This window comes from Eriocheir sinensis, chromosome 39 (assembly GCF_024679095.1).
Source record: "Eriocheir sinensis breed Jianghai 21 chromosome 39, ASM2467909v1, whole genome shotgun sequence".
NCBI classification, from domain to species: Eukaryota; Metazoa; Arthropoda; class Malacostraca; order Decapoda; family Varunidae; genus Eriocheir; species Eriocheir sinensis.
Window position 1 is genome coordinate 4,655,154 of NC_066547.1, and position 72,089 is coordinate 4,727,242.

General features: G+C 44.3%; 1 protein-coding gene and 2 long non-coding RNA genes across 4 annotated transcripts in view; 2 read left to right on the forward strand and 1 right to left on the reverse strand.

Annotated features, from left to right (window-relative positions):
* The first annotated feature begins 506 nt into the window (after positions 1-506).
* On the forward strand, positions 507-1,499 carry LOC127009133 (uncharacterized). Its single transcript, XR_007761664.1, has 3 exons — positions 507-921; positions 1,039-1,246; positions 1,344-1,499. It is a non-coding gene; the product is annotated as an uncharacterized LOC127009133 (long non-coding RNA).
* A 5,482-nt stretch (positions 1,500-6,981) lies between these two features.
* LOC127008907 (uncharacterized) lies at positions 6,982-39,014 on the reverse strand. The gene is made up of 2 exons (XR_007761450.1): positions 38,892-39,014; positions 6,982-7,243 (listed from the first exon to the last, which is right to left on the reverse strand). It is a non-coding gene; the product is annotated as an uncharacterized LOC127008907 (long non-coding RNA).
* Positions 39,015-59,878: 20,864 nt separating this feature from the next.
* The window catches only part of LOC127008908 (syntaxin-18-like), a 17,319-nt gene continuing 5,108 nt past the window's right edge, over positions 59,879-72,089 (forward strand). The window contains exons 1-6 of one of the 2 annotated variants that reach the window (XM_050881387.1): positions 59,879-60,181; positions 62,402-62,677; positions 63,120-63,317; positions 64,718-64,859; positions 66,291-66,562; positions 67,934-68,968. In XM_050881387.1, coding sequence (XP_050737344.1) covers positions 62,402-62,677; positions 63,120-63,317; positions 64,718-64,859; positions 66,291-66,562; positions 67,934-68,953 — 1,908 coding nt within the window. In that variant the 5' untranslated portion in view covers positions 59,879-60,181 and the 3' untranslated portion in view covers positions 68,954-68,968. Of the gene's footprint in view, positions 60,182-62,401; positions 62,678-63,119; positions 63,318-64,717; positions 64,860-66,290; positions 66,563-67,933; positions 68,969-72,089 lie in introns of those variants that run through there. The other variant, XM_050881388.1, reaches the window with a different exon arrangement.

Genomic DNA, 72,089 nt, shown 5'->3' on the forward strand with positions numbered 1-72,089 from the left:
TTCGACACATACGCCCTGACCCGGCGTGTATTGCATTCAATTCGTATACTTATGTAATAAAATAGGCTTAGAGAGGACTAGTCAGTTTCTGAAAGATAATTATGATTTAGGAAATTTTTTGAAGAATGACAGAAAGGTGTTAACATATGCTTATAGAATGTTTAAAATGCTCCCCATGTATAAAAACATTTTGTCAATCTAGTCAAGGACTGACTTACAAGCATTGTATTTCTAAGATATGTGGCTAACTTATTAAATGCTACAATGTGTGTGTGTGTGTAAAAAATGTAGAGCAGTAGCATGTAGCTTATTCATTTATGGCGTGTGTGTGCAATTATATGTAGTTATTAAGAACAGGATTTTTTTTTTTCGTGCGATGTGACCGGGTGGGTGGGAGTTTGTTAACGCTTTCCGATGTGTAAAAAATGTAAGTAGTATATAGCTTATTCATTTATGGCGTGTGTGTGTAGTTATATGTAGTTATTAAGAACAGGATTCTGTTTTTTTTTTTCGTGCGACGTGACCGGGTGGGTGTGAGTTTGTTCACGCTTTCCTATTGTTCGGATGAAGAATGGCTTGTGGTTTTGGGCATGTGCGCGCGTGTTTGCATACATGTGTGGGCGTGTCCCCTATAACCTGGGGTAGCCTCGGAAGAAGAAAAGGCTTGTGGTAGTGTGCGCATATGCCCCAAATAACCCCGGGTAGCTTAGTCAGTCCCCTAACGTTGCGAGAGGAGCGTCATGGAGGAAGTCTTCGCCGTCATGAACTTACAACAACAACAGCCCCACGCTGCCGCTGCAACTCTTCATGCTGACGATGTTGACGATCAGATAATGGGTCAAGCCGCATTAGAAGTTGAAGCCATGGATAACACATCCCAAGCTGAAGCCGTGGATAACACATCACATCCCAGAAACGGAGGTGAGATATCCGCCTCTTGTATTTTTTTTTTCTGCGCGCACAAGCGCTGGTGTGTGTGTATTTCTTATTCATTGTGTTTAAAAAAAATATATATATATATATTTCTTGTCATTTCAGCGGATGTTGGTGGTGGTGAGGTGGGGGATGTTCCAGAAACTCCCAAGTCTACCGGTGAACATATCACGGGCGAGTCATTGGGCAACAACAACCGCGGCGCGTTGGGAGGTGTCGGTAAAATGGGGCGGCGTGTGCTGAGGGAAGGATGTGATACCTCCATTACCAGTGTCTCATCTGAAGAACGACCCACCGGACAGCGTAACGCATAGTAAGTATTTTTATTCTTACAAAAGAGAGAGAGCGAGACAGAGAGAGAGAGAGGGATTTTTTTTTTGTCTAATAATGTTTCTCTATCTTTTCATAAGTCCACGGCAACAACAACAGACACGCTTCGGTGATGGTGTGTCTTGACTCTCCGTCGGGCGCTGAATCGCGAGAGCGGCGGCGAAGTCGTCTGCAGCAAAAAGATCATGAAATGCGTCAATCACGACTGGAAAAAAAAATGCAGCATATGGCGGAAGTGTTGCAGCCGCCCACTTCTGACTTGACATACCCCTTGACCTTTCTTGGAAGTGTCATAGGCGGGGTGGGTGGTGGAAGTTACTAAAATCCATTATGGATTTTATGAGTGAAGCGAATAAAATTCACTAATGTCTTGGAAGTTAGAGATGCATATGGTGGCCGAATCTGAGAGTCCTATATTTAGTGATTAACAATCTTTTTTTTATATATGTACTCGCTCTGTGTGTATTATTTTTTATATATATATGTGCTTGTGTTGTGTATTTTTTTTCTTCATTTGAATATGTACTCGTGTTGTCATCCTTTTATGGGCTGTCTTTGGGCATGTACGACATAAGTTTGTAATATGTCTCTTTCAATTAGGATTTATTTTGGGGGAGGGAAAAAAAAAGGGTAGGATGGGTGGGTTTCCATTGTATTTCTTTGAGTCTGTACGGTGTGAGTTTGTAATATGTCTTTTTTTTATGGCGATTGTGTGTTTTTTTGTTTTAGGCATAGCATGTATTTAGTCTGGATTAAGAAAGAACAAATTAGCCTGGATTAAGAAAGAACAAATAAAATAGACTAGATTAAGGTAATATAATAACTTGTCATACCATTTTTTTCCACTATATTTCAATAAAATGTATAAAATCTACTTTTCCGTTCCTACCCTCACTGAAAAGACAATCGATATAACTCCAGTCAATATGAAAATCAACAGTAACACACACACACACACACATATGCTGGCAAACTGAAAATCAATAGCGGGTAGAGGAGAGGTAGTGGTACCCTCAGACTGACCATCAAGTCACCGCTCGCGAGGGTAGGGCATAGAGGGGACACGCACACACATGCTGGCAAACTGGAAAAAATCAATAGCGGGAGAGGAGAGGGAGGGGAAAGGTAGCCACAGGCCTCCGCCCAACAAGGCACCGCTCGCGCTAACCGATCCCCGGCAGGAGGTGACGCCCCGGCACGGTGCAGGACCGATCCCCGGCAGGAGGGTGACGCCCGGCACGGTGCGAAAGGACGCCCTAGCCGATCCCCGGCACTGGGGCGAAAGGACGCCCGGCACGGCGCGAAAGGACCGATCCCCGGCACGGTGCGAAAGGACCGATCCCCGGCAGGAGGTGACGCCCCGGCACGGCGCGAAAGGACGCCCTAACCGATCCCTGAACAAGGCACCGCTCGCGCTAACCGATCCCCGGCAGGAGGGCGCGAAAGGACGCCTAACCGATCCCCGAACACGTCACCGCTCGCGCTAACCGATCCCCGGCAGGAGGGCGACGCCCGGCACGGCGCGAAAGGACCAATCCCGGCAGGAGGGTGACGCTCAGGCCTCGGAGACACGATGGCGTGGAAGGTGGTGGGTGTTTGGGGTGGGGTGGGTGGGTGGGTGGGGGAATGGTCACTTTGGGTAGGTTGTGACCACTCCCCGGTTGGGTAGTGGGAGGTCCCCTCGGCGGCTGGCTGCCCGCGCGGCTGGCTGGCCGTCCGGCTGACTGGCCGCACGGCCAGGAAAGTCGACGTACAACTTTTTGCGACGTCATTTTTTTTTGGCTGCAAATTCTTGATCATGCTTGCGAATTATTTTGGTCCCGTCACTGTCACCATTACCTACTACTGGACGGGAGGAAAGAGAAATGAGGATAAAATGGAGTTTGGAAGAATGGAACAGGATTAGTGAGGAAAAAATGAGAGAGAGAGAGAGAGAGAGAGAGAATAAAAAGAAACAAGCACAAACAGAGAGGGAGGGAGACAGAGACATGACGTTTCTGAAAGGGGAAAAGAAAGAAAGAAAGAAAGGAAGAAAGAAGAAGAAGAAAAAGAAGAAGAAGAAAAAGAAGAAGAAGAAGAAGAACATGAACAAGAACACGAAAAAGAGCAAGCATAGGAACAAGAGCAAGAAGAAGAAGAAGAAGAAGAAGAAGAAGAGGGGCGAGGAGAACAATGCAATGATGAGTTCGTGTGGCTTTTTATGAGGGAGATGATGGGGTGGAAGAAGGGTCGCGGGCCGCCTGGATTTACGTGATGGAAGGCCGCTGGGAGGAGGAGGAGGAGGAGGAGATGGAGGAGGAGAAACGGAAGAATAGGAAAAAGGAGAAGACGAAAGAGAAATAAGAAGAAGGAGGGGGCTTCGGGGCGTGAGGGAGGGAGTAGCCAGGACGGTTGAGGTCCGGCGAGGATTCATCAAGGAAGCTTAGCGTTGGGCGACTGTGACGGTGCAGTTAATACAGAGGAACGGATGGAGGAGGAAGAGGAGGAGGAGGAGGAGGAGGAGGAGGAGAACGAGGAGGAGGAATAGGACGAGGGGGAGGAGAAGAAGGAGAAGGAAGATGACGAGGAGAAGGAGGAGAGAGATGATGAGAAGGAGAAGGAGGAGGAAGAAGACGAGGAGGAGGAGGAGGAAGTGGAAGATGACGAGGAGGAGGAGGAAGATGAGAAGGAGGAGGAGGAAGAAGACGAGGAGGAGGAGGAGGAAGTGGAAGATGACGAAATGAAGGAGGAGGAGGACCAAGACGAAGAGAAGAAAGAGGAGGAAGGAGACGGAGGAGAAGAAGATTACAAGGAATGAAAGGGTTATAATTAAGGAAGAAGAGGAGAATGAAAATGAGGGAGAGGATCAAGATGATAACTAAGGAAGAAGAGGAAAGGGAGGAGGAGGACGAAAAGAAAGAAGGGGAAGAGGAGGAAGTAAGAATATAACCTGAAAGAGAAAGAAAAACAGGAACCAAGAACAGGAAAAGGAGGAAGACGAGAAATAAGACCAAGAGGAGGGAGAGAGGAGGAGAAAGAGGATAAAGAAGACAAAAAAAGACAAAAAAAAAACACGAATGAAAGACCAGCAGCAGCACCAAGGCGTAGGAGGAAGAGGACAAAGAGGAAAAAAAAACACGAATAAACAAAGAAACGAAAAAACAAGGAAGACACAAGAAAGGAAATACAAAAAAACAACAAAAAAAATAAAAGCATATAAAAAGTTCACTAAATCGCCTCCGCATCAAAGACAGGTCACGGTGATGGCCTAAAAAAAATAAACATAAATAAATAAAAAAAAAAGGAAAATCATGACATTGACAGATCGTGATGCAAGGAAAGGAGGAGCCTGAATCAGAGGAGGAGGAGGAGGAGGAGGAGGAGGAGGAGGAGGAGGAGGCTGGCTAACTAATCTGCCCTCGTCATGGTGGGTCTATTCACGCCACTAAATAGAAAACTCGGACAAAAAAAAAAAATCGTTTCCTGCCTTAGCCGCGACCAGACGGATAACCAACGCCCCTCCCTTTCCCTCCCTCTCCCCCTCCCTCTCCTCGCCCTTTTAGGAGGAGGAGGAAGGGAGAGGAGGGGAGAGGGGGGAAGGGCAGAGACAGCTTCTTCTCTTTTGAGGGATAGGCAGGCCATTCACTCATGATCTTAACTCGTTATAAATATTGACGGATTAGTTTCAGTGTGTGTGTGAGTGAGTGAACACGTGTGTGTGTGGGTGGGGAGAAAGGGTGTGGGTGTGGGTGGGGTGGGAGTGTTCGTGGGTGGGTGTAGTGGGGTGAGTGTGGGTGAGTGGAAGTGTAGGGGGAGAGGGTGTGCGTGGGTGTGGGAGGGTGTGTGGATGTAGATGGGGTGCGTAATAGGGTGTAGATGTAGATGGGGTGTGTAATAGGGTGAGAGACTAAGGGTGTAGATGTATATGGGGGTGTAATAGGGTGAGAGACTGAGGGTGTAGATGTAGATAGGGGTGCAATAGGGTGAGAGACTAAGGGTGTGGATGTAGATGGAGGGGTGTAATAGGGTGTAGATGTAGATGGGGGGGTGAAATAGGGTGAGAGACAAGGGTGTGGATGTAGATGGGGAGTGTAATAGAGTGTAGATATAGACGGGGGTGTAATAGGGTGAGACTGAGGGTGCATGTGGATGTAGATGGGTGTAAACGGGTGAAGGGTGTTGGGGGTGAAGATGGAGTGAGCGTGGATGTTGCGTGGGTGTTGGTGGGTGGGTGTGGGGGTGTATTCAATGACTGTCTGGAAACGCAAACATGACCGAATTATATATATATTTCTATGTGTGTGTGTGTGTGTGTGTGTGTGTGTGTGTGTGTGTGTGTGTGTGTGTGTGTTGAAGTAAATGTTAAGAGAGAAGAAAATATCCAGTAAAACCGAATCCTAACTGCGCACTGCCGTCAAAAGGAGAGAGAACGTGACGCTGTTAAGGGAAGTGTCGAATTGAAATGATGAGGAAAATAAAATAAAATAAAAAATGACCCTGGGAAAGATTATACATATGCTAATGCTATTGATGATGATGATAATGATGATGATGATGATGGAGGCGTGTCAAACATCAAAACCCAAATACCGACAAATTACATATTCCACGTATTGATTTCCTTCCAACTTGCATAAAACATTAAACCATAAAAAGCATCATAAAACACGAAAGCCTTAAAATTGCGCATTAATGAAGATAAATGAAATGACTCACTAAGCAACATTAAATTCATGAGGAAACAAGAAGAAGAAGAGGAGCCATAGGAGAACGAGAAGACAGGGAGGGAAAGCATGGGAGATGAAAACAGAGGCAACAGATGAAAAGAACGAAGACAGATAAAGACAAAGACGAATGAAGACTGACGTAAGAGATGAAGACAAGGAGATCCGTTAAAATAGAGCCATAGACAACAGATAAAGAGGGTAAAGACAAAGATGAAGACAGAGATGGCTATAGACTGTGACATCCGAGAACCGTAGAATAACCAGAGAAAGAGGATGAAGACAAACGAAGACAAAGAGGCATACGAGTTGAGGACATGAATTTCCGATAAAAGAGAGCACAGAAAAAAACAAATAAAGACGTTAAAGACAGAGATGAAGACAAAGAGGCATATATAGGAGATGAAAAATAAATAACATCCGAAAAAATATATATTACCATAGATAAACCACAGACACAGACAGAGAGAGAGGAATACAGGGATACATACATATACAGAGAGGTCACTAGCAAGCAATACAGGGATACAGGAGAGGAATACAGGGCCATAGAACATACCTTGGTGGTCCTCGTGCATCATGGGCATTGGCAGGGACATGGCGGCGCTGTGGATGCTGACGAAGGGAGTCCAAAAGTTAGCGAGCGGGGGATGAGAGGAAAGGGGATGCTGGGACTGTCCTTTTCGCTCTCTCTCTTTTCTTCTCCGCCTTCTGCTCCTCCTCCTCCTCCTCCTCCTTCACCTACACTACACTACTACACGACACTCCCCCTCTCCTCCTCCTCCTCCTCCTCCTCCTGTCTCACGCAATATAACACAGGCGTTTCTCTCTCTCACTGTCTCTCCGTCACATAGTTGTCAGACGGAGCGGGTCACTGATGTACCGTTTTGTGAGAGATGTGTAGTTCGTCCGGTTCACTGGTTCATGACGCTGCTTCGATCACTACTGGGACTGGTTCATGACGAGTCCGAGCACTGGTTCATGTCTCGGTCTCCGCTGCGCACCTGTTCTTCACTTGGTTCTCGCTCCACCGGTAACGTTCTAATCATTTTATTACGATCTGTATGTTTTTGATTTTCCTGCTTTTTGTCTTTTCATAGTTTCACTTTTTTTTCTCTAGGGGTTGTTGTTTTTTTCTTTGTTTTGGTTTAGTGTGTATTTTCAGCAGTGTCCCGTGAGAGTTCCCGGCGCAGGTGAGTTGGGTTGGGATTGCTAATTAACGAGGTGCGAAGCTGCCTGCATAGAGAACACATTTTTCGCACACCTGGAAGCGGCCACTGAAAGGTGAATAATGATAAGTGTTGGTGAGGTTGGAGACGACCACCACCACCACCACAACCACCAACAAGAACGCAACCATCGCTACTACAACCCAAAATATTACTACCATTGTCATCACTATAAGCAACGTTACCATATTGACGTACTCAGAACATTGCATACATCATTTCCAGGCCCTAAAACTACCGGAGAAGCACCAATAACGATCTAAAATTAAAGTTAGGGTCATTAGCGTCAAGTATCGATGTTTTTGTGGCAATATGTATGCGTAAAAACCGGAAAATACGATATATGTCAAGTACGGTAAGGTGATATCTGGCAACGTTGACTATAAGCATCACTGTTACTACCCTCCCCTTCATCACTGTTACCCTCAATATCAGCAGCCCCATCATCACTATCACCACTACTATGTATCACTCACTATAAACATCACGTCCATCAGTATCGCTACCATCACCATAATCCCCACCATCACCATCACACTGACTTACCATTCTCACAACCACAACCACTACTGCCATGACCTCCACCACCACCACCACCACCACAATCATCCTTTCACAATCACCGCCCAAAGAGCATCACCATCCACCACCACCACCTCCACCATCACCATCATCATCAGTTTTCGCAAACACCACCACTACTGCCATGACCTCCACCACCATCACCACTACTATAAACAACCATCCTTTCACAATCACCGCCTCACCACCATCACCACCACCACCACCACAGCCTCCCGATCACCACGACTTTCATCCATTCTTTTTCTCCTCCTCCTCCTCTTCGTCTTCTTCTTCCTCCTCCTCCTCCTCTACTCATTTTCAAACGTAACCTTTCTCACTTTTCAAGCTTTCTACGTCCTTACCCAGCGCGGCGGAGAGAGAGAGAGAGAGAGAGAGAGAGAGAGAGGTGTTATCGACGAGACACCTCACTCACTCACACACGACGCGTCACTCCTCCTCCTCCTCCTCCTCCTCTTCTTCCTTCTCTTCCTCTTCCTCCTCCTCTTGTTGCCAACCCCGTCGAGAGTCCTTCAAAAAGATGCCTCGTCCATCAGATTTGTTTGTTTGTTCACTTCTCTTTTATTAATTGATGTTCCTGCCATTATTTTTCCCTAATTCACTTCCTTTTCTTTCCTTTTCTTTACTTTTATACCTGTCATTGGATGGATGTTTATTTTCCCTTATTTTTCGTTACTGTTACATGTTTTTTTTATTATTATCTTGCTGCGTGTGTGTGTGTGTGTGTGTGTGTGTGTGTGTGACCTTGGACAATTGGGAGCGGCTGATGTGTAAGGGGAAGGAGAACGAGGGCGAGGGGAGGTAAATGGGGTGGAGGTAGAGAGGGTGGGTGTAGAGGGGTATGGAAGAGGGATAGAGGGGGAGGAGTGTGGGGGGTAGGGGGGTTCATGACAGGCTGAGACAAGAGAAGGGAAGAGAGAACACGGAGTTAACGTCACTTCTGGAATTAGACTCTTCGATGACGTCAAGATAGGGAATAATCTGAGATATAATGGAGAGAGAGAGAGAGAGAGAGAGACTGCCATTCTAAAACTTGACATTCTCCTCCTCCTTAAAAGGCTCATTTCATTACCACGATACGGCAGATTTTTACGTAACAGTGCTATAAAGTTTCACACACACACACACACACACACACACACACATTTATATATCGCGAGTTACTGTACACAATTGATGAGGCTTGTTAATGGACCTGAAAATTTAGGCGTTAGTTGGGATGATTGTTTTTATATATATACTATTTTTTTTTATTATATTGATTTTTTTTTTTTTGGTGGAACGTTAATCACTTGTAAACACGCCCCTGTCTTCTTTCCTTTCTTCTCTCTCTCTCTCTCTCTCTCTCTCTCTCTCTCTCTCTCTCTCTCTCTCTCTCCTCTTCCTCCTTATCATTATCTTTATCATCTTCATCCTTCGTGTTTCTCCTATAGGCCTATTCTCTCCATTCTCTTATCTCCTCTTACGCCTCATTATCTACCTCTCCTTCCTACCTGTAATTGGGCTTCTTTCAGATCTTATACACTTTCACTTTCACGTCAATCCCCCACTTCACCTTTCTTTTATTTTGTTTTTCTCTCTATTCCTTTGTTTTTATGTGTGTGTATTTTTCGTTTACAGTAGAGAAAACAGTTCAAGGGCAAAAAAAAAAAAAGAAAAAAAAAACGCTACTCTCTGTATGTTCATTTTCTCTTCTCTTTTGTTTTGTTTTTGTTTTATGATCATCTTTTCCTCTCTTTTCCGGTTGTCTTTTGTTGTCGTGTTTTCATTTTTTCCGACATATGTTTTTTTTATTATTTCCTTTTTTTCAGCATAATTCTTCTTCCTGACATTCTCTCTTTCACCTCTCCTTTTCTTATCTTCTTTGCTTCCTTTACCCTGCTCTTCTCTCTCTCTCTCTCTCTCTCTCTCTCTCTCTCTCTCTCTCTCTCTCTCTCTCTCTCTCTCTCTCTCTCTCTCTCTCTCTCTCTTCCTTCTTTGTCTCTTTTTCCATTTCATTCCATTCACTTTCCTTCCTTTCGGTCTCCCCAGTGACTCTTCTGAACTCCTCTGCCTCATCTTTCTTCTCCTCCTCCTCTTCTTCCTCCTCCTCCATTAGTCTTCCCCTCCTTTCATCTTCTTCCTTTCCTCCTTAATGATATTAGTAATCTCGTTCTTCTCCTCCTCCTCCTCCTCCTTGATCGCTTCGTCGTCCCTTTTCCCTCCTCCTCCTCTTCTTGCTCCTCTTTATCTTCCCTTTCCTCTCTCCTGTCCTCTCGCCCTCCAGTGGCTCCATATAGATACGTCTCTCTCTCTCTCTCTCTCTCTCTCTCTCTCTCTCTCTCTCTCTCTCTCTCTCTCTCTCCTACCTATCTACCTAACTAACTAACTAAACTGTCACACTAAACCACTCTCACTCTCACTCTCTACCCCCCTTTCTCCCCTTTTTCCTCCCCTCCATCCCCTCCCCCTCCCCCTCCCCTCCCCTCCTGTGATGTGAAGGGGGAGGGTTATAAAGAAGACCTCGGACATCTGGGCCACAACGGGAGGCACAGTGACCTCGTCTGCATAGAAACAAACACACAAACTAGGCCAACGATGCGCACACACACACACACACACACACACACACACACACACACACACACACATAGAGGGGACAGTTTAAAGACTATGACCCTGATAAACCGAAATACAAACAAGCAAAAAAAAAAAACTCTCTCCCCCCCAAAAAATACGTACATACACACATACATTTGCAAAGCTCAGAAAAAAACATTCATTCAGATTACGTACATGTGTTTCTCTCTCTCTCTCTCTCTCTCTCTCTCTCTCTCTCTCTCTCTCTCTCTCTCTCTCTCTCTCTCTCTCTCTCTCTCTCCAATTTGCTTTAAAACACGATGACACACACACACACACACACACACACACACACACACACACACACACACACACACACTTAAACACACAAACAAACAGGAGACAAGAATTCAGGACAACCAGACCCCAAAGGAAAGGCGAAAAAAGAGAAAAAAAAAGAAAAAAAAAATCAATGAGCAAATAATTATGACAGGAACACAAAAACCCACTTATGTTCGACCCTCTTTGTCTTGTTAACATTTTTTTTTTTTTGGTCGAGGAGGAGAAAAACACGGCAATAAAAGAGAGGAACAAAAAAGAGGAGAGCGAGGAGGAGGAGGAGGAGGATGGAGAAGATAAGGTACAAGGAAGTGGGGGACGAGGAGGAGGAGGAGGAGGGGGAGGAGGAGGAGGGCATGAAAATGGAAGATAAGAGGAGATAAGAAGGAAAGGAGAGGTAAGGAGGAGGGTGAGGGAGAGTCCTATGAGGATCAATGAAGACTTCCTGCCTCTCCTCCTTGCCAAAGCCGCGAGGAGGAGGAGGAGAAGGAAGAAGAGGATGGAGGAGTTCAGTGAGGAGAGGGATGGAGAAGAAGCGATAGTAGAGGAAGAGAAGGACGAGGAGGAGAAAGAAGATGGAGGAGGAGGAGGAGAAGAAGTCAAGTGAGGAAGATTAAGAGAAAGAGGAAGAAGAAAAAAGGAGAAAAGAGAAAAAAAGAAAAGACGAAAGAAGAGAAGAAAAAAGAGGAAGAAAACAAGAGGAGAAAGAGCAAAAGAAGAAGCAAAGAGAGGAGTAGGGGAGGAGGGGGAACAGGAAGAGGAGGAGGAGGAGGAGGAGGATAAGCAATGAATGGGGCGGAGAAAAAGGTTTGCGAAAAGGAACTCGAGAAACAATTGGGCGGGAATAAAAAGAGACGGCAAAAGAAGAATGAAAAAAAATGAAAAAAAGTGAAAAAAAGTGAAAGAATATAAACACGAGGCGGAAAATTAATCTTGGAAAAACAAAAAGAAAAGGAAAATAAAGAAGATGGAGTAGCGAGTAGCGGGCTTTTTTTTATAATTGTTTTGTTTTTTGTGCCCTTGAGCTGTCTCCTTTGTTGTTAAAAAAAGACTACAGCACAAATTTTAACTGTAATAATTCTAAATGAGGATAATGATAATGAAAAAAGAGTGTTTAGATACTTACATTATCTAATCTTTTTCACCCCCCTCCCTTTCTTCATTTCCTCTTTCCTCCTCTTTCTCGCTCCTTCCTCTTCCTCATTCCCCTCTTCCTTTTTTTCCCGTTTCTCGCTTCCTTCCTATTCCTCATTTCCCCCTTCCTTTTTTTCCCGTTTCTCGCTTCCTTCCTCTTCCTCCTTCCCCCCTTCATTCCCTTCCGCGTCTTCCCCCTCCTTCCCCCCTTCCTTCCTTTCCCGTTTCTCCCTTCCTTCCTCTTCCTCCTTCCCCCTTCCTTCCTCTCCCGTTTCTCCCTTCCTCTTCCTCCCTCCTCCCTTCCTTCCTATCCCGTTTCTCTCTGCCTTCCTCTTCCTCCTTCCTCCCTTCCCTCCTTTCTCATTTCTCCCACCCCTTTCTTCCTCTACAATCTTCCTCCCTTACCCCTTTCCTTTCCGTAACTCCTCTTCCACCTTCCTTCCCTTCCTCTACCTCCCCCCTTCCTTCCCTCCCACCTCCCATTCCCCCTTCAAGTTCTTTCCTCCCCCTCCCCTCCCTCTCTTCTATCTCTCCCCTTACCTTTCATCCTCAACATTTTCCTCTCCCACCCTTTCCTTTTCCTCCTTTACCTTCTACATTTCTTCCCTTTCCTCCACCTCCCTCTTTCTTCCCTTCCTCTTCCCTCACGTTCTTCCACCCCCTCCCCCATACCCCCCCTTCCAGCTCATTGTGGGTGAACGGCTGAACGGCGGTAGAAGGTGACATAATTTTGCGTTCAGGTGCGAGGGAGGTAGGTGTGTGTGTGTGTGTGTGTGTGTGTGTGTGTGTGTGTGTGTGTGTGTGTGTGTGTGTGTGTGTGTGTGTGTGTGTGTGTGTGTGTGTGTGTGTGTGCTCTTCATTTGTTTTAATTGAGGCAACCTTTTTTTCCTTTTCTCGGTTATACGTTCCATTCTTTTTTCTTTTTTTTCTTTTTTTATATTTGAGTTCGTGTGTTTGTTTGTTCTTATTTAATTCAACTCTTTCTTTTTTATATACGCAAAATTTCACCCAGTTTAATTTATTTGGCAGTTTCTATTTTTTTTTTTATCTTTTACGTATTTTTTTCTTTTTTTCTTTTTATTATTATTTTTTTTATCTCACTTTCTAAAAACTGCCTCTCATTTAACCCTCGGCGACTGCATGAACTGTTGACACACTCTCTCTCTCTCTCTCTCTCTCTCTCTCTCTCTCTCTCTCTCTCTCTCTCTCTCTCTCTCTCTCTCTCTCTCTCTCTCTCTCTCTCTCTCTCTCTCTCTCTCTCTCTCTCTCTCCCTCTCCCTCTCGCCTTTCCTTCCTATCTCCCCTCTTTCTTCCCTCCCCTCCTCCCTTTCTTTCTCTTTAATCTTTTTCTTCCTCTCTTTCTCCCTCCCTCCTTCAGTCTCTCTCTCCGATCGTTTTAACCCTTCTCTCTCTCTCTCTCTCTCTCTCTCTCTCTCTCTCTCTCTCTCTCTCTCTCTCTCTCTCTCTCTCTCTCTCTCTCTCTCTCTCTCTCTCTCTCTCTCAACAGTAACGCTTATGATCACTTTCCCTCACTGCCCAATAACCGTTCTCTCTCTCTCTCTCTCTCTCTCTCTCTCTCTCTCTCTCTCTCTCTCTCTCTCTCTCTCTCTCTCTCTCTCTCTCTCTCTCTCTCTCTCTCTCTCTCTCTCTCTCTCTCTCTCTCTCTGATCTTTTTATGTCATCTCTTCTTCCCTGTTTATTCTGATCTCTTTTTTTTTCTTTTTCTTTTCTTTTTTTTTTTTTTTTGGTCTAACTTTAATTGCCCGATTTCGGTTTTTTTGGGGGAGGTTTTCTTTTATCCTTTCTTTCTTTTATGTGCCATTATTCTATACGACTTTGTTATCTCTCTCTCTCTCTCTCTCTCTCTCTCTCTCTCTCTCTCTCTCTCTCTCTCTCTCTCTCTCTCTCTCTCTCTCTAATCCACATCCATTCTACCTTAATATAGCTTAGTCCATCATCCTCCTTCCTCCCTTCTCCGCTTCCTTCCCTTTCCTCTCTTCTTCCTTTGATTATCTTCCTTCCCTCCTCCCTTTTCTTTCCTTCCTTGCCATCTCACTTTCCTTCCCTCCTCTTCTTTCCCTCCTTCTCTTCCTTCCCTCCCCCCTTCCTCTCCCTCCTTGCCATCTCACTTTCCTTCCCTCCTCTTCTTTCCCTCCTTCCCTTCCTTCCCTCCCCCCCTTCCTTTCCTTCCTTGCCATCTCCTTTCCTTCCCTCTTCTCTCCCTCCTTCGCTCCCCGCATACTCACTATCTCTATTAATATTGTTGTTTCTCTCCTTCTCTTTATCCTTCCTCTTCATCTCCTCCTCCCTTCCCATTCTGTTACCTTCATCCTTCCCATTCTCCTTCCTTCCCATCACCATTAAGGTAGGCATTGCTAGCATATTCATACCTCTTCTCCTTCTCCTCCTCCTACACCTCCTCCTCCTCCTCCTCGTCCTCCTTCTTGCTAACGATCAAACCTATTTCCTTATTGTTTCTATGGCGCTGTGTGTAGACGCGATGGCTTAAGTGTTCATTTATACAAGCCAAACACACACACACACACACACACACACACACACACACACACACACACACACTGACTCTCCTTTTCTTGGTCTGTCTTGTTTTGACTTTCCTTTCCTTGTTTGTCTTAATTTTCCTTCGTTTGTCTTGTTCTGTCTTTCTTTTCCTTTCTTTCGTTCTGTCTTTTCCTTATTTGCTATTTTCTTGCTCTTTCTAATTGTGGTTTTGTCTTCATTTCCCTTTCTTGTCTTGCTTTTCCTTTATTTGCTTTTGTCTTCCTTTCCCTTATTTTGTCTTTTCTTGTTTTCCATCATTTCATCTTGCCTTGCTTATTCTTTAACTTCTTTCTTCTTTGCCTTTTTTTCTGCCTTTTCTGCCCCAGTCTTGCATTGTCTTGATTCTCCTTCTCTCGTCCCCTTCCTTTCCCTTCCTTTGTCTTGCTTTACTTAATTTCTTTTTGTCTTTTCTTGTTTTCCATCATTTCATCTTCTTGCTCATTCTTTAACTTTCTCTTCTTTGCCTTGTTTTTTCCTGTCTTTTCTCTCCAAGTCTTGCATTATCTTGATTCTCCTTCTTTCGTTCCCTTCCTTTCCCTTCCTTTGTCTTGCCGTACTTAATTTCCTTCCCTTCCCTTCCTTTCCTTTCCCTCGACTCCTACGTTCTCCCTTTGCACCCGTTTTCATCTTGGTCTCGGTCTTGGCTCGTCTCCTGGTTAAGTCAAGTCTGGAAGAACCTTACGTGTTTCCAACGAGCCTTTTCCTTCTATCGGCACCTTATTTCCCCTTACTTTGCCTTGCCATACTTAATTTCCTTCCCTTCCCTTCCTTTCCCTCGACTTCCCGTTTTCATTTTGGTCTCGGTCTTGGCTCGTCTCCTGGTTATGTCAAGAAGAGCGTTACGTGTTTCCAACGGGCCGTGGCGTTAAATGGCTCGTGTCAGGAGAAGCATGTTGGCAAAAAGCTACTACCTATCCGAGTCGAGATTAATGGTCGCCGTAACATGGTCTGCAAATAGTCTTGGGTTGCACGAGCCGCGCTTAGGAAAAAAATATATAGGGTTTATTGGTCTACCAGGAAACTTTCTTCAGAATTGTTTAGTCCTATGCACGTTTCTTTTCTTTTTTACAGCCTTCCCTCTTTCCCCTCTCCCTTCCTATCTCCCCTTTCTCCCTCTCCCTTTCCCTCTCCCTCCTTCCCCTCTCCTTTTCTCCTTTTACCTCCCCCTTCCTCTCTCCCCTCTGCCTGCCTCCTCCTCTCCATTATGTATCCTTACAGTTAAATACTCCCTCCTTCCCCCTCTCCTTTTCTCCTTTTCCCTCCCCTTCTTCTCTCCCCTCTCCCTTCCTCCTCCTCCCCTTTATGCATCCTCACAGTTAAACACACATTCCCCTCCCCAAAAAAGTATATTAAACCGATTTTCCGTGTTCATGAAGTCTTGATATACGTAAATAAACCATGTCCAGAGATGAGTTTCGCTAAATGAACAATACACTTTAATCAAACCCCTTTATATTACAACCACAACTCCTTTCTTTACACCTCTACAAAAAAAAACAATGACATCAAAAGTATAAACATCCCAACAAAGGCACACAGTATGAGGTAAGTAAGGGAAGGGAAGGGAAGGAAAGGAAGGGAAGAGAAGAGAAGGGAATGAAAGGAAGGGAAGGGAAGGGAAGGGAAGGAAGATGATGGACAAAGCTATTTACAAAGGCAAACAGCAGAGGCAAAGCAGAGAAGGGAAAAAAAGGCAAGGAAAGAGGAAGGACAAATCTATTTACAAAGACACAGTGAGAGGAAAGGAAGGGAAGGGAAGAAAGAGAATGAAGAACAAGGAAGGGAATGGAAGAAAGAGGTCGGACAAAGCTATTTACAAAGACACAGAAAGAGGAAAGGAAGGGAAGGCAAGAAAGAGAATGAAGAACAAGGAAGGGAAGGGAAAGAAGAGGTCGGACAAAGCTATTTAAAAAGGCACCATACGAGGCAGTGAAAGGAAGGGAAGGAAGGGAACGGACAAACCTATTTACAAAGACATAGAAAGAGGAAAGGAAGGGAAGGTAGGAAAGAGAATGAAGAACAAGGAAGGGAAGGGAAAGAAGAGGTCGGACAAAGCTATTTACAAAAGCACCATACGAGACAATGAAAGGCAGGGATGGAAGAGAACGGACTAAGCTATTTACAGAAGCACACAGCAAGAGGCAAGGAATGAAAGTAAATGCAGCAAGGAAGAGGACAGAGAAGAGCAAGGAAAGGGACGAGGCGCTTCCTGAGTTGCCCCAATTAGCCGTCAGAGGGCCGAGCAACACGCCCAGGCCGGCACATTAACATCCTCGTGTAGCGTTGACTTCACTCCGAGGGTAATTCAGTCTTTCCTCTCTCTCCCTCTCTCTGCCTCTCTCTCGCTCCCCTCGCCAGCCTGTCTCACCAAGCTTAGTCAATTGTCCCCTGAGTCCGACACGGTTCTCCCCTCTCTCTTAACTACTGAGAATCACCCTCCCTTCCTCTCTCTCCCTCTCCCCTTTACCTTCCTTCTCCTTCCCCTCTCTCTCCTTCCTCTTTCCCTCTCCTTTTCTCTCTTGTCTCCTTCCTTTCTCCCTTCCCTTCCTCCTTTCCCTATATGTTCCTCTTTCTCTCCCCTCTCCCTTTCTTCTTCCTCCTCTCTCCCCTCATATTATCCCCTAGCCCTCCCCTTTCCTCCTCCTTCCTCTCTTCCCCTCTCCCTGTTCTTCCCCCTTCCTCCTTCCTCCATTTATGCATCCTCTTAAGCCTCAATGGGGAGATTCAACGATGCACTCCTTTGGACCCTTTTAACCTTTCCCAGAATCTATAAAGAAGTATTTCCTGATGCATAAACTTTGGTAAACAAGCAAATATATGACGCAATACAACGATGCCATCCTTTGTACCTTTTCTACCTTTCCCAGAATCTATAAAGAAGTATTTCCTGATCCATAAACTTTGGTAAACACGAAAATATATGGCGCAATACAACGATGCCCTCCTTTGTACCTTCCATGCCTTTCCCAGAATCCACTAACACGTATTTCCTAATTCACAAACTTTGGTAAACGCGAGAGAGTGTATGACGAAAATCGATTTAACGAAACTGACTTAAGTGGGCGGTGTGAAAAGACTTCTTACTTAAAATTTACGTCAACTTTAAACGTCAGAGTTAAAGAAAAAATACACCTGCGGGGAGGAGGAGGGTTCACCTGGGCTCATTAAGGCGGCAAGACTCTCGCACACCTGTAGTACTGAGTCACGGCACGGCCAGGTATGTGTACTGCGCGGCCCCCGGCGGCCTCGTGGGAGCAAGAGTCACGAAGTTATGAGCATCAACAGGTAGCTCAGAGGCGGGGACGCGAGGTTGAGGCGGTAAACAACTCTAGGGGGGGGTGACAGTGTGGCTAGCGTGGACGTAGTGTGGGGGAGGTTGGGGGGGTGGGGGAGTGGAGGGACTGGAGAGGTGGTGTGTATATATATAGTTAAGTAAAGTTGGATGCATGCGGTAAAGCCAAAGGTAAAAGCACACTCACCTATACATAAGAACATTACTACCATACCAAGCCATTGTTTTCAAGAGGGGAATATTAAGACACCTCACTATCTAGTCTTGGACCTATTCGACTATCTATCAAATATTCACAGGAGCAGCGCCAGCGAGCTTCTATGTTTCCTCTTTCTTTGCCCTTCAACTCTCTTCTCTCGTGTACAACAATACCATGTCGTTCCCTTTAAATCGGAAGGCATATATACGTTCAATGCACCATGTTCGTAAGACTTTAACTATTGCTAGATTTTAATTTCCTCTCTCTCTCGTTCTGCTTCCCTTCCCCAATCCCATGTCGTTCCTTCTATAGCAGAGGCCATTATATGCGTGCAACAGACAATATTCCTTTGACTTTAACGATTGCTAGTTTCATTTCCTCCCTCCATCTGCTATCCTCCTTTTCTCTCTCCCGCCCTTCCCTTCTTTCTCTCTCCGCTACACAGGAACACGAGTCTCAACATTTCCTAAGGGCTTCCATCCTCCCTCCTGCTCCGCCGTTCACGTCTCCCGCCCTTAACCTGGTCGCCGTCCCGAGATAAAACACTTTTCAAGTCCATGAATGTTTAAGAGCTTTGGGGGAGGAAAAAACCTAAAGTGAGTTAGCGCCGAAGAGCCACAAACTTGGGCCGCCCTCCTCCTCCTCCTCCTCCTCCTTCTCCTCCTCCTCCTCTCCGCGCCGCGTTTTATATTTTGTGACAAGTTCGGCGGCGCTGGTGGTGGTGCTGGAGACAAACAGTTCGATGCGTACTAGAAAGGGTCGTGGCGGTGAGGGGGCAAAAATAATGTATAGATGTGGATGGCATTGTTATTTGTTTATTTTTAATGCGAGGGTTGAATTGGGGCAGCGCTGTGTACGGATCGAATTTATGGTGATTGCCGCCTCACACACACACACACACACACACACACACACACACACACACACACACACACACACACACACACACACACACACACACACACACACACAATTATTGAATGGTGAACGTAACAGGCCTTTAAGCAAACACACACACACACACACACACACACACACACACACACACACACACACACACACACACACACAGAAATAAACAGCGCCACACTAAAAAGCAGTCCTCCCCGCCCCCCACCCGCCCCCCCTTGCAGACGGCGTGTCGTAAAACAGAGGCCAAGAAGCCGATACCTGCCGGCTAATTAACCTGGCGGGCCAATCTCGACCTTCGGGTGGAGGCGCGGAGGAAGGTAAGTCCCACCGCTGAAACCACGCGACTCTTAAAACATCTATATTGCTCCTTTGGCGGTCCGTCCCCTTCCTCCTCTTCTTCCTCTTCCTCTTCCTTTTCCTTATTTTGTTCTCCCTTTTCTGTCGCTTCTACTTCTCCTTTTCCAACGATCAATCTTTTCCTCTGTTGTCTTTTTTTTTCTTCCTCCTTCTTCTCTTCCTCCTTTCTCCTTTTCTTCTTATTCCTCCTCTTCTTCTTTATCTTCCTCTCCCTCCAGTCGCTTCTATTTCTCCTTTTCCCACGACCAATGTTTTTTCTCTTCCTTTTTCTCTGTCGTCTTTTTCTGCTTTTTCTTTTTCTTCTTCCTCCTCTTTATTGCTCCTTTCTCCTTTTCGTCTTATTCCTCCTCCTCTTCTTTATCTTCCTCTCCCTCCAATCGCTTCTACTTCTCCTTTTCCAACGATCAATGTTTTTCCTTTTCCTTTTTCTCTGCCGTCTTTTTTCTTCTTCCTCCTTCTTCTCTTCCTCTATATTGCTCCTTTTTCCTTTTCCTCTTATTCCTCCTCTTCTTCTTTATCTTCCTCTCCCTCCAGTTGCTTCTACTTCTCCTCCGTTTCCATCAGTAAGTCCTCCTTCAGTCACTATCCTCCTCCTCACTTCCTCTTCTCCTCCTCCTTATTATTATTATTATCATTATTGCCATTTCTCTTCTTCTCCTGCTCCTCCTTCTTCATCTAATTTTCCTTCAGCTTGTTCTTCTTGTTCCTCGTTTTCTTCTTCTTCTCGTCCTCCTCCTGCTGCTCCTCCCCCACCACCATTAACTTCTCTTCCCCTCCTCCTCCTCGTCCCTCCGTCACTCCCCGCTATCTCAGGTATGTCGCCCAATCAGGTATTATTAATTACTCCCAAGATTGATGACGGGGATCGACTTTTCACGCGCGTTCCCTTGATTGATGAAGAGTGGCCAGTCAGCCAGCCAGCCAGCGCGTCCTGAAGGCGGCGACGAAGGGGACGAAGAAGGGAGGAAGGGGAAGGGAGGACGACGAAGAGAGAAAGACGAGGAAGGGAGGAATGAAGAAGGGAGGAGGGGAATGATGAGGGAAGGAATGGGGAGGTAGGAGAGGGAGGATGAAGAGGAGGGGAATGATGAGGGGAGGAAAGGAAGGTAGGAAGGGAGGATGAAGAGGAGGGGGAGGGAGGAAGATGAAAGGTAAAGAGGGAGAGAGAGGAGGAAGAAAGAAAGAGAGTGTGGTTTCCTTTCCTCCAATATGCTCCTTCTTTTTTTCTCTTTTCTCCTTCTTTATCTTTCCTGCAGTGAGGGACGAGGAGGGGGAGTAGGAAGGAGGGGGAGAGGGGGAGATAAAGGGTTGGGAGAAAGTGGGAGAGAGGAGGAAGAGAGGAGGGAGTAGTTTTTCTTTCTCTAATATATTTTCACCTCCTGTTTCTGTTTTCTTTTCTTTTTTCTCTCTCCTTTTTCTTGTACTGTGAAAGACCCGCCTGTCACCCTACCTGCCTCTCCCCTCACTCCCTTCTCACTCACTCTCCTCTAAACTCCCCCTTTTTCTCCCTCAACCGGTCTCTCTCTATGCGACTCACACACCGCTCTTCTTTTTTTCCCCATCATCTTCCATCCCCCATCATTCATTCCCCTCTCAAAATCTCATCCTTTCCACTCCTTTCTTTCACATTTTTAAGTTACTCTAAATGACATTCCCTTCATCTCTCCTGTCTCTCATTAGTCATTCCTAGCGCACAACTTCCACCTCCCTTCTTTTTTTCCCATCATCTTCCGTCCCCATCATTCATTCTCCTCTCAAAATCTCATCCTTTCCACCCCTTTCTTTCACATCTTTAAGTCACTCTAAATCACATTCCCCTCATCTCTCCTCTCTCTCATTAGTCATTCCTCGCGCACAACTTCCACCTCCCTCCACTCTTTTTTTCGCTTCCCTCCATACCCACCACCTCCATTTGAACCACATCCTCTTTCTCTCCCCTGCAAACGTTCCTCTTCCTCTCCCTACCAACCTCCTCCTTCAATCTCTCTGCTCCGTAATTGACCCCTCTTTCGGCCACCTCTTCGGATTCTTTACAGGAACAGCAAGTAGCGGGCTTTTTTTTTTATTCCTTTTTTTGTGTGCCCTTGTGCTGTCTCCTTTGCTGTAAAAAAAAAATCACTCTGTCGATCATTGCCTCAGCCTTCTCTCACCCTTCCTTTCCTCCCTCCCTCTATCTCCAATACTTACCCTTCCCTTCCTTTATCTCTTCCTCCTGTACCCTCTTCTTCGCACCTTGAACCACTTACAACCCCGTCCCCCTACTTTCCCCTTTCAATCATCCTCCCCTGTAACCCTGTCATCGTATCCCTTGCCTCACCCTTCAGCCTCCCTACCTTATACTTTCGTCTCTCCTGCTCCCTTAAAGCCCTTCAGTTCATCCCTTGCCTTAACGTCTGTCCTTCCTAGAGTACTTTCCCCTCTTCCTCTGTTCCCTTTTCCCTGTCCCTTCTTCCTCCCGTTCCATCTTTATCTTACGTTCATTTTGTGCCTCACGTTCCTCTTTTCGTCGTCTCTACTTCCTGTCCTTTATATCCTCCGTTTCATCTCCTGTCCACCTTTATCTGTCCTTTTCCTACCTCCAGTTCTCTCTTCTCATGTCCTCTCTACTTCCCGTCTCCTCTCTATCTCTCATTCCTCTTCCTTCCGTTCCCTCTGCCTCACGTTCCCTCTACTTCTCGTCCCCTTTGCCCTCTTCCCCTCTCTACACCCCCCGATCCCTCTCTACCATGCTCTCTACCCTCCGTCCCCTCAGCACTAAATCATCCCAGAGAGTCCGCGGGAGCCTCGACGTGACGGATAACTCGTGTTTTTAGCGACGGGGGGAAGGAGACGGAGGAAGTGAGTAAGTACGTTCCCGGACTGTCATAGGTTAGCTTTATCATTTACTTAGTTCGTCGTTTATAGAGGAAAGTAATAGTAATGATGATGATGATGATAATAGTAGTAATAATAGTGGTAGTGGTGACGATGATGTAGGTGAATGTAATAATAATAGTAGTAGAGAAGGATGATGATATAGTAGGGTATTGATGATGATGATGATGAAGGGTAATGACTATGAGAATACGAATTAGACAAATAGATAGGTGGAAGAGAATAAGGAAGAGGAAGAGGAGGAGGACGAGGAGGGGGATTGAAGAGGAAACAAAGAAGAAGAAGAAGAAGAAGAAGAAGATGTAATAGTAGAAGAAGAAGAGGAAGAAGAAGAAAAAAGAAGAAAAAGAAGAAAAACAACAACAACAACAACAACAACAACAACCTTCACTCCTGTACTACCATTACAATCATCATCATTGTGTAGACGGACGCGGAGTCGCTGTTTTCATCTCGTCTTCTTAAGAATAATAGATGCAAATTTTATGATCGTATTAAAGTCTGATTCAATTATAAAATATTAACCTAGTTTCTTCCCTTTTGTTCTTCAATCTTTTTTTTCAATTGGTACTTTTTTCTTCTTCTGATTGTTCTTCTTCTTCTTCTTCTCCTTTTTGTCTTCCTTCCTCTTCTTCTTATTATTATCTTTCTTAATCACGTTTTTTATTCTCCTTATTATTATTCTCCTTCGTCTCTTCCTCCTTTCCCTCATTCATTTTCTTCTTGTTTCTCGTTTTCTTTCTCCTACTCCTCCCCTGCTCCTCCTCCTCCTCCTCCTCCTCCTCCGTCTTCACATCCCTTACATAATACAAATATTTTTTCCCCAACAAAACATCACTGGACAATAATAGCACTAACCCCATCCGCCTCCCTCCTCCCCCCCCAAAAAAAAAATAACGATATTAAAGAAACACACAATATCTTTTGTCTTACGTCGCAACAACAACAAAAAAAGAAAAACAAAAAAAATCTTACCCACAATCGAGAGAGAGAGAGAGACATAAGGCTGCTTCCCCTCCCTTCCCTGGGACTAACAGGTGGTTACGAGTGGTCTCAGGGGACACGAGGGGGGGAAGAGGAGGAGGAGGAGTGGGGTGAGGAGGCGCACGACTGCTCCAACTAATGGCAAAGGTCTTGGGAGAGAGAGAGAGAGAGAGAGAGAGAGAGAGAGAGAGAGAGAGAGAGAGAGAGAGAGAGAGTGGTCTTTTCTGGGTCTGCTGTGTGGTAGTTTGAAGAGCCTAGCGACAGTTTGACATCTTCCTTTCCCTCCAATCGCTTCTACTTCTCCGTTTCCATCAGTAATTCCTCCTTCAGCCACTATCCTCCTCCTTCTTCCGTCTTCTCCTCTTTCTTCTTATTATTATCATTATTGACATGGACGTGAAAAAAATAGCCACTCATAAGAACTCGAATCATCCCCTTTGTGGGCTTTGGTAGTATATGTTGTGAGACCCGAAAGCATCTGAATATACGAGCCTCAAGTCCACACAAAGGGATCTAAACCAACAGTTCTGCCCTCTTGAAAGAATCACCATCGAAAGACCAACATTAGAACACGTATATTTCTTCCCATTTTCACTCAGGGTCGGAAAAATTAAAGGTGGCACTTGTTTATATTCATTTCCCGTTTTTTTTCCCCTTTTCATTAGTCGGGCCTGTGGTAAATGTGCGTGCATTGCGTTTCTTGCGTGAGGTGGCGGGTGCAAAGCAAGGCCAAACAACGCAAATACGGGAGCTTGGTGTAATGAGAAGGAAGAGAGAACGTTCATGGTGTGTGTGTGTGTGTGTGTGTGTTGCATGTGGAGAAAGGAATTGTGCTGCTTGGTGTTGCAAGGAGGGAAGATTTTTTTGCAGGCAGAAGAAAATTGTGTCGAGTACAGTGGAGTGGAGTGTTGCGTGCTGCCCGGATAAATGGGACTTAATTCAGTTTTGTGTTGCGAGGAGAGTCTAGTGTGAGTGTGTATGTTTCTTTTTGTGTGTATGTGTGCGTGTGTGTGTGTGTGTGTGTGTATGTGTTCCAGGAAAAAGTGCAGTCGTGTGTACATATAATTCAAGAGGATCGAGTGTTACTTAAAAGACAAGAGAATTATATATTGTGTTGTGTGTTATGTTAAGAATATTACATTGTGTTGCATCAAGTGGAGTAGTTCGTGGATGTGTTGGTATTTGTATTGTATGGAGTGGATGGAGAGTATTGTGATATGCAGTGTGTTGTATGTGTTGTTGAGTTGTGTGTTGTGGTATGTTGTGTTGCGTCAAGAAAGAATGATACACAGGGGAACACTCTCTCTCTCTCTCTCTCTCTCTCTCTCTCTCTCTCTCTCTCTCTCTCTCTCTCTCTCTCTCTCTCTCTCTCTCTCTCTCTCTCTCTCTCTCTCTCTCTCTCTCTCTCTCTCTCTCTCTCTCTCTCTCTCTCTCTCTCTCTCTCTCTCTCTCTCTCTCTCTCTCTCTCTCTCTCTCTCTCTACTACTCTCTCTACTACTACTCTCTCTCTCCACTAATTCTCTTCAACAATAACCACTACCAAAACATCCTCCCTTCAACACCACCATTAGCACCACCACCACCATCACCAGTACCACCACCACCATCACCACCACCACCACTAAAGACGTCCACTTCCTTACTTCCAGCTTCCTCTTTTATCCCAACTCTCCTGCGGCATCCCTAACTAATCTTTTACCGGGACAAAACCTCTTTCTTGGCGGGGAGGCGGAGGAAGGGGAAAGAATAGGCACCCACTCACACCTCACACTCACACCTTTTCTTCCTCTCAGGCGTAAAAGCAAGGTATAAATTCACCTCACTCACGCAGGGAAGGAACCACACGAGTCCGCCGAGGTAGCAGAAGTGATGGGTACAAATCTGTTTCCCTTCTCGTCATCCCCTTGTGTCGGCTTCCACCTCTCACGTGTACTACTTCCAAATGCTAAAAAAAGAACATTAATCTGGTTTACATGGGTGTTTTTTCCCGGTCTTGGTACAGAGGAAGGCTCAATCTAATACCAGGGTCATAAAAGTACCGCTGGAAATACCCAAGACTCTTATACGAAAGCCTTGTCAAATGTATGTGATTGGCGACCGATCTAAAAGACGGGGAATGTTTTGAGTTAGCTTTTTCTCCTTCTTCCTGAACCTCTATTGCCAACACCTGAGGGTACGGGTAGGGAGGGATGGAGAGGAAGGGAGAGGAAAAACGGTGGAACTAGCAAGGGAGAGTGTGATGATGATGAGATGGGAGAAAGAGGGGGAAAGAAAGTGCTTGGAGAAGGGAAGACTTGTGAGATGAAGCGAGAAAGGAGAAGAGGGGAAATGAGGGGAGAGAGAAGATGAGGGAAGGTTTTCTTATATGGGATGCTGGAGATAAGGAGAAAAAGGGGGAGAGAGAGAGAGAGAGAGAGAGAAATGATGATGATAATGAGACTTGGAATGTGTGTTGAACGGGTAAAAAGAAGCCCGTCTCTCTCTCTCTCTCTCTCTCTCTCTCTCTCTCTCTCTCTCTCTCTCTCTCTCTCTCTCTTTCTCGTTCCACATTAATTAAAACACACCAGACGCTTTCAACCAAACAAGAATTTAACGTCGGCAACACGTGAGAAAAAATACGATTAACACACACAATTTTGACCCTTTTTATAAGCACACTCGAACACACACACACACACACACACACACACACGCACACACATTCATCACATTACAAAGGCGAACTGCTTTTCCTCTCCGTCTCAACGCTAAAGAAAGGATGACGGAACGAAAAAATAAACTCCCATTGTCTCCATTCACACAGACTCCATCAATCTTGCAGGCAGGTAGAAGAAGATGCAGAATGGATGATGCGACGAAGAACAAGACGCGGACACGACGCGGACACGTATGAAAGACAAGGATTTCATTTTTTTTTTTTTATCTACTTAGTTTCGCTTTTCGTTACATTTTCTTTCTTTCTTTTTTTTACAGCAAAGGAGTCGGCTCAAGGGCAACAAGAAGAGTGTAGAAAAAAAGCCCGCTACTCACCGCTCCCACAACAAGCAAAAATAAAGAGTGGCCAATAGAGAGGTCAATTTCGGGTGGAGAGGTGTCTTGATGCAGAGATATATATATAGATAGATAAAAAATTACCGTTAAGACATAATTATCAACCTATAGAGATAAAACTAAGAGAGAGAAACGAAAATAGAGTAAGAGAAAAAAGGAGAAGAACGGAAGAGATACAAAAAGAGACAAAGAATTTCACATAGATAAGAGTGATAAATATTAAAAAAAGAGAATTAGAGACAGGAAGAGATAGAAACGGAAACACAGAGAGAGATGCATAGTGTTTCAAAGAGATGAAAAATGAACAGAGAGACAAAGATGGACAGAGAAAGAGAGAGGTACACAGAGACAGACAGACAGTGATACATATATTTCAAAGATGGGAAGCAAACAGACAGACAGACACGGACAGAGAGAAGGGAGATAAAAAAAGGGGAGGCAAAGTGGAGGACGTGAAGTAGGAGTGAGGAGATGATGGAGGCTGCGGAAGTGGAGGAGGAAAGAGGAGAAAAGGAGGATGTGGAAGATGTGGAGCGAGGTGGAGGCGGTGGAGGCTGTAATGAACTACTCTTGAGGACCCGGTCGAAGGTGGTGAGGTGAGTGGAGGAACAGATCACTGAAGATCAATAAACACCACCACCACCACCATCACCACCACCACCGCTACTGTCACCACCACCACCATCACCACCACCACCACCACCGCTACTGTCACCACCACCACCACCACCACCGCTACTGTCACCACCACCACCACCACCACCGCTACTGTCACCACCACCACCACCATCACCATCACCACCACCACCACCACCGCTACTGTCACCACCACCACCACCACCATCACCACCACCGTCACCACCACCACCACCACCACTACCACCACCACCCCTACCGTCACCACCACCACCACTATTGCTACTACCAGTCACTGCTCTTTGTCCTTCTCTATATTCCTCTCTCTCTCTCTCTCTCTCTCTCTCTCTCTCTATCTCTATCTCGTTGCTATGCACATCTGGCTCGCGACACAGCGGGTGACTAAAGTACTAAAGCTCTCTCTACTTTCCTTTTTTCCTCTCTCTCTCTCTCTCTCTCTCTCTCTCTCTCTCTCTCTCTCTCTCTCTCTCTCTCTCTCTCTCTCTCTCTCTCTCTCTCTCTCTCTCTCTCTCTCTCTCTCTCTCTCTCTCTCTCTCTTATCTACATCACCATACATACCCTTGAACCACTTTCCTTCCTCTCTCAACTACTTCCACCCCTTCCTCACCTCCCCATCGCCCCCCTTTCCTCCCCTACACCTCCCTCCTTCACACCTGCCTCCACTATTACCTTCCTCTTCCTCTTGTAACAGTACCAACCTTATAGAGAGTAATAATTAGCGCTCGTGTAGCCCATTTCACGCTCCTTAACCGCTGCCCATTATATATACCCGTTTTTGGCTCCGTGCATAAACTCACTCATTAGACTTGGTAAAAACGCATAATAACCTCTTCTTGCATGGCTAAGGTACGTTGATTAGTACTCTGATAACGCATAGGTGGGGAGTTTGCTTGTATAAGTGTTCGTCAATGTTCTTTATCTGCGACTCCGTTTTAAGTCAAGGTTATTCTAATGGCGAAGGAGGCGAGTCACGGGAAAATCAAAACAGGGAAAACTGAAGTGGAAAAGAACAGGAAGCTAAGTGAGGTAGGGAGAACAAAAGTAGAACAGGAGGCTTAGTAAGGTAGAGAGAACAGGAGGAGGAGAACAGAGGACAAAGTAAGATGGAGAACAGGAGAAGAGGACCAAGAGACTAAGTGAGTTAGAGAGGACTAAGGAAGAACAGGAGGCTTAGTACGACAGAGAGAACAGGAGGAGGAGAACAGAGGACAAAGTAAGATGGAGAACAGAAGAGGAACAAGAGACTAAGCAAGGGAGAGAGAACAGAAGATGATGATTAACCGGCTAAGTAAAGAGAGAGAGAACAGGAGAAGAACAGAAAACAAGGTAAGGTGGAGAAAAAAAGATTAAGAAATGGCGAGAACAACATGAGAAGAAAAAGACTAAGTAGGTTCTGTATATATGAAGGAGAGTAATCCATATAACCTTTGCAATCTATAGGGACCCCGTGCTGTGTTGTGACCCACGCCTCGATAAACCTCACTACGAAAGACCGATCGTAAGAAGGCTTCCCGAAATTGACCTATCTTTCGGCCACTCCTCTTGACTCTTTTGTAGGGGCAGTGAGTAGCGGGCTTTTTTTTTTTCATTATTGTTTCATTTATTTTTGGCCCGCCCATTAACAAGCCGGCTTTCCATTCCTTTCTTTCTGGCATTAATTTACTTCTGTCTATTCCTTTGTGTCTTCTCTGCATCTCTTTACGTTCTCAAGAGTAAGCAGGACTCCAGTATCTCCCTTTTCTTATCCATAAAACTATCTATGTATACCTGTCATTATTGTCTATCTACTCTCTACCTTTCCGTTCCTTTCCTTCTTCTACTATAAACTATTCACTCCTTTCCTTTCCTTTCCTCTACTGTAAGGAAAAAAAAGTAAGGGTCGCCAAGTACAAAAGTGATGGCACGTCCCACTCCTTTTTTGCTTCATTCGGTCACCAGGTATTTTTTTTTTTTACAACAAAGGAGACAGCTCAAGGTATACATCTGTTTACACCTCTTGCCTTATACACCGTGGAATGCGAAGGGTAGAACGTTTATATATATGAGACTTACAACCTCTCAAGTGTTTTTGTTGCCGTGGGTTAGCGTGTTCGTGTCCGTGTTCCCCGCTACTCCACCACTCGACGCTAAGTACCAGGTAATTCTCGCCTTTCACACCTTGCATGCAGGTACACCGTCGGATTGCATGGTCTTAACGCTCATTCACAACGGGTTTTAGAGGTTTTGAAGTGTAAGTTTTATTGGTTAGGGTTCGGCGCGGTGAACTTCCCGGGGCTGTTCTCACCTTCCACACCTGGCCCACCCGTTTACCTGTACGTAGATTGATGGGATTTAAAGGCCTCAAGCATGTTTTTACTGAGGTGGGTACTGCGGCACTACCTTTCTTTCTTCTGTGTGCGTGCAGATATGTGTGTGTGTGTGTGTGTGTGTGTGTGTGTGTGTGTGTGTGTGTGTGTGTGTGTGTGTGTGTTTACAGTAAAGGAAGCAGAAAAATATAAGGAAAATAATAATGAGAAGAAGAAAAAGCCCGCTAATTACTGCCCCTATAAAGATGAGCTTAGAAGAGTGGCCAAAAGAGAGGTCAATTTCGGGAAAAGTTTGTGGATGTGAGTGTCAGTGTTGTAGCCCTGGCTGTATACCTCCCTTCTCTCCCTGTGTGTGTGTGTGTGTGTGTGTGTGTGTGTGTGTGTGTGTGTGTGTGTGTGTGTGTGTGTGTGTTCGAGGTTTGCACACGGATGAACGCAATTAGTGGCAGATCTGAGGGTTCATAAGTGATTCAGAGCGCGAGTTTTTCATTTGTCGTAACTCGTAAAACATCCGGTAATTGTTGACATAAGCTCCATGGCGCCATACTTTCCCCGCATTGGTGGATTCGGAACCTTTAATACTGCTACACGTTAATACTACAAGTGCACCTTTCTCCGTAGCTGTCCGGTTCGATTTCCGCGGAAGGGATTCGATCTAACTGATAAAATACTATATACGGAGGCTAAATACACCTTTACGATATGAAGGTACAAGACCCAATTAAAGCGACGAGGCCACTCAGACAGGTAAAAAGGGAGAGCGTTACTCCTTCCAAAGGGCAAATTATACTCCCTTCGATAAGATAAACACGCATGCAGGAACGGTGCAAAGGGGCGAGTCTGCCGAGGGGCGCTCCTGTAGGGTACGCACGCTCGCTCCCATGATGTGTGACTATTGTAGAAGGGAGAGTCAAGTGGGAGGTGAATCGTACTAGTCAATAAGTCGCGATAGAGAAGTAGAGGTACGTATTTAAACCCTACCAGTACTTCCATGTCAAGGGTATGACTATTGTAGAAGGGAGTCTGAAGAGGGTGGTGCATACTCAGGTCCAATAGTTGCAATAGAGGAGAAGTGGAGGTATGTAGTTAAACCCTATTAGTTGTTCGATTTCAAGGTATGACAATTGAAGAAGGGAGTCTGAAGAGGGTGGTGCATACTCAGGTCCAATAGTTGCAATAGAGGAGAAGTGGAGGTATGTAGTTAACCCCTATCAGTTCTTCTATTACAAGGTATGACTATTGTAGAAGGGAGATTGAAGAGGGTGGTGCATACTCTGGTCAGTAACTCGCTATAGAAGAGACGTAGAAGTATATATTTAACCTCTATTAATACTTGTACGAATGCAATATGACAAGTGAGACTAAAATTATAGGTGTGGAATTATGTATGTGAACTCTAACAATACTTTTTCGGGAGACTAAAATTAGTTTTTTTTTTTTTTTTTTTTTTACGTTATTGCCTATTGTGCCGGTAGGCATCTTCCCGGTGGGGCCTGATGGTCGGCCCAAGGCTTCTTCCAGGTGGGGCCTGATGGTCGGCCCAGCCCGTTCTGGCGCAGGCGAGTGTTTATAGTGGCGCCATCTTGCATTGGCTCATGCTGCCCCCCGGAACTCGTTCTTGATTCGCTTGGACGGCTTCCTCTAGAGTCCGGGTTGATGGGTGGTCTTCAGGACAGCATGTGGGTAGTTTTAAGCCACTCGGCGGTGACTGAAAAATCCGAATGTGGATTGGACTGCAGGCAGAGGATCTCTTTATGAGACAATGGCTGGAGTTCCAGGGTCCTAGTCAGCTGGACCGTGCCTAATTATTTAGGCCTGCGGTGTAGAGGAGTGTGGCGACCTCTACACTAATAAAAGCCTCCCTGGGAACCAGTTGTCGGTGTGAGCCCCCCGTCCTCCCTCTATCGACGGTACTCCCATCTCTATTCTGCATAACAGCTGGTTCTTGTTTTTTCCTGAAAGATATCTTCCGTGGGCCATTTGAGGTTGTACCTCCGGCTTCTAGGTGGAGTTTCTGAGGGTTTATCTTATACTCAAGGAATATTTCAGTCTTTTGGTCTCTCAGGAAGGGCGTCTGATACTCTCTAGAGTTGGTGGAGAACACCTGGTGACAGGTGCCACTGGCCAGGCCTCGAAAGGGTCGCAGAGTTGGGTTAGACGTTTCGGAAAGTGGGAACGAATTGCTGGTTCCTCTCCTCCCTTGCCAGCTCTGCTCTGTGTGACTACGCCGGCCCCGTGTTATGGGACAAAACTTCGAGGACAATAGCTGAAAAGCGCCGGGTTGTGAAAGTCTCTCTCGTGACCGAGGCTCAGGACAAGCGATTGGTCTTTGAGGCGTTTTCAAGACCCTGTGGGAGCGAACTCCCAGTGTTGGAGGCATCTAACACAGCAGTATCTAATTTCCATGCACAATTTTTATACAATTCAATTTATGGTCACAATTTAAAGTATTTCGAAAGCGCTTTTAATATTTGCCCAAACTGTTAACTCGCTTAAAATTCAAAAAATGCCTTCGAACCTTAAGTGTGACGTCTGTCCGGACGTTTTGCAGCTCAGTTCTTCCAGCTGAGTAAAACTTGCCGCCTCTGCGTTCAAAGATTACATCTACAGAAGGCTGTGACTGAGTGGAAAGTCAAGCACAATGATCTTGAAAAGAAATTTGTAGCCCTTCAGGAATTTGTTTTAACAAATGTGGCAGTGACTCCACTATCGATGGTGGAGGCCTCCACTGAGACTGTGCCCTCTCCAGACGACCCTCCTGCTTCACGGGAGGACGTGTTACCTGCCTCACAGGTTGACTCCCAGCCTGCCTCACAGGATAACCCCAGCCTGCCTCACAGGCTAACCCCCAGCCTGCCTCACAGGCTAACCCCAGCCTGACTCACAGGCGAACCCCCAGCCTGCTTCACAGGACAACCGCCAACCTGCCTCACAGGCTAACCCCCAGCCTGCCTCACCGGCAAACCCCCAACCTGCCTCACAGGCTAACTCCCAGCCTGCCTTACCGGACAACTTCCAGCCTGCCCCACTTAACGCTTCTCTTCCTGCTTCACAGGATGTCGGATTCCATTATGTAAGGAATGGAGCCAAACCGAAGCAGGCAACCAATCATTTACTGACCCTCACTACCTTCAATAGGTTCCAGGTGCTGGCAGACACCATGGAGGATGAGTTCGAGACTCGCCTAGTTGGGGACTCCATGGTGCGTGGCCAGCTGGTTGAGTTCTGTGGTCGTTCATCAAACGGCCGCAGAAAACGTTACTGCTATCCAGGTGCCAGACTGGACGACATCACCGCAGCGTGCGATGATGTCACGAGAAATGCCGACCGAAACACCCTCTGAGTCATTCACGCGGGGACAAATGACGTAAAGACAACCCGTTCTGAGGAACTGCTTGAGAAATACCGCCGCATGATCAAGCAGTATAAACGTAAAACGGATGCCAGTAACATCATAATCTCAGGAATCCTCCCGAGGGTCGGTGCCGAATCTAGCTTTTACAGTAAGGCCTTCAGCACAAACAACAGACTTCAGTCCCTTTGCTCACAAGAAAACGTCCAGTTCGCTAACTTGTGGAACAATTTTTACTACGATTCGGACTTGTTCCTTCCTGATGGCATTCACTTAAACCCTGTTGGAGCAGCCCGTTTCGGGAGGCTGCTCTGTGACCAAGTGGCTCTTCGAAAGCCAAAAACGCGGAGGCGAGAACACCAGCAGCTCCACCGTAAGGGTGCACTCAACCCGAAAACTCCTGACTCGAATCACATTAAAGCTTGCTATAACCGCTCGTAGCCTACGTAACAAATTTGAAGACTTAGAAGTCCTCGCAGCTACAAATCATTATCACATCATCGGAGTCACAGAATCTTGGATAGACACTTCAAATAGAGATTTCATTGCGGAATATAGATTACCGGGTTATACCATTTTAGTCATGAAAGAGAGAACAGACAGGGTGGAGGCGTTATCTTTATATCCACAACTCTCTCCATCCAGTATCCGTGAAAACAGATATTATAACCAATGTAGACACGGTCTTCATTGAAATTAAAATAAATCTCGTAAAATAGTAATTGGACTTATCTACAGACCGCCAAGGCAGATTCTTGATATCGACCACGCATTAAGTGAAGTATTATTAGAAACAAGTAGCAGTTGCGAGGCAGTAATTGTTGGGACTTTAACTTGCCAGTGAAAAGATGGGGTGAACCGTTGAACTGTCATACAGGGCTCGACCTGTACACAAATTTACTAGAAAGTGATTTACATCAACACGTTCAAGAACCGACTCGGGAAAATAATATACTTGACCTTATCTTTTCAACGACAGCTGATCTAGTTAACGAAGTAAATGTTGGTCCAGTTTTAGTTCTAGCGATCACCGAACAATCACATTCAGCATCAATATGAAAGAAAGTAAAGTAACTCCTAGTAAAGAAAAGGTGCCTGATTATCAGAGAGCGAATTTCGTAAGACTCCGATCAATTCTAAATAATTCTGACTGGACTGAAATCACGGCGGAAACAGATATTGATAAATCTTGGGGGGCCTTCACCACAATATTGAACAATGCCATAAGCATATGCGTACCCTATCGTAACAGACGTTCAGCTTCTAAGAAGAAACCCAAATGGTGGAATAACGAAATTCAAAATAGCCTATCTCTAAAAAACGCGTATACAGTAGGTACATATCATCTCAGAGCGAGGCTGACAAACTAGAGTTGGACAGAATTCGCCGCGAAACCAAGAAATTAATAAAACGAAGCAAGAAAAATCTTGAAGAATATATAGCGGAAACAAGTAAATCTAATCCTAAAGAATTTTTCAGCTATGTAAATAATAAAAAGTCACTCACTTGTGGTATCGGACCGCTTGCTAATGAAAATGGTAACCACACGAACGATGAAATTAAATGGCTACAATCCTAAATAACTTTTTCGCATCCGTATTTACCGACGAAGATTGTTTATCACCACAACCGCCGGAGGTTAGAAGGGCCGAAAAGATGTTAAGTGGCGTGCTCATCGTAGAAAGTGACATTTTACGCACAATTGAAAAGATTAAAGTAAGCAAAGCTCCTGGTCCAGACAAAATTACCCCTAGGGTCTTAAAAGAAATCAAACATCAAATTTGTAAACCGCTCTCCATCATATTCAATAAATCTTTAACAGCTGGAAAAGTTCCGTCGGATTGGAAACTTGCAAATGTCACACCAATTTTCAAAAAGGGGGAAAAGTCTCATCCAGGAAACTATCGACCAATTAGCCTGACATCTATTGTTTGTAAGTTAATGGAGACTATCATTCGCGACAATATGGTGAAATTCTTCGAAGAAAATAATATAATAAATAATTCGCAACATGGCTTCCGTAGTAAACGTTCGTGTTTGACTAACTTACTTGATTTTTTTTAACTATATTTTTGAGGTGTTCGATGAAAGCAGATCAGTAGATATCATATATCTGGATTTTCAAAAGGCATTTGATAAGGTCCCCCACCAACGATTGCTCAGCAAACTACTGGCGCACGGTATCTCGGGTAACATTCACAATTGGCTTGCGGACTGGCTCTCTGAGCGGAAACAGAGAGTAGTTCTAAACGGTGTTACATCTAACTGGCTCGATGTCAAAAGCGGCGTACCTCAAGGATCAGTGCTTGGCCCCATGCTCTTCTTAATTTATGTTAATGATATCGATGATGGGCTCATTTGCAAAGTATCAAAATTTGCTGATGACACTAAAATTGCTAGTAAAGTAACTGCGATACTCGACGAAGAAGCTTTACAATCAGATATAGATCGACTTGCACGTTGGGCCAATCAATGGCAAATGAAATTTAACGTTGAGAAATGTAAAGTGTTGCACATCGGAAAAAATAACAATTGCGTTCGGTACGTAATGAATGGCCAACAACTTTCTGCAGTAAGTAAAGAAAAGGATCTTGGAATCACTATATCAAGCGATTTAAAGCCCGGTCAGCATTGTTCAGAGGTAGTTAAAACTGCAAACAAATTGGTTGGCTTCATCGGACGAGTCTTTAATAATAAATCGGAAAAGTAATATTAAACTGTATAATTCGTTGGTTCGACCCCGTCTAGAGTACTGTGTACAGTACTCTACTACAGAAAAGACATAGAAAAGTTGGAACGGGTCCAACGAAGAGTAACAAAGATGATTCCTAGGTTGAGAAATTTATCATATGAACAAAGGCTTAAAGAAGTAAATTTATTCAGCCTATCAAAACGAAGAATGCGAGGCGATCTAATAGAAGTGTTTAAAATGTTCAAAGGATTCAGTGATATTAATGCGGAAGATTACTTTACAATTGATCGATCAAATAGAACAAGAAGAAATCACAATTTGAAGATAAGTGGTAAAAGATTCTCGTCGCACGAAGCTAAACACTTCTTCTTCAATCGAGTTGTTAATGTTTGGAACTCTCTACCTTGTGATGTCGTTGATAGTACAACAGTTACGGCCTTCAAGAATAGATTAGACAAGTGTTTTGAATCCAACCAGCAACTAAGATATTACTCATTGTCGTAATAACGTTAAGTTCTTTCGAATACTGGTGTCCTTGTCCGCTTTTATTGCCCGGTTAGTGGTAGCAGTAATGGTAGTTCTTTCCTCTTTCCTACATAAATTCCATGCAGTTTTTCCATGCTGCATGGTTCTTTTTCCTTTCCTGCCAGCTTTGGCTGGAGGGATTGGGGGGTGGGGAGGAGCCTTCGCCTTTGCTGTCCTTCATCTTCCACCTTTGATTAGATAGTTAGTGTAGCTTGTCACAAACAACCTCGAAAGGACCAGCAGGTCTGCTGTTGTTTGTTCTTCCTTTGTGTTCCTTTGTGTTCCTTTGTGAACCCGCGTCGTCCATCACGCGGAGAATGTGGGTCCAGTACGCTATCACTTCGGCCACCGCCTACCCGGTGTGGAATTATGTATGTGAACTCTAACAATACTTTTTATTAAGGCAGTACAATACGTGAGAGTACAATCAGAAGTGGAGTTGTATGTTACCTCAACCAATACTTTTCCCAATGCAATATGACATGGTAGAGTATAACTAGGCATGTGTGTAGGAAGTCTATATTCAACTTTTACCGATACGTTCATTATACAGTGCAGGAAAAAGACAGGCAATATAGGTGAAAGGCAATAGCTGCAGGTGAACGTACAACCAGGTGTGATACAAAAGAAAAGAAAAAAATAATAGAATCTTCCCAGAGAGCGAAAAGACAGAAAAAATGGTGCGCTGTGAAGTCTTTAAAAAATGCAACAATACAGCAACAACACGAAGCGATATAAGACACAGTGGGACCAATGGATAATGCTTTTACTTCGACGTGATCAAATTAGCGAATCTTTTTTTATTATTTCATCGACAAAAGAAGAGAACACGGAAGTTGAATCTGAATCCACATGCACTAAATCCCTCCCTCCTCCCTCCCTCCCTGCCTAAATCCACATCCACTCAAGTCCTCTCTCCCTACCTATCTACCTCTCTCCCTGCATGCCTCCCTCCCTGCCCTTCTCCCATCCTTCCCTACCTCTCTCCCTGCTTACCCGCCTCCCTCCCTGCTTGCCTCCCTGCCTTCCTTTCTCCCTTCCTTCCCTGCCTTCATCCCTGCTTGCCTCCCTGCCTTCTCCCTTCCCTTTCTCCCTTCCTTCCCTCCCTGCCTTTCTCCCTTCCTTCCCTGCCTTTATCCCTGGTTGCCTCCCTGCCTTCTCCCTTCCTTCCCTGCTTGCCTCCCTACCTTTCCTCCCTCTCTCCCTGTTTGCCTCCCTCACAATCTCCCTTCCCTCCCTACCTATTTACCTACCTCCCTTTCTCTATGCTTGCCTCCCTCTCTCTCCCTCCCTCCCTCCCTCCCATACCTATTTATTAACATCCCTTTCTCTCTGCTTGCCTCCCTCCCTCCCTTCCTGTCTCCCTTTGCCTCGACACAGCGGTTTTGAAGCACTGTTGTTCCCTTGGCGACCAGCGCTCTATGCAAAGCAGGCGCCGCGCAGAGTGAGGACGATAAGTAGATTACTCACGCGCCCGAAAAATATCGAGGCGCTAAATTATCCGTGAAACTAGGACGAGGATAATGCTGACGACGGCCTATCTTTTATCTGGACCAGCGACGGACGTGATTATGGGCGACACACGCACATACACACACACACACACACACACACACGCCACACACACACACTCATATATGTCCTCCCTTCATCTTTTTGCCCAGTATTCTGTTTTCTTTCTTTTCCTCCTCCTCCTCCTCCTACTACTACTACTACTACTACTATTACTACTACTACTACTACTATTACTACTACTACTACTACTACTACTACTACTGCCCCACCCACCCACACACCCACACACACACACACACCCACCCACACACACAGAAGAATGAATATATATGATTAAAAGAAAGTCTGCATGGGCGGAAAAGGTAAATGAAGAACAGTAACTAGCGCAAAATAAAACTATATAAAACAAAATAAATTAAAAAGAACGCACGGAGGGGGAACTATCAGATGTAAAATTCGCCTTTTCTGGATGGTAAAGCAAACTCACTATAAATAAATTCTCGCGTGGTGTTCTCATGATTCTCTGGGCCACTAAAACTACACAAACCTGACCAAACTAAAAGAAAATGATATTGTTATCTCATCTGAAATTGCAACCAAACCTCGCTTCAACGAATACCCAATCCCTTAAAATTGTAACCTGTCTCCCTTATTAGTGAAAATCTAACCCCTTTAGATGCAAACATAGCACCCTAAATATGGTAAACTATGCCCCTTAAAATGGTAACCTATAGCCCCGTTAGTATATGGAAACTTAACCACCGTATATTGAAGCCTAGCCCCGTAAGTGGTCACCTGTCCTCCTTATGCATAAAAAATATATATAATAGACTCGGTAATAATAATAAGAAGAATCTGAAAATAATTTACTAATATCGTCAACGGTGTACGAATTTAAGTCCTCTATTAGGCTTTCGTACATGATGATGATTTATTATTTTTTAACTATATATTATTTAGAGAAGAGAAGGGGAGGGAAAGGAGGGACAAGGAAGGGAAGAGAATGGAAGGGAAGGGAAGGAAAAGGTTGGGGAGGGAGGGAAGGGCAGAGAAAAGTTGAGTAGCAAAATTTGATCAAAGCGAATGACGAGAGAGAGAGAGAGAGAGAGAGAGAGAGAGAGAGAGAGAGAGAGAGAGAGAGAGAGAGAGAGAGAGAGAGAGAGAGAGAGAGAGAGAATATCCACCTGACAGACTAACTAACTAGACGAGGAGGTACAGTAGCGTGCGTGTCAGGTAAACTGTGTTCCCAGCATCCTCATTTTCTTAAAGAGGGAAGAAGGGAGCTAATCTTACGACACCATGAGACGCTGTTTGGGTGGGTCACGCCTACACACACACACACACACACACACACAAACATGTACACTTCATTACCTTCATCGCTGTCGTCTTGTTACCTCCAAGTATACATTCACGTGCCCTTCAAATAACGATGATTTTGCAGTGGAGAGAGAACGAAACAATCTCTTATACACGTACGAAACAGGTATACACACGAAACAACCACACGCACACGTCATTACAGTAATCAACACAAGGTTCATTTCATTAGGCACCAAAAACGTTAATTGTCACGGGTTCACACACATGACACACCTGGTAATCAAGTCACGTGTATACTCAGGCAGGTGTCGATTCCAGTCTTCCATTCATATACAAAACCAAACGACTGACACAAACAATCACAGTCAAATCACGTGAGAAATCGCATCTTATTTCCTCTACGACAACCTTTTTAAAACCCGCCACGGACAGCCTCTCTTCTAACACACGGAGGCATGGATTATTGAACTTGGCTACATACGTTTAGGTTCAACCACGTTCGCTATCGAGTCAACACCCTGGCAAGTCGGGCAGCATCACGCCTCCCAAGTAACGGAGAGAGCACCAGCAGGGCAGTCTATCCCCTACCGAAGCTTGAATCACACTGAGGCTTGATATTATGGGGACCGGCATTACCCCTCGTCGCTGGCTGGCCCCGCCCACCCCTCGCTCACGCCCACAGAGAGAGAGAGAGAGAGAGAGAGAGAGAGAGGGGGGGGGGGGAAGGAGTTAGACAGCCACCCTCACGCCCATCCAGCCCGCCCACCTGTACGCCCACTTTTGACATGCTTAGTTAACCTGTTTCACTATTTCTTTTTTGTTTCGTTTTCGTTTTGCTTTCTTTTTCAAGGTGTGGGATTCTTTTTTTTTTTTTGAGGGGGAAGTGTTGTGGAAATATTTTGAGTGTAGATGGTGAGTGTAGATGGTGAGGGGGGGGTGAGGGGGGCGAAGGGGGAGGGGGTAAGTATTATCTCTCTATATAACTATCTATCTATCTCTTTATCTATCTATCTGTCAACAATATTACCATCACCACTACCACCACGACCATCACCACCACCATCACCATAACCACCAACTTCCCTTTCTAATTTCCTATCACCATTATCCCACCACCATCACCGACACCATCATGAAGCTTCCCTTTCTAACTCCCCATCACCACCGCCACCACCACCATAATCACCCCTTACACAACCCCCATACACCACCACCACCCTCTTACATCACCACCACTCCGGAAGCACACACCACCATCACCACCACCACCACAGTTTTAACCTCAGCCACCTCCACTTTCCCATCACCCCCTCCACCACCACCACCTCCACCCCCACCCAGCCACTCTCCGCCCAGCGCCTCGCATCCCTCGCCTTTATGGATTACTGTTGGAAATACTACATCTTGCTCAAGGCGCTAAGGAAGAAACACCGTCTTCAGGGGAAACTAAAGTATTCTCTCTCTCGTCTCCTCCTGACACGACGAGCTTCCTCTTCTTCAGTACTCACTCTCCTTTCTTTTCCTTTCCTCTCTTTTCCGTCCCTTAGTTCACAGACACGGATGATTTTAAAAGACCATCCCTTCCTGTCCATCCCTTCCTTCTCTTTTCCTCCGTTGAGACTTACAAGCACTTTGGAGAACTAGCATCCAGAGACCTTTAGAAGAGCAGCAAGATCATGTCCATAAGCTAACTCTCTCTTCCTTCTTTTTTCTTGCCTTCGTTCACACACACACACACACACACACACACACACACACACACACACACACACACACACAAAGGTAATTTAAAGAGAAATTAGTGTCCAGAGGCATTTAACAGAGCAGCAAGATAATGTCCACAAGCAAATACATAAATCCCGCAGCGTCAAGGAGACACAATAATAAGATCGGGCCGAGTAAACGCCTTTAAGTGTTGCGCCTTTACACTGTGGTTCTCTCCTTATCCTTCGTGTTGATTAAATCTATTATTCCGCCTAACCAGTAGCCTCCGCGTTCTCCATTATCCTACATGTTTATTATTACCGTGATAGTCCACGTTCCCACACACAGGTACTTGCACGAGAGGCTCCCATTATAAAAGTGCCAATTAGGGCCCTCCAGAAACCTGTTCAATAAAGTGGACGAGGAGGAAGAGAATATCACTGCGGAAATGTTCTCATCAAGGGCGATCGCTCCCACGAAAAGGTTGGCTGCTCGTAAACGCCTGCCCGGCTCTTTGTTGGCCTATAATCAAGTGGATCTCACTCACTCACTCTCCCAGGACCGGTATTCTCTGCAGACGCTTCCTCCCTTTACATCAACTATCTCTAAAATACTGAAAGGAAATCAATCGGGTCCTCGTGAGTTATTTTTTTCAGTATCATGGCACAGAAGGGTCAGACTACCACTAGAGTAACTAAACTACCCCTGGAAATGCCCTAAACTCCCATGAAAACCTTGTTAAATATGTGTACTTGGGTGACGAAAGTTTTGAGAAGACGAACGAGCCTTAGACCGGATTTTTGTGAGGACAGTGCGCTGACTGATACGGCGAGACGCAGTAAAATAGGTAGCCGATTAAAAAAAAACTGGCCGTGCGGGTTGCAAATTGTGATGGGGTGGTTGTGGGGTCTGAAGCTTTATGGGCTGAGAAGAAGAGGACTTAATGTGCAATACTGATGATAAAAAAAAAATAATCATAACAATGTAAGGATTAGTGAAAATCATCAAGCAATGGATGAAAATATACAAGCAAATGTAAATACAGTTATAAAAGGGAAAGATTATAATTTACAACAGGAAAACAAAACAAGGAGAAAGAAGAAATGAAAAGTAATGACAATAAGTATGTTGGTAGAAGGGTAAAGCAAGTGTGTGTGTGTGTGTGTGTGTGTGTGTGTGTGTGTGTGTGTGTTGAGCCGTCCCTTACAGACTCGCCTCCGCTGTTTACTCTTCCTCTCCTCCTGATGAATATACCTCCCTCAACCTCCCCCCTCCTCCACCCCTTCGCTCTTTGTCCCTCACCACTCACCCTCCCATAACTCACACAGATACTCACCTCATCACCCAAATCCACAGCTTCATAACATCATCACACACAGTTTTCTCATCATCACTCAACAGCATTCTCATCCTCACAGCATCCAGTTCTCATCTCTTGTGCAGTCTTTCCACATCACTCAACCTTGCAATATGTTCATCCCCCTTCCTTACTTCCATCTTCACATCCTCATCTTGTTTTCTCCTGTTCTCCATTCACTCTGTTCGTTTTTCAATAAATATGTTTCTTCCTCACCATCTCCCTTCCTCAACATTCTCCTTCCCCTCCTCTTCCTTACTCCTCACTTTCATCCTCAAATTCATCACTCACTCTTCTCTCTTCCCCCCCTATTCATCACTCCTTCTGTTCCTTCTCCAATAACTCCTTTCCTCCTAACCTATTCTCTCCTTTCCTCAACTTTCTCCTTCTCCTCCTTAATCTTTTTTCTTCTCCTATATATAACTCTTTTTCCACTCTATCCTCTCCCCTCCCTTCTTAATTAACATCATCATCTTCATCCCAATACTAACACAGTCTCAACCACTCTTGCCATGCTCACAAGACCACCATAACCCGATCAGGCTCTCCACCACAATGCTATATACGCTCCACCATCGGCGATCACAGGAGCATACGCCTTTCTCCCGGCAGCCACACACACACACACACACACACACACACACACACAACGCGGAATCACCATAATAACAATGCCACGCTCCCAATGCAGTAACAGTCGAGGGTGCCATCAGTGCCAACCGTGATGCACTTAGTGGTTAGATATCCCGCGCCTAAGTAGTACTGAGAGAGAGAGGAAAGAAAAAAAGAGTGTATTCCTGCTTACCAGTTCTCCTCCTCCTCCTCCTCGTACACTACCTCTTCTTCCTCCTCCTCCTTGTACACTACCTCATCTTCCTCCTCCTCCTTAGGAGTCCTAGTGAGCGCTGACCTCCGTCCTAGGGCTCAATGCATTCAGGCTAAAAATCGGGCAAACAGAGTACTAGGTTTCATCTCAAGGAGCGTGAGCAATAGGAGCGCTGAAGTCATCCTCAAACTTTACTTAGCACTAGTTCGACCTCATCTCGATTATGCAGTTCAGTTCTGGTCCCCCTATTATAGAATGGATATCAAGATGTTAGAATCTGTACAGAGGAGGATGACGAAGATGATTCAGGGGGTGAGGAACTTGCCTTATGAAGACAGGCTAAAGCAGTTAAATCTACACTCTCTAGAAAGGCGAAGGGTGCGAGGAGACTTGATCGAAGTTTATAAATGGATGAAGGGATTTAATAAAGGGGATGTCAATAAAATTTTGAGAGTGAAAGAGCCAGGTAGGACGCGTGGCAATGGTTTTAAGTTAGACAAATTCAGATTCAACAAAGACATAGGCAAGAATTGGTTCACTAATAGAGTGGTGGACGAATGGAACAGGCTTGGGAGCCATGTTGTGGGTGCCAATACCATAGATACATTCAAGAAGAGGTTAGATAAAGCCATGGATGGTGAGGTAAGGTGGGGTTGAGTGTACAGGAGCTGCCTTGTATAGGCCAACCGGCCTCTTGCAGACTCCTTACGTTCTTATGTTCTTATGTTCTTATGTTCGTACACTACCTCTTCTTCCTCCTCCTCCTCGTACACTACCTCATCTTCCTCCTCCTCCTCCTCCTCGTACACTACCTCTTCTTCCTCCTCCTCCTCGTACACTACCTCATCTTCCTCCTCCTCCTCCTCCTCGTGCACTGCCTCTTCTTCCTCCTCCTCCTCGTACACTACCTCTTCTTCCTCCTCCTCCTTGTACACTACCTCTTCTTCCTCCTCCTCCTCGTACACTACCTCTTCTTCCTCCTCCTCCTCCTTGTACACTACCTCTTCTTCCTCCTCCTCCTCGTACACTACCTCTTCTTCCTCCTCCTCCTTGTACACTACCTCTTCCTCCTCCTCCTCGTACACTACCTCATCTTCCTCCTCCTCCTCGTACACTACCTCTTCTTCCTCCTCCTCCTTGTACACTACATCTTCTTCCTCCTCCTCCTTGTACACTACCTCTTCCTCCTCCTCCTCGTACACTACCTCATCTTCCTCCTCCTCCTCGTACACTACCTCTTCTTCCTCCTCCTCCTCCTCCTCCTTCTCTCTTGCTAAACTCGACTTGACTCTCCCTTCCACGTGTCTAACTTCCGTGCCTTCCTTCCCAGCAGTTATCCTCCTCCTCCTCCTCCTCCTCCTCCTCCTCCTCCTTCTTCTTCTCCCCTTCCTCTGCTTCCTCATACTCCTTCTCCTCTTCTTTTTTTTGTAATCTTGACTACTCTCTCCTTTCCGCATGTCTAATTTCCCTATAGTCATTTGTTCTTAGTTCTGGTGCTCTTCACGAAATGGCATTAACCTTAAAACTCTGTCCTCTGCGATATAAAACCTCTACGTCACTTCCACTACTGCTATTACTGTTACCACTACCACTACTACTACTACTACTACTACTGGTACTCACTTCGCCTTCCTCCCTGCCCCTCCCCATCTCCCTCATCCCACGCCTCTGTCTGTGCGTGCGTGATACATAACAATAGCTAGTTAGAGAGGTGAATTGTTTCCCCCACTCATACTGATGGGACACATACGCACGCATACGCCATATGAGCATTCACGTGTACGCAAACTGTATGGGTGGACGGGGAATTGGTGGGTGTGATGAATACTGTTTGTGTGAGTGTTTTTACGCATTCATATCATAGCGCAGGGAGTGTGTGTGTATGTAATTAAGTGAACAGTTGTTGGAAGAATGATTTATAGTCGCTCTTTCTTTTGTGAATTGTGCATGATAGATCAAACTTGTATACACTCACACGCACACACACACACACACACACACACACACACACACACACACACACACACACACACACACACACACACATACGCAAACACATTCATCGACCCACCCACATACACACGAACAAACTAAGAGCCAGACCCACACACTCACTCTCGCACACTCACTCACACACTCACAAGCCCTCACTCTCACACACACTACACACACCATTTTAATATTACACTCAGTCCTGCCTAATGCACAAAACCGCCGGCCCGACACGGAGGCCCACGGGATTCGGATGTGAAAACTTTACGACTCGGAATAAATCATGGCTCGGTGGGGAGGCTTCGGCCGGCGCTGGAACGAGTCTCGCCTCCCGTACCCTACAGTCACCTACACACGAAGACCTGTCCCATTACCAAACCTTCCCCTCTCCACCAGTCCCATCACCACCAGCCTTTCCTGCCCTCCCTATCCCTTGCACACACATCACACATCACCCCCGAGGCACCCCATGAATCATTCCCCGAGTTCCATCTCACATGCATTCATTTTCAGTCCTACGTTTCCCTCTGCTGCTTCCCTTTCTCTCCCCTCACCTTTCCTTTCCCTCCACCTCCCTCATTCTCATTACATCCCCCTCTGACCCTCCCCTCCCTACTCTTCCCCGCTTAATATACCCACATCTCACCCACGTAAGCACACCACACAAACCCACACACACTTACAAGTCCACTCTTACATCCTTACTATTTCTCCTCTTCCACTAATCCATTCTCCGTAACCATCCCCTCTTCTCAGCACCCCACCCACTCACATAATACCCCCTACAAGCCCATACCCCACGCACGCCCCCTCGCACCCCCAACCACCCCCTCCCACAGCACCCCATCATCGCCTCCTAAGCAGTGTTCCCTTTCGTGCCCCACCCACTCATGTAATACCCTCCCCTCCTACCTAGCTATGCACCCTTATACTAATTCACAACCCACACACGCACTGTAATCCCCCCCCCCCCCTCCCCAGCATCCCAGCATCGCCTCCCCCCATAGTGTTTCCCGTCGCGTGTGTCTGGCCCGGCAACCACAGGGACACACGCACCAACGGAAGAATCGTTACGCGTAAAAATAATAAAGTCATTACGCCTTTTTGCAGCAACAATTCACCATTTCCACCTGAATGGTCCAATTAGTCAACTGTGTAAAGAGTACATTATTAATTACACGCCTATCAACGGTGAGGTGCTGTTATGCAAATTAAGCCAATTAAAATTTTGTGTAATAAGTGAAGCGCGTGGACGTGACTAATTGTTCATAAGTAACGTGTATATTAAAGTATCTGAAGTAAGGAATACTGAGATGAACGTACGGAGGAATATTGGAACGCCTTTAGAATTATAAGTAACGATAAGTAAACTAACTGCATCGCATCTACGTAATATTATAAACCTTGAACTTATAGGTTGGTATTCTAAGACACTTTCGCTTCTCACATTAACAATTTCTAAGGTTAAAGAGAAGGTCAGTCGAGTTCTAATGAGTGTTTCTTCAGGTTCATGGTACAGAGGAAGGGTCAAACTAACACCAGGGTCATAAAACTACTCCTGGAAATGCCCACAACTCCTACGAAAGCCTTGTCAAATGAGTGTTTCTTAAGGTTCACGGTACAGCAGAAGGGTCAAACTATCATCAGGGTCATAAAACTACTCCTGGAAATGCCCACAACTCCTACGAAAGCCTTGTCAAATGAGTGTTTCTTAAGGTTCACGGTACAGCAGAAGGGTCACACTATCATCAGGGTCATAAAACTACTCCTGGAAATGCCCACAACTCCTACGAAAGCCTTGTTAAATGAGTGTTTCTTCAGGTTCATGGTACAGAAGAAGGGTCAAACTAACACCAGGGTCATAAAACTACTCCTGGAAATGCCCACAACTCCTACGAAAGCCTTGTCAAATGAGTGTTTCTTTAGGTTCAAGGTACAAAGGAAGGGTCACACTATCATCAGGGTCATAAAACTACCCCTGAAAACACCCAAACTCATATAAAAGCCTTGTCAAATGTGTTTCTTCAGGTTCAAGGCACAGAAGAAGGATCACACTATCATCAGGGTCATAAAACTACCCCTGGAAATGCCTCAAACTCCTATGAAAGCCTTGTCAAATGAGTGTTTCTTAAGGTTCACGGTACAGCAGAAGGGTCAAACTAACACCAGGGTCATAAAACTACTCCTGGAAATGCCCACAACTCCTACGAAAGCCTTGTCAAATGAGTGTTTCTTAAGGTTCACGGTACAGCAGAAGGGTCAAACTAACACCAGGGTCATAAAACTACTCCTGGAAATACCCACAACTCCTATACGAGAGCCTTGTCAAATATGTGTTCTTGGGCGGCGAAATGTCTTATATTACGACCCATAATCTCGCACTGATGTAAAGGCTATGATCATATTACTAACGTGTATATTAAAATTTCTGAAGTACCGAACACGGAGATGAAAGAACGGATTTAGTGATCTTTAGAATTATAAGGAACGGTAAAGAAAGTTAATGTATCTCCTCTACAGAAAATCCTACACCTTGAACTTAAGTCTCGTATTAATGTCAAAGTTATCCCCATGCAAGGCTCATTACTATATTGTGCGTGTCATTCGGTTCCTTCAAGAGATCGTCCTACCATTAACCTAAACTGACTGCGACTTATCTAACCTATCGCAACATAACCTAATATAACCTTAATTTACCAAAGCTAGTCACCACTTCATCGTATACTTAACCTATAGCAACACACACTAATATAGCTTGAATTTACCTGATATATCTTAAGTGTTTCTAACCTAGTAACCTAACCTAACCCAACCTAACCTCAATATATATTTGCCTACACGTTAACCATCGCAATCCTCCTCCATAGAAACAGTTAACAGCAGATGACTTGGAAACAAACTGCAACAGACATTCAAAAGCCTTCTCCCTTTCTCACCCGTCGAGACAGGGAGGCAGGGAAAGGAGACAGGGGGAGGGAGGGCAAAAAAAAGCAAAGGGAGGGCAGGGAGGCGGGAGGCGAGGGAAAGAAGGCAGGGGAAAGGGAAAGGAGGCAGCGGGGAGAGAAAGAAAACAGGGGAGAACATGGAGGCAAGAGGGAAGGGAAGGGAGACAGGGGTAAGACAAGAAGGCAACGGGGAGAAAAGGAAGCAAAAGGGAGAATGAAAAGGTAGTGGGGAGGGGAAGGATGCAGTGGGAAGGAAAAGGAGGCATGGGCAGGGGATGGCAAAGAGGCAGGGGAAGCAAAGGGAAGGGCACCATGGCACAACCTATAAACATGACTAACATCACTTCCTCGTGCATGATACCCGCGCGTAGGGGATTAAATAGGCGCTGGGGACATGGGGAGGAGCGGGGGAAAGGCTCTTAAGATCATGCCTCACTAAGACCTCCATAAAAAATATATATATCGTGGTCAAAAAGGAGTAAGTAAACACGAGTAAAGGATTTTGTATACCCACGCGTGAAAGCGGTTCGAAAAGTTGGTGTGAGCGGCGCCTGTCACGTTTTCTGTTGCCCGTGAGTGACTGAGAAAGGGTCGTGGTGGTTGGGGCCCCGATGGTTAGGTTAGGTTCCTCGTGGTGAAGGTCCTGTTAGTTTAGGTCTCAAGCCCGTATTCTTAAACACTTCGCCGCCCAAGTACATGTATTGGACAAGGCTTTCGTAGGAGTCTGGGTCATTTCCAGGGGTAGTTATATGGCCCTGGTGGTAGTCTAACCCTTCTTCTGTACCGTGAACCTGAAAAAAACACTCCCAAGAACCCAATTAATCTCCTTTTCGACCTAAGGAAAGCGTTGATGTGAGAAGAGAGCGTTTAAGAATACCGACATCAGTGGTTAGGTTCCAGGAAACAAAAGTGGAAAAGAAAACAGTTAGCATAAATTAAAAACGTATTAGATGATGATCAGAACCGTCCCTTTGCAAATAGACGGCGATTATCACGGACATTCAAAAGCCTCACGTCACGTCCCCGCGTCTGACCTGACTGGCTGGCTCGCGGCGGCACAAAGTCAGCCCGCCAGCCCGCCTTCCAGTGACCGCCATTACTCGTCACCCCGCGGCTCCTTTAAGGCCTTCCTGCATAGACGACGTTGGCTGGGTTCTGATCGCCCCCGCGCAGCCCCAGGCACGCCTCCGCACCCTTTTCTCGACTCAATTCCGCAGTTTTACACAGAATCAGTTTTATTTTTAGAGCAGAGCAACCCACCAGCATCCTCCCACTCTTCTCCCTTCCTCCTCCTCCTCCTACTCCTCTCCAGCTCCTTCTCCTCCGCCTCGACTCATTAGCATTGTTAATTGGATCTTTAAATTTCTGGCGTGCGTCTCCCCTCAATTACTCCTTGATGAGGGAGGGAGGCTTATTATGATTATTTGTACCGCTTGCCCGCGCGTGTGTGTGTTTGCCGCCCACATATATAGTCTGGAAGAGGCCTCGCTATAGTCTCTCTTGGTTTTGTCTCTATATTCGGTGCTTTCCTGAGGGTGGGAGTCTTCAGCCATCTCCCCATATTATAGTTTTATCTTTTTTTTTCTTTCCCCACGTGTATAAGCTGAAAGAGGTCTCACTTCTCTGCTTTTCTAAGTCTCCATATTCGTTGGTTTACTGAGGGTGGGAGTCTTCAGCCATCTCCCCATAGCATAGTTTTTAGTCCAAGGTTAATATCCTGGTGGTGGTGAAATCCTGGCAGTGGTGGTAGCGGTGGTGGTGGTGGCGGTCGGTGGTAGTGGTGGTGAGGGTCGGTGGTGGTGATGGTCGTGGTGATGATGGTGGTCGTGGTGGTGATGGTCGGTGGTGGTCATGATGGTGGTGGTGGTGAAATCCTGGTAGTGGTAGTAGCGGTGGTGTTGGTGCTGGTGGTCGTGGTGGTGGTGGTGGTGGTGGTGGCCTCGTTTGCCTCGCCTCGCCTCGCATGGTGTATCACTTTTGTCGTCACGCTACCTCTCACTTTTTTTCCTCCTCCCGCTTTGAAGTTGACGGCACAGCTCTGGAAATGCTCGCCGCCAGCCCCCTTTTAGTTTCGTCTTCGTTTCACGTTTCCGTTTTCTACACTTGAGTTATTACCGAGCCAGAAAATGACTGATGACGCCAATTTATCACAAAACATATATATACGAAAATGAGTTTGGATATGCATGTTATGTAACGAAATTTTAGTCATCAATAAGTATCGCTAAATATCATACAGGAGAGTCAGATAAGAATAAGCAACAAAATGGAGAGAAAGAAAGGAAAAAAGGAAGAAAATAAAGCAAAATGAAAAGAAGGAAGAGCCATATAGTAATTTAAAGCTTATAATAAAAGAAAACAAATCTACACAACGCTGTAACAATAAATAATTAGAGAACACAAACAGACCTTCGTACCACACATTACAACCTCTAAAAGCACCTACGAAACCAGTACCATGAACCAAGAGAGTAAGAGAGTTGATGAGACTGAGAAAGGCAGAGCGAGAAAAAGAGAGAGGAGGAGGGGTACGAGAGAGCTAAAAGGAAAGAAAGCACGTTACCCTGAGCTCCTATCCCCCAATACAAGACTTAGTTTGTGTGTGTTAACAAATCAACACCTCGAAGACCCACCCCCGCGTGTTCCAAGAAGTGGACGTGACGTTATCGGCGTATTCAAGCTCAGGGGGATAACTATTCATTTTTACACTCAGCGTTGTGCAATGATAAACAGCGCCCCCGGGATAATCGGCATTGCGCTGCGTTTTGTGAAGAAAGAAAGAGATAAAAACCCACGAGTGAGGAAAATGATTAAAATTCTTTTGTGGCCGTGGCGAGACGTGGCATGAGGGAAGTTTAATTGATTAGGTGTTTTTGTTTGTTTGTTTGTTTTTGTGCGGGGTCTTTTTCTTTCTCGGGGAACGTGTCTCGTGGGTGAATGTGATGCTGTTGGGTCGGGTGGTGGTGGCGGCTCAGGGTAATTTTTTAAAGAGGTTGTGAGAGTGTCTGGGTGATGTCTGAACACGGTCACACCACGCCAAGCCTCGCCACACCATGGTATCATCACTCTACCACACACTATGCTACGTCACTTCACGCCACTCCTATACCCATGCCATGCCAACACACACCATGCCCCTTTACACCACCATATGCTAATCTACCCCACGCTACCTATATACCTATGCCATGCCGCCCTACACATGCCATCTCATACCACCATATGCTAATCCAAATTTAACCCACGTCACCTCTATACCAATCCCATGCCACCCCACGTTATGCCCCCTCCACACCACGCTATCCTGTTCTATCCCACGCCATGCCCTTCCACACTACCCTGCTCTATTCCACTCCACGCCCCTCCTATACCTCTGCCATGCCACCCCACCCAATGCCTTTCTACACCACACTATGCTATCCCATCCCACGCTATGCCTTTTTCACACCATGTTCTGTCATTCAACCCCACGCAATACCACGCCACTCCTATGAAAGCCACGCCCATATGTGACACGCCTTACTAAGCAATTCCAAGCCACGTGTGTCATAGGATATATTTTTTTTAAGGGTAAACTGACTGCTTGTAGGAGACTAGGATTTTTTTTTTTTTTTTTTTGCCGCTCCTGGACTAATGCGGCTGCCCTTAGTGTCTTTGAAGGGGGCTTGCGGCTATAAAAGTTACACACACACACACACACACACACACACACACACACACATGCCCGTCATACTTTAATCGCCCGTCATCTTTTTTTTGAAGCCTCGACTAATCACCCACGCAAGGCATTCGAAAGGCTAATGATAATTATTACTCTTATTACGGTCCATGTTTAGAAGATCTTGCGTCGGAATATATCAGAAGGAGAGAAACGATTTATTCCTTTACTTTACTCCTTTACTTTACTTTACTTTACGATTTATTCCTTTACTTTACTTTACTTTTATTTATTCCTTTCCTTTGCTTTTATTCCTTTACTTTACTTTCATTTCGATTTTTTTTTCTCATTCAACTCCAGATGCTGAATTCATGACCCCAGCGTCGTATATAGGCACACTTTCTTCTTTTACTAAGTTAGAGGTGACATTTTTGTTTTTGTTACTCTATGTTTATCTATCTATCTATCTGTCATTATCTATCATCTATCTATCACCTGCCCGAAAATAATTAGTTTATAAAAGGGCTAACCTAAAAACTACCATATGCCAAATAAATGTATGTACCTTGAATTAGGTGATAAATAATTGTTTCATAACGTATCTATCTATCTATATACCTTTCTTTCTATCTATCTATCAAGCTATTTACCTCTTATCCACAGTCATAACAGCGTCTTTAGGTACTGTCAGTCAAATATAAAAGAACACTTCAAATATCGAAAGTTCTGGCATTGCTGCAGTATATGACAATAATGTTTTTGTGTCAATGCCAATGGTCAGAGGACATCCATCTGCATAACAAAAGACTTCCAGAGGGATCATGACATTTTTTTATCCTCTCCCTCGTGATCATCTCCACCGTGGCGGCCTCAGCACACCTCGAATGAACACGTAAAGCAAGTCAAGCAGCGTGCAGGTGATCTGTCGAGAGATTTATGCAGCTTTGTCCCTGGCCACTTGCCCTTCGAAACCTGACCAACCCACTCTCGAAGTAGATAAAACGCTAAACCAAGGAGTCATGGGTCAGTTACGAGATCACGGGTTATTTGATTTCACCTCCATTTCCCAAGATTGCCCAGATGGTTGATTCCTCTGGTTCGTATTCTCCTTTATTATCATATATTTCCAAAGGTCAAACAAGGGATGGGTCGGGTTGTAATGACTGTTCTCTTAGGTTCATGGTACAGCAGAAGGCTTAACTACCACCAGGGTCATTAAACTACCTCTTCAAATGCCCGGAACTCCTATACGAAAGCCTTGTTAAGTATGTGAGCATGGGCGCCGAATGTTTTAGAATATGCTGCAGTTGACGTTTTGCATTGTGTTTCCTTTATTCTTTTTTCCTCTTGTTGGTTCATTTTATACACGGTCATTCAGGGAGGGTGCGAGGGCGACGCGTGGCCATGAATCTTCGTTCTCTGACTGAGCAGAAAGAAGACAAATATAATCCCACTTGCCATCAATATCACTTGTTTTTTTTTCACCTTTTTCTGGTTTTTAAGGTTCGTGAAAAGTTGGTAGCAATGATTCGATGGAAATATAAATCAGGCGTCATGTTTTTAGTGTGTTTTTTGTCTGATGAAGTTTTTTGCTATAGACGATAATTAAAGAAATGGACAAAAACTAAGAACATAAGTAGAGCTCTTCATGACATCTTGAAAGGCACACGGGCAGTATATAATGAGAGGATTATACCTAACATAAAAAACATAATAACCCATACATATATACTTTCCTCTCTCCTCTGGCAACTATTGAAGTAACATTGAACGGCGTGAGAATCTTGTAAGAGGCTTGACTGAGGGCCTGTTTTTTTTTGTGTGTGTGTGTGCGTGTGTTTCTTTTGGTTTTCGACTTACTTATCAAGAAGAGGATGGCGAGAATATTTTTTTGTGTTTGTTTGTTTTTCTCTTTCCTTAGTACACTTTGTCTCTATAAACACACACACACACACACACACACACACACACACACACACACACACACACACGTCACACACACATATACATCACTCACAAGATGTTCACTAGAGTGGACGACAGCCCCCTAGAGAACTCCATTTGGGTAATCCACACACACACACACACACACACACACACACACACACACACACACACACACACACACACACACACCTATATCATTCGAAACAGATGCATAAAATTATATATCATTAGCATCACAATCATCACTACCATCACCATCAATAAATCACTCACCATCACCAACAAGAACTCCACACAGGACAACAACGAACATTATATATCCACACCAAGAAGAACAAACAGACACAGTCATAATTACCACGCTACCCTACATCAGCAGCAGCAGCAGGACACAACAGCTAATAACATGGATTGATGCCTAAGCTTATTAATTAGCGAGGACCGACGCTTATGAGCAGTTGGACGGCTACAATGGGATATAATCAGTCCTGCCTCGGTGATTACCTCATTAACTCGTCGTTGCTAATTAGGGTTACCTCCGCCCCGAATGAACATACAGGGTACAATAAGCTCATCCCCAGGTAACACCCAATCCTGGTTCATACCTTTATTCCCCTGGTTGAGGGTCCCCGATAATGAGGTGAGAGGGAGATCATTACAGGTGAACACAAAGAGCAGGTAGATGAGAGTCCACCTGCATCCTTTCACTCTTAACAGTAAGTGATATGTGTGGTATGCGTTTATATACATGAAATTACAATGGGAAGATATAGAGTTTAGAGACAGATCAAAAGAAAGAAAGAGCATAGGTAGAGATGTGTCCCAGTCCTATCTATACTTTTCTACAGTAAAGGAAGCAAGTAAAGGGTAAAAACATATGAAAATGCAAAAGCCCGTTACTAAGCACTGCTCCTGTAAAAGAAAGTGGTGAAGAGTGGCCAAAAGAGAGGTCAGTTTCGAGTGGAGAGTTGCCATCACCAACACTAAACCACCGTTATCATCACCATTGTCACCATCCCCACCACAACATCCACACGTAATAGGAGGCAACTAGAAAGGTCTCGAAGTATAAACACCATTGCCAGGAGTATCAAGGCTCCATTCGAAATCGGCCTCTCTTTGGCTACCCATCTCTATTTTCTTTATAGGAGCAGTGATTAGCGGGCTTTTTTTTATTTTTTAACATACTTTTTATCCTTGAACTTTTTTTTTACATCTCAGCCTATAGCGCCTGTGGGCTTTCTTCAGGGGCCTAGCTGGTGGTCGGCCCAAGCCCGTCATGGCGCAGGCAATAATTTATAGTGGCGCCAGTTATGCTTGGCTCTTACTGCCCCCCGGAACTCATTCTTGATCCACTGGACGGTTTCTTCTAGAGTCCGGGTTGATGGGTGGTCTTCAGGTTTTTGCCGCTCCGGCACATACCGGACGGCAGCCGCATGGCACCTGGACATCCACGGTCAAGTACGGTGTCTGCCACATCCGTCACGGTGTCTCCCTCAGTCACATTTGTAATCTTCTCTTGAGGGATCCCACAAGCAGGCCGCCTTTCAGTCTCGGAGATCAGCAATTCCGTGTCATGATAATTTAAATTAGCCATAACCCTGAAATTTAAATGCAGATGTTTGTTGTACAGAGGTATACAGAATTAATATGTAAAACACTTACATTCAAAATATGCACATTAATTGAAAGTTCATAAGATGGAAAATATAGTGCATACCAGCTTTTCCAATGATGCAGACAAAGTGGTCGCGTGCCCTTCGTCCCAGTGTTGACAAACAACTATCCCTCGCCGCACGCGGCAAACACCGGAAGTGTGAAGGCGCCCATAGCAGCACATGACCACCGAAACCGTTGTGCGGCATTTCTGCCGCTGCGGTCTTGCTGGCAGTACGGCAGGGTGCGGCTGCCGGAGCCGCTCCGGCCTCGTGTGAATGCACCCATAAGAGTCAATGTAAAGCTAAACCGTGCGGCATATGCCGGAGGGGCAAAAAACGCTCGTATGAAAGGGGCCTTAGGCCACTCGGCGGTGACAGAAAAATCCCAAGTGGTAGCGTGGCAAAAAAATAAATAAATAAATAACAACAGATGATTCTACGAACCTTAGATGAAGATGACTATGATGAAACTCCTTCTTCAAGATCGGCAGGACACTCCAGCGCCGTTTCTGTTGGGGATAAAAGAGGGATAAAAATAACCATCGCCAGTCACCCATGGTATCTTCATAAGGGATCAACTACCATTATAGGAAACGTGAGAATTATAAATGGCTTAGAGCGGGACGTTCGAACCCTTTCTCGAGTCATGTTAACTTCATGAGGGTGATTCTTTTATTGTTTATCTATTTTCTTATGTTAACTTGTTGAATTAAGGGACATAGTGGGTTCTCAACTCCACCATCACCATAATCAATAGCGTTTATATTTTATTCAGGGTTTATTTAGCAGCGAAACAAGGGTTGAGTAAAGGTACACACACAGTCTTTCTGTCTCTCTCTAACACACACACACACACACACACACACACACACACGAAAAAAGTTATCGAAAGAAGAATTATTACCCAAGGAAAATTATATGTATACGTTGCAATGTTATAAGTGAATTTAAGAGAATAAAACAACCACAATAAACTAACCTTTTTTGACACCGTGGTTTGGCTTATTCACGTTATTCATTCTTAAAAGACGTTTTTTGGTACTCGTGTCATGCATTTCGTACCACCTAAATATGTCAATGTTATTTTCTGAAGTTTGTGGATTTATGCTCGAATGTTTGTTTCTGTTCTATAACATTTTTTTTTCCTTTCGTTCTAACCACTGGCATCCATTACCCGCCTCCTCCATTACTGCGTGTTTCGTTCCTCGGCCACACTGTTTCACGAATTCTTTCTTTCGAATTTTTCAACTCCCTCAGCGTAACCACTTTTTTCCTTCTCTCTCTCCCTCGCTCTCCTCGCCACAGTCTTGCATTCTTTTATTTAATTTCGCTTATCTAATTTGTCTCGAGAGCAGTGGTATGTAAGTAGCTCCACGCAGTGTTTTGGTCTGTTTTTATTGTTTTATTTGTTTATTTCTTTGCTGCATGATACTTTACATTCACTATTTTCTTGTCCATCTTGTATTTTCATTTTTTTTACCGATGTGTTACGCATATCATTTTTACTTGTAATTTTTTTTCATCGTCCTTTTCAATTAACTTGCACATTCAAGTAGTTTCAAGGATAACAGTGCGAAATGTTTTTAAAGCACTATTTAATAGGTGTCTGTCATGTCATCAAAAATACTATATATAAAGCAATAAAATAATTAATCAAACAGCCTAACAATCCATTTTACTCCATTTTTTTTCTTCATACAGGCTCCAAAAGTTAGCCTGAAAGCCCGCCAAGTTTTGCTAAACAATTTGTCACAGCGAAGAGGGAAAAAGTCCTCAAGCAAAGAGGTTTGGGAAGTTAAACTATTTATTTTACGTAGCGGAAACCGTCACACACACACACACACACACACACACACACACTTTCCCCCTTAAAAATCAATTTCGTATTATCATTACCCCCCACCCCCCCACACTCATGCACTGTCCTTGCCTTCATTGACTTTCAGAATGCCTTCGATCTCGTTGACCACATCACTGTTATAACCAATCAAGTCCCCCCTTCCACTTGACATCCTGGCTGGCCGATTTCGTGACCCAGCGACATTATAATGACTCTCAATTAGCTTGTTTTCCAGTTATCACAGTTTGCGATGCTAATAATTTTATATCATGAAACAGAAAATACTTATTGAATGGGGCTCACAAGTAATCTACTTAATCGTCCAACCTCGCTTCCACTACCATGGTCGCTTATTTACCCTGGATTTAAAGAAGGTGGAGTGGAGGGAGAAGGTTCATACAGAGACCCTAAATCATGGGTGGATTCGTGGCTGGGGGTGTAATCATCTAAGCCCTATATAGGTATTGTAGGGATGGCTCTTTGCATAGATCATAACAGGCGGTCGCCCAGGGGGCCATCATCTGGAAGGGGCGCCCTCACAGAAAAAAAAAATACATATTTATAATAAGCGTTTTTTTTTTTTTTTGGGGGGGGGGGAGTGGCCTACCGTCACCACGTCAACCAACCAACACAAATTACGACGGAAATTCATTATATAGTGTTTGGCGTTGACATAGAAAGGATCGAGGAAATTTTAGGAAATGAAGAGAAGAGTTTAGTATCTGGTATAGAGTAGAAATAACGGATCTTATTAATGCAAATCGGATACTACAGCGACATGTTACTGCAACGACAGTACCTACAACGTGATTGTCATGTGGAAACAACGTAGATGTGTTTGCTGGGATTGTGGAGAATTTAGTTTGGTTTTGGCGTTAACAATGACTTTGCTGGACTGTCAAGGTGGCCCATCATCTCGCTTAGGATGGCAAAAAGGGTAGTGCCTGCCTTATGTTTTGGTAAATAGTAGCCGTTTTGCAGTGGTGAGTATGGGCAAACACTAGAATAATACCAAAATAACATATTATTCAGAGACCGAATTGCCTGCCTCCCCGAAATAGACCGCTCCTATCTGCTTATAACAGCCACATTGAGAATACCGCTGCCAGGCAATGGAAGACATGCAATGTGTATTTACCTTCACGACCACGGCGACCACTTCCTATCCTTTCGTGAGTTCGCGTCATCGATTATCTCCTTTCATCATCAGAGAGAACCACTGCACTCTAGTCTAACTATTTATTTTCCCGCACAGCCCACTACTTGGTTGAGAGAGCAGCTGTGAGTGTTGACGTTTGTGTTTACGTTTGAACGAGCAGCAGCTAGATGTGTGTGCCTCTCCAACGGTACCTCTTTTACACACTACCATTGAATGTTTAGTTTCCTGGTGCTACTTACACATGTATCCTTAGTTGTATAATCACACTCTGTACTGCCCGGGGGTTGGGATGGCATGCTCCTCCCTTCTTTGTTGTTTACTTGAAACAATAAACTATCAATCAATCATCACCAGTTCACGCATTTCCTTATACGTTTTTTTTTTATAACTTAATTTGTGTACTTCGATTATATTTCTATTATTAAATACATTTAAGTCATAACGGGATAAAGTTTATAAAGTGAACAATTATAATAGTAATACTACGTACAGTATGAAGGTTGCAAGTTTTACAAAGCTGTGACTTTTTGATTGTATCTGGGGTTTTTACTCGCTACCTTCCTTTTCTGACGACCACTATGGTTGCGATGGTATGTGGTAGCGTGGTCATAGTCTATATTCCCGAGCGCTGGTCCCGGATGGTAAGGCCTCAGGACAAGTGAACACTCGTTCCGAGGTTTGTGACCAGAAGGGCGTTACTTGTGTGATTAATTATGGAAGGTGCTAGGATTTCCGTGCGAACCACTTGTGAGACAGCGTTAAGAAACTAGATGGTGATAATGTACTATGGGGGGGGGATGTGTGTAAGGGTTCAGTAACAAATGAGCAGCAAAACAGGCTCTAAATGATAACACTCACAGTAAGGTTGTATAGAAATATGTATTTAGTCTCATTCTTTCAAAGGTTAGCGGAGTACTAAAAAAAAAATGAATGACTGACAGGCTGTATGCCTCTAATCTATCTAGCTACCGGCACAAGGGAGATTTGAGGAATACACTTAATGCTTAGCTCTGGTTGCTGGAGGAGGAGAAGCAGGAGCTGGCGTGAGTGTCGGGCTCGGCAGGGGACGTCCACGATGGGAAAGGGGCGGTCCTGGTGATGGACAGACGGGTGCCGCTTGAGGTGGAGAGGGAGCAGCTCGGGTGGTGTGAAAAGGCGGGCGCTCGTCGTGATGTAGGGAGCAGCTTGGGGCAGTGGTATATCGGCCACCAGGGCAGTCGAGGGACAGGTTACCACGCCATACAAGTTCCCATCCTGTAGTGGGTCTCACACAGCAGGCCGTGGGTGGTTTTTCGGGGGGGCTGAGTGGAGAGATGGACACCTCTCTCACTCAACTCCAACTCGCTGCCTTTCTTGCTTCTTGCTGCTCGTCTCCTGACTAGCCCGCCTCACACAGCAAGCCGTGGGTGGTGTGTGAGTTGGGGGCTGAGTGGAGAGATGGACTCCTCTCTGACCAGCCCACTTCTCTGTGTTTTCTCGCTGCCGCTCCTTGCTGTAGGGGTGTTCGTCTCCTCACGTCTCCCAAGCTTGTGTCTTGCTGCAGAGGTGCTTGTCTCCTCACTGACCTGTGGATCTCCTTGCCCTCGCCTTCTCGACTCTGCTCCTCGCTAAGCTCCTCCCCCTTCTTCACGTGACTCCCTCTCGGCATTACAATCAAACCCTACCTACCTAACTAACTAGTTATTGGTTTCTTGGGGGGTTCGAGGCTTTGAGATGAGGGATTTCAGTAAACCTCGTTCATATATTCGTTCATTCGCTCGCCGTGTTATCTTCTCATAACCTTTTACGCACTTACATTCCTCAGCCACCCATTCACTCTTTCACTCATTCACTCTTTCACTCATTCACGCTCCCACTCGCTCACACTTACTCACTCTGTCACTCACTGACTTACTCACATTCTCTCGTTCATTCATGCACTCGCTTACACTTACTCACTGACTTGCATACCCTCTCGCTCACTCACATTCGGACCGTTACATGATTATGACAATTTACTTTGAAAATGGTTGTATCGTCAAGGGGTCCTGATGCGATCTGAGTCCATTCAATGAAGAGGGGCCTGAAATTCATTGTTTAGTCAAATATCATTGAACCCCACACACGATGGTAAAAACCCATTAATGACTACCTTGCCTTTTAAGCTATCACTAGGTGAGGAATGACGAGGGAAGCAATGTAATTTATGATTGTGTTTTTCGTGACTTTGTGCGCCGTTGAGGAGGCTTAGGTGAGGTGAGCTCTGCGTTACCAGATTGTCGTACTTAGCCTCTTATGTTTTCCGATTCCCGACCCAAAAACTGTCTCCTCCACTCCAATAACTACATTTATTTATAGTTACCATTGAAAGGTTTAATTATTAGTGTCTTTTCTCTATAGTTAACTGTCTAAAAACGGTAAACACAATGGTGGATACGATAATCTGGCAACGCTGGACCGTGAGCTGTCAGGGTGCCCTCCATCACAACACTGCCTTCACGGTGCACGGGGCGGCTCAACCATGGCCTAACCTGCCTGCTAAAACACTCAAGGAGAACAGCAACAACAACCCTAAATAATAATAAAGAAGAAGGAGGAGGCGAGGGTATCTGTCAGCCGCCAGGACCACCAGCACACCCCAGCCCTCGCGGTGAAGAGCTGCACTTTGTTTCCCTTCACACCTCACCTCGACGACCTGTTTCCAAGGTGCGTGTCAGGCATCAACGTGAACTGTGGGAATATAGGTATTTGTTTCCTCAATCGTCGCTTCCTTTATATTTTACCCCCTCGCTTCCTCTTCTTGCCTGTTCAGTACCTCTACCACTTTTTCTTTACTTTTAAGTTTTTCCGCCTTCATATTATAGTTAAGGGACATGTATTTCGTCCCTTAAGTATAATATGGAGGTGTAATATCATAGTTTGGAGGCGCGTAGTGATTCTCAATAGTTACCCACCTTTCTCCTCAGTGTTGACAACCCATGGTATTTAACCCTTAGACGGCGGTGGAGCTCTATACAGGCGGTCCAGAATTCAGTCAGTCAGTTTTGTTTGGCAGAAATATAACATCACTTCCAGAGTGCGGTAGAATCTATATAAAGACGATAGTTAAAACACCTCTTATGCGGCGTAACTATATTTACTGCGGTCCTAAGGTTGGCAGTGACTATATATACCGGTAGACCATTCATTTTTGGGGGAGCTACTTTTCAAATACTGCCGTCATCTAAGGGTTAACTAGCTCTTGATATGTATTTTCTCATCTAAGTATTGTTTAAATAAGCTTGTATTGTTGGCTCATCCATCCTCAGGGCATAACATTGAGAGGATAATATTGAGGAGACGGTACCGTAGCCACCTTGTGAAGTTATTACTTACAATATGGATTCTTTTTTGTTCCCTGGAAAATAGAAAGGGGGTCGAGGGAAGAGAAGCCCCTCTGTTGGGGGGATCATGAGCAGTGAAGTCCCTCAATAAAGGGGATCAAGGTAGATTATGTTAGGTTAAGCTTGTTAGGTTAGTTTACATTTATTCAGTATGCGATGTGGGCTGGCAAAAATACGCAATGTGGGACGGAACAAGGCGGCCACCTCCTCCCCATCACTTGCTACTCACAAAAGGAGTTTTCCATAAGGGTGGCAATATTCGGTAATACTTCCTAAGAAGTCCGCCTCCCCCTCCGCCACTCCAGCCCCCCCTACCCTCCAAGACGAGCCTGGGGAACTGTGGGGAACTGGGATTTTGGGGGGAAGCCAAAATCACTGAAAAATGGGCTTCCAAAATTTCCCTAGAAAACCCCTAAATTAAGGAAAATTCCCTACATGTGGGGGGGTCTAGGGGGGGGCACAGCCCCCCTTGGTTAGCAGGGGAATGAGGGGGGCTGCTAGGTTATAAAGTTTGGACTTTCCTTACTTTCGAGACTAGGGAGTTTTCCTTCATGTAAGGATTTTTCTAGGGAAATTTTGGAAGCCCATTTTTTTGTGATTTTGGCTTCCCCCCCCAAACCCTGGTTCCCCACAGTTCCCCAGGCTTGTCTTGGGGGGTAGGGGGGGGCTGGAGTGGCGGAGGGGGAGGCGGACTTCTTAGAAAGTGATACCTAATATTCTTCTAGGGAATTTAACAGAGGTGGGTGCAGTACTGAAAAAACAGTAGTGTGGTACTTTTTCCAGAGTAGTGCGGTTGTGGTAGTTCGGTACTTTTTCCAGAGTAGTGCGGTTGTGGTAGTGCGGTCCCACTTTTTTCTTTCCCAGTGCGGTACGCGGTGTACAGTACTGCGGTAGCGGTAGTCAAAAAATTAAAAATCGGCCGGCACCACACCGGTTAAAGAAGACTCACAGTGTAGTAGTTTAGTCTGTCTATTTAGTATTTAATTTTGAACAATAACTGAAAAGTCAGAATGATTGAATCACTGGTTCTGATGATATACCGATTGACTGATTGAGACAGATTCACTGAAAAAAAAAAGTTCTGTGAGCACGCCGCGCTGCAAATATCGTCTTCGATAGTTTTCAAAGTACTGCAAAAAAGTACCTCAGGAGTTTTTAGTGCGGTCCATGGTAGTGCAGTATTTTCAGAAATTTTTGGGTAGTGCGGTACTTTTTTTGTGATGTGATAATACCGCACTACCACACTAAGTACCGCACTTGCCCACCTCTGGAATTTACTTTCATATCTAGGTCAGGATCTCTACCCTAAAGAGGTTGGATATTTCTCAAGAATTACACCCAGCTCACTCAGGCTTATAACACTATGTTGCAAATAGATTTTAATGTCCTTTTCATCACTGATAATTTTATCATTTTTGTCACAAGATTACCAGCTCCTGCAAAAAAATTCAGCTCAGTTAATTGGTGTTACAGTACTTGTTTCTAAAGTTACAGTTTCATACCTACCTGAAATTGGTTCCTAATGAATCAGTTTCACCCACAGATGACGGTGGAAAGTAACACCAGTGCGGATCTCACAACACTCTTCAAGTCTTGTGTGAAGACCATCCGCACACGCAACAAGGCCATTGGTGTCACCCTGCCGCAGACCAAGATCTTCCCCAGTCCCCCGACGCCTGCTTCACAGTTCTATTCAAGGGCGCGGGATGTGATGAGCAATATAAGCAGTCACAGGAACCTGCTCCAGGACCATCGCAAAAAATACCTCCAGTACCAAGACCACTCCATGACAGACTATGAAAGGAGCTACATGGAGAAGGTAATTATTTATAGTTTAGAATTTCAAGATGCATATTATGTGAAAAATAATAGATATTCTGGATCCGAATGTAGATCAATAATGCGCAGGGCACCTATCGGGTGCATAACATGCATATCTGTGTTGGTTTTTGTTTCCTAGTGTGAAGGATGAAGTGAAGGAAGTAGAAAACAGGCAGCAGGATTGTATAACACTTCAGTCAAGTGAAATATGAATGGCAAAGAATTTTTCAGGGGCAAATGTTATTTAAGAGGGAAGATGAGGTACCTACCTGAATAGTTCTTGTTTCGTAAATATGTAGAATGAATGGTGAGACAAAATTCAATATTTTCTGGAAAGAATATTTTTCAAAATATTTTACCTTGGACAAAGTACTACTCAGTGGTAATATTTCTAAGAGCAAAATGCAAACTTGTTACACTGGTTCTTGTTAATTCATCAGGTTGTCAAGACTAACCTGCGCATCATTGACGACAACATCCGCACGCTCAGCTCAGACCTGCAGGGGGAGCAGCAGGGCTCCAAGGATGCCCAGGAGTGCCAGCAGAACATAATGGCCATACTGAGGATGAACTTCCAGGGGATAAACTCTACCTTCAAACACATGAAAGAGCTTAGGAAAAAGAGACAAAAGGAAAAGGTATGTACTTGTAATAATTAAGGTTTGATAAATTTGAAGGCGGCTTTGTGCAGCTTCCTGAAGCTCCGGCCAGTGAGTGGCTATCAAGAGCCAATACCCCTATGGTTAGCTCTGTTGGCTTATAGTGTAGTGTCCTAAGGTCCCATCACATGGTGCAGATGTAGCACCTGCCTGCAGAAACAAGCCTGGGACTAACCTGAGGACTATGCTTGTGAGCTCCTAGAATATCCTAAGCCTCTTGGAAGATCACTGACTGCCTTACATTGTGAATGGGCTCAGAAGGCTGAAGGTGGACATAGTGAGGAGGCCTGGCAGTGGTGAGGTCAGCAGGTGGGGGGTACACCTACTACTGGCCTGGCATTAGCAATAAAGAGATTGACCTCATCCTTGGAAGCACTCTCTGGAGGATCCTTACGAACTAGTGTTTTCTAGAGGAAATCACCCTCTGAGAATGGGTCTTTAGTTCATCCTGCTCATACACTTCCATTTTTTATATATTAGCACATTACCACCTCCTTACAGTTGTAATGTCCATAAATTTTGAGAGTGAGGCTAATTGAGGTAGCTGATTCAAGTTTTTAGGGGGATAGATTAAGCAGTACTGCAGCAACATATGTATTCTACATTATAAAGAACTTGCACAGCAAAAAGCAGATTGCCTGAAGAGGAATATCTTATTTAACCTGGTAGCAGCGACGGGCCAAATCTGTGGCTTTACCGTGTAGCAGCGACGGGCCAAATTTGTGCTACGATATAAACCCCCCAAAAAAGATGATACATAATCTGATCGCAAATGCTTCGATATATATTATGAAATGGTTTGTGTGAGGTGTGATTTTTTTCTCATTTCTCTCACTTAGAGGGACCATTAAGAAACATGATCCCCACTGCTACTGGGTTAATAGGGGTATTGCTTCATGTTGAACCAGCGACTACTTCCTGAAACTGAATTGAGGGCTGTCTGTCTGATGAATTCCAACTCCAGCTATATGGGCACATGGCATGGCTCCCAGAGGACAATCCTGCTCATAGGGTTGTTTCTGTACGAGGCAACCCTAAGTGAAGGAGACCGAGGGGACGGCCACCTAACTCATGGGTGGGCAAGTCAGTCGATCCTTGGAGAGGGCTAAAATGGGAAGGATGGCTGTGTGGAGGGTTGCCCCGGGTTGACCGTCTAGGGTGGGGTTGGCAGGTGATTGAAGCAACGTGCCTCCTGGTGTACGCTCCCCATAAGTTAGTTATCATAGAATGTCCAACTAATTCGTAGTCACGACGTAGTGTGACAGATTGGTTATCAGAAACTTCCAAGGTAGTATTGTAGTTTTCATGAACAATTACATTATATTGACTACACATGATCAGTGCAATTTCTGCAGTTACATGAAATTTATCTATTGCAGGACAACTTGTATCGACTGCAGCGGCCATCTGGCTCCAGAAAGCGAACAAGTAGTGGTTCTGAGGAGCAGAGCAGAGCACCTCATCCTGCCCTGCGAGAGAGCCTGGAGTCTAGTCGTGATGCTTTAGAAACATCTCAGTCTGGTATTACTGTTCATTAGGAGGGTTCCCTTCTGTGCCTTTGTTTTGTAAGATTAACCCGGTACCAGCGACGGGTCAAATTTGTGCCTTTACCATGTAGCAGCGACGGGCCAAATTTGTGCCATGATTTAAACCCCCCGAAATAAATGATACATAAACTGATCACAAATGCTTCGATATATATTATGAAATGGTTTGTGTGAGTGATGATTTTTTCTCATTTTTTCTCGCTGCTACCGGGTTAAGTGGCCAGTCTTTTATGATACTTATAACTCCATGACATTATACAACCGTGATGTAAATCTTCGTGGCCTATATGACCCTTGGAAGCCAGGGAAAAAGGTAGTTACATCAGTGTAGAGTAATTACTATTCTTCAAGGTGTTGATGGGTAGATCTCACTGATGTAGCCATGCAAGACACAGCAGGACTGTAACCAGCCATTGAAGTTTTGACTTGCAATAAGAAGGACAAAGGTAATAGTAACATAAATGAAAAAGATGCAGCTTCATTTTTGGTACTCAGGAATTACTGTTTCATCAGCCATCCCTTTTATTGGATTACCTTTTTCAGTCTTCTAAGCACCAGTCATAATGAACCTATCTAGTTGTTTATTACATTCCTTTTTTAACTTTTCCAAATTCATTTTATATTTTCTCCATGGACGTCAGCATCTCTGGTTTCATTGGAATTTCATATAGCCCCATGCACTTTCAATTTGATTTAAGCTTAACCCGGTAGCAGCGGGGGTCATGTTTCTTAATGGTCCCTCCAAGCGAGAAAAATGATAAAAAATCACTCCTCATACAAACCATTTCATAATATATATCAAAGCATTTGTGATCAGATTATGTATCATCTATTTTGGGGGGTTTATATCATGGCACAAAGTTGACCCATCGCTGCTATACGGTAAAGCCACAAATTTGGCCCGTCGCTGCTACCGGGTTAACAAATGCCCAGAGCATCACCCTCACCTTAACTAGAAACATCCCTTACCATTACAGAGTCATATACTTTGGACAGTGTATATTTAGTATCATACATGGGGTTATGATTATAAAGGATCTTGTATCACATAACAGTGCCTCTAGTTGCTCCTTTTCAGTCCATTGTTTTTCTTTCTTAGCAAATGCAGCACATTTGACATTTATCTTAATTGTTAGCAGTGATTTAATGGCTGCATGGTAACATTTTTCATCTTATAACACTTCAGCAGTTTGAGAAATAGGTTAAAAGAAGATAGAAAATAAGTAGATTTTTCTTTAATTCCCATGTCAGGATCATGTCTGTCTTCAAAGAGCTTTCTGGGAGGGTCCTAGTTGCAGGGAAGTGTTTGGAAATAGTTGAGTTTTCTGAGCTCTGTTAGTTTTTACCATTTTGTATTAGGCTACAGCTTGGAGGGTAAAGAAGTAAAGTACTCCTTTATACACAGAATTGTGGGGCGATTGGCCGGAGAGTCCTGAAAGTGACCAGTTAAGCCAAGATGGAAATCAAGACAGGGATGACAAGGAAAGCACTGAAGGAAGTAAAAGGAGAGGACCATCAGATGCAGGGAAGAAGCAAACATCCTACCTGGAGGACGAGATGGATAAGATGCTTGGAGAGCTTAGTCCAGAGGAGCGGCAGATGCTGGAGGAGGAGAATGATCACCTCTACAAAGAGCTCCAGTCCAACCACGAAGAAGTGCGGCAAATCACTAAACAGGTGGGATTTACATAGATTTACATAGAAAATCAGACCACACAGACCCCATGGTCCAGACTTGGTGGTCTGTCCTTAAACCTAAGTGATTTTACATTAATCAGATCCAACTTTGCATTTCTACTCTAGTTGATATTAAGTTGAAGGAACAGCCTGTTACAGTAGAATATTAATCGTGTTACACTGGACCACTCATGTTTCTTAATGGTCCCTCCAAGCGTTGGTGAAGAAAAATTGGTGCAGAAAAAATCACCCCTCACATAAACCATTGTTCCTCATAATATCATCGATCATAAACAATGTTGATCTGTCTACATTATGTAACCATTAAGTATTTTAAAACATTCGATCAGTTTTCCTCGGAGGCTTTTCTCAAGAGAGAACATGTTAAGGGTAGAAAGCCTTTCTTCGTAGGATTTGTTGCAAGGAAGGATCATTTTCGTTGACGCTGAACACCTTCTAATTTAGCAATATCCTTTGCATGGTGGGGAGACCAAAACTGTACCGCATATTCCAAGTGGGGTCTGACTAAACTGTTGTAGAGCGGGAGTATTACATCTTTATTCTTGAATACAAAGTTTCTTTTAATCTTCATTTTATATTTTCTCCATGGACGTCAGCATCTCTGGTTTCATTGGAATTTCATATAGCCCCGTGCACTTTCAATTTGATTTAAGCTTAACCCGGTAGCAGCGGGGATCATGGGATTATTTTATTACATACGGCAATGAAATTTTGAAAGTGAACATGCCCTACTCTTCCATTTCGAAGACAGTGGGAATACCAGTGATACATAGTATCAATGTTATGATATAACATGCTTTTGATACAAGCCATATACAAAACAGATAAAGGAGTATAAAATGATGTACTAGCTGCAGCCGTGTAGGGCAAATATATAGGAACAACATATGCAAAACTTAGCTGCCTTTAGGTGCCCATTCAAAAGCTATATCAATTTCCCTCAGACTTTCCCCTAAGCTGCCGCGGCCATGATTTAACTTTACCGCGGCTTTACCGACAAAAGTTACCGTTTTCTTCAGAGACCTCACCAAACGTCAATGTACGGTCAGTCGTTGATGGGCTCCGTGTAAAGAAATCCCAGTACGAGAGGGTAGGTGTATTGTCATATAGAATTTCTTGCCAGAACAGCAACATGAATGATTATAGATATATATGTGACTCAAGAAAATGAGATTCATAGAAAGAATTTTAAATATTGTGAAGGGAGACACAAGATTTCAAAATGAGAAAGAAATTATTAAGTTACTCCTGAAGTACAGAAACATTAACGCAATTATAGAAAATGTGTAATGTAAGGTAAACTTACGTAATTACACTTTTTTTTCAGAGCTATTTCATTTGTCTTTTCAGATGGCGTCCCTGACAAGGGAAGACGTTCTATTAGAGTATCTAGCTCTGAAAGGCACACACACATTTGAGGGTTCACTTGAAAAGGTTGTGGAAAAACACCAAGAGAAGTTTAAACATAAGAGAAACATGAAAAAAAATGACATTGCAGCTCTAAAGCACCAATTTCATAAAAGATGGCAGAAAGCCAGAAGGTTAGCATCAAAGTTTGTTGAAGGGAATGAAGAGTGGTTGAGAACGGAACTAACATTAGCAGCTAACGATGAAAATGTCTGTTTCACAACCTGTGAGAAGGATCGGTCATTGAATACACAGAAAAGAGGTAGAGAATTAGTGTTTGAGTTCAAGGATGCAAGTGAACGAACGAAAAGGAGAAGAACCCAGCAATTACGTCAAGACAAATCAACAGAGGAGCTCGTGTATGCCACTCAGATGAAACTTCGACAATCAGGGAGATCTGATGCAGCCAAGATCTGTGCAGAAGCAACTATGACTACCCCAAGAAGGCCACATAAGATGTTAAAAAAGTTAAACAGTCAACAAGAAACACCACTCTCACCCCATGAAGCTCTTGCAGTCCTTATAAATACAAATATGAGCAAAAGTACATACTGCTATCTGAGAAAGGTGCAGAAGGAGAGACATTGTACCTTATATCTGCCTTACAACTCTGTCCTGAAAATGAAAAAAACTTGCTATCCAGCAAATATTGCAGTGAATGAATTTAATGTTGAAGTTCCTCTTCAGAACTTGTTAGACCACACAGTTGCAAGTCTACTGAGGTGCCAGGAGAGTGCACTAGATCTGATCAAATCAGACAAAAATGATAACATTGAACTAGAACTTACGACTAAATATGGGTTTGATGGCAGTGGCAACCAGGCATTGTATGACATAAAATATGAAAAGGATGCACACGGAGACATAAGTGAGAGTGATCTTTTTGCAACTTTCATTAGTCCCATAAAACTGGTCGTGATGGCAACTAATAAAGTAATATGGTATAACAGTGCACTGTCTTAAACTGCATATTGCCGGCCACTTCGACTTCAGTTTAGCAAGGAGACACCTGATTTGATCAGACTTCAGCATGAATCAGTTCAGAAGCAAATCGAAGAGTTACATCCCAGTGTTAAAGACAGAGTAAAAGTTCACCACAACTTAATGTTAACGATGGTCGATGGAAAGGTAATTCAGGCGGTGACGAAAACACCTTCAGCTGCTACATGTTACCTCTGTCATCCAGTAACAAAGCCATCTGCCATGAACAATCTACAAGAAATAAAGAACAAAGAAGTAGTAAAGGAATATTCAGCTTTTGGGATATCTCCACTGCACTTGTTGATCAACAGCATGGAATGCGTACTTCATATTGGATACAGAAAACATCTCAAGACTTGGGCTGTTAGGGGAGTACAAGCTAAAGAAGTATTCATGCAAGAAAAAAAGAAAATTCAAACATCTTTAAAGGAAGAACTAGGACTGAATGTGGACATCCCTACACATGGTAGTGGGACAAGCAATAATGGGAACACAGCAAGGAGATTTTTCAAGGACTTTGAAAGGACTTCAGAGATCACAGGAGTAGATAAAGAGTTGATCAGGAGATTAGCAGTGCTACTTGCTGCACTAAACTCTGGATACGAGATTGATCATAAAGCATATGAAAAGTTTGCTGAGGACACTGCACATCTATATGTAAATTTATATGGCTGGTATTATATGCCTGTGTCTATGCATAAAATGTTGATGCATGGCTCTCATATCCTCCAGAATACGTGCATCCCTGTCAGACAGGCATCTGAAGAAGCCATTGAAGCTAGACACAAGGATGTGAGAAATATTAGACTAAGTCATACATGTAAGAACTCACGAGTACGGATCAACACAGACTTGTTCCATTGGCTTCTTGCATCATCTGATCCCCTGGTAGCATGTCATAGGAAAGCAAAGTACCTCAAACCGGAAAAATCACTATCCCATGATGTGATTCAACTCTTAAAAGAGCCAAATGTATATGATGATGATGATGATGATGATGATGATGAGGAGGAGGAGGAGGAGGAGGAGGAGGAGGAGGAGGAGGAGGAGGGGGAGGAGGAGGAGGAGATGGAGGAGAAGGAGAAGGAGTACTTGGAGGAGGAGCAGGGAGAGGAGATGCAGGAGGGGGAAGAGGGGAAGGAGGAGAAGGAAGGTTAAATGTAAAGGAAAAAAGGAAGGAAGAAGCCTAATCGCAATTCCAGTATACACTATATGTATTTACCTCATTATAATTAATAAAATTCAACAAAGCAAAATTTTCTTTTATATGAAACCTTATAATATTTTTATAGCAATTCTTTTAATCAATCAAGTATCACAATGGGATTTCAATAAAACAATAATAATAATAATGATGCTACTGCTAATAATAATAATAATAATAATAATAATAATAATAATAATAATAATAATAATAAAATAAGACTATTAATAATAATGATAAAATTAATAATAATAATAATAATAATAATAATAATAATAATAATAATAATAATAATAATAATAAAAACAAAACAGTTGCGCGAAACCCGTGTTTTCAAATCCGTAGGTTTTTGGCCAGGAATTTGGCGCTTTGGACCACTGCGTCGCTGCTGCACGGTAAAGCCACAAATTTGGCCCGTCGCTGCTACCGGGTTAAGCCAGGTTCCATGAGACAGATAATTCTTAGAGTTTCTCTTATATATATTTTTTTACTAATATGCAGTGGCAATTTTGTAACCAGCAATATTTCTCTGGAATGCTGTTGGTGCTGTGCAAAGCTTCATCAATATATGTGCACGGGGAAAGTTTTAGTGCAAGGTCTGTTGTTTGAGGGGCAGCCTTGACCAAGCCACCCTCACAAGACACCGCTTATATGACTGAAAAATCTCACTGCGGAGAAAATCATAGGCTAAATGACTGCTTGAATTAGTTTAGATTGAATAAGAGGTGCATTTAGATAAATGACGGAAAAGTAATTGTAAGTATCAACTGAGGAATGATATCCAGACACCTACAGCATAAATTAACAAAGCCTTCACTGTGTTATATAGAAAGTCTCATTTAGTAAGGAAGAATATATGATTTTTCTGAGTCAAGAAGTATGGTAACCTTTTTTTTTTAGGCTAGGTTAGGTTGGGTTAAGTTTAGGGAATTTTCAAACACATAATATCTAGAAACCTATAGCATAAATTAACAAAGAAAGCCTCCACTGTGTTATATAGAAAGTCTCATTAGTAAGGAAGCATAGATGAGTTTTTTTCTGAAAAGACATATGGTAACTTTTTGTGGTTTTGTCAGGTTAGGTTAAGTTTAGGGCATCTTCAAACACATGACACCCAACAACTTGTAGCATAAATCAACAAAGAATGACTTTACTTTGTTGTATAGAAAATCTTATGAGTAAGGAAGCATATATGATTTTTCTGAGTCGAGTAACTGTTTAGGGTTTTGTTAGGTTAGTTAGGTTAAGTTAGAGTATCTTCAAACACATAACAGCCATTTCGTCCTGCCTATGACTTGACCTCCTTCAAGAAGAGTGTATCAAGACACCTCTCCTCCCAAAATTGACCTCTCTTTTGGCCACTCTTTACTTTTGTCGATTATGGGAGCGGTGAGTAGCGGGCTTTTTTTTCTACTCTTTCTACCCTTGAGTCATCTCCTTTGTTGTTAAAAAAAAAAAAATATATATATGGTATAAATCAACAAAGAAGGACCTGACTTTATTGTATAGAAAGTCCCATTAGTAAGGAAGCATATATGAATTTTCTGAGTCAGGATTTGTCAAGTTTGTTTTTTATGATAAATAAATGTGTTCTGTGGTTCATGCTGTGCCATTGCTGTCACTGGCAGTGGAGTAGGCCATGGCAGTGAGCCACGGGTTGATGCTGCCGCGGCCGCACAGGTTCCCACATACATTTCATTGGTATTCTCAGAGTTGCATTAATATCTACACTCTTTCCTATTGATTTCTGGGAGGTTAGAATGTTAGTAGAATACTTACTGTAGGACAACAGAAGAGCAGTTTGTTAAGTAGGAAACAAGATATTGGAGCATTAATAATACCAGTCTTTACCGAAAATTATAATTATATGCCACATTTAAGAAATTAGATCTTATGTTTCTTTCTTTCTTTATA